General features: G+C 38.7%; 1 protein-coding gene across 2 annotated transcripts; it reads left to right on the top strand.

The window, feature by feature from the left end:
- Nucleotides 1–33,344: 33,344 nt before the first annotated feature.
- Nucleotides 33,345–48,049, top strand: FAM174A (family with sequence similarity 174 member A). 2 transcript variants are annotated; one of them, XR_012657890.1, is made up of 4 exons: nt 33,345–33,803; nt 42,142–42,276; nt 42,383–42,495; nt 45,456–45,641. XR_012657890.1 is itself a non-coding variant. In XM_075078331.1 (3 exons), exons 1-3 carry the CDS (start codon nt 33,415–33,417, stop codon nt 47,600–47,602), a joined length of 546 nt encoding a protein of 181 aa, XP_074934432.1. In that variant the 5' UTR covers nt 33,352–33,414; the 3' UTR covers nt 47,603–48,049. The 2 variants fall into 2 exon arrangements, 1 of the variants encoding a protein (XP_074934432.1); XM_075078331.1 differs by lacking the exons at nt 42,383–42,495; nt 45,456–45,641 and adding an exon at nt 47,581–48,049 and having other exon boundaries at nt 33,352–33,803.
- Nucleotides 48,050–72,089: the final 24,040 nt, after the last annotated feature.

The following is a 72,089-nucleotide window of genomic DNA, read 5'->3' as shown; positions in this document are numbered from 1 at the left end:
GACCTAGAGAATTGTTGCATATTGTAACAATTTTGTATTAAATTTATAGGATCTGCGTGCCGTCATTAAGAATAAAGACAAAGAAGATTTTAGGACATTCTGTTAGGGAGAAAACCCTCCATCCCTAAGTAAATAGTCACCCCTGCAGTGAGATAATGTATTATAGCTACAAAGCAATAAACAAAGTTAAAGATTAAAACATGGAAGGAGAATTTTTCCTGAGGGTAAGAGAGAGAGGGTGACCCTCTTAGTTCACTCTATTAATGTTAAAAGATTAGTGGATTACAATTAAAAAAAGAATCTAGAAAATATGTCATCCTTTCATCTGTCTATCCAAGCTGCAAGGGAATCTTTTGTAACATATATAGGCCTGATATTTCTTTTCATTACAACTTTCCCTTTTTTGATAATGCTGTTTGAGTAAAATCCAATTCCTGTAACACTATGACAAATTTATGAAACTTTCATTATAAAGTTCCATTGAAATTCAAAATATTTCAATCTTCTTCGAACATAACATCTTGTCTTCATTTTATTTTCAAATACTGTGATTTTAAAAGACAAAATTATAAACAAAATTGTATGTCTTTCTATTTTACCAAAATATAATGATTCCTTGGACAAAAAACATCATCTTAATTTCATGTCATAATATACTTTTAATTTTAATTAAAAATGTCACACTTTTGCATGAAATTGCCATTAGAAAATCCAAGTTTTAGTCAACTCCAAATATAAATTATTAGTTAGAGTAAAAGGCCTGACTTACTCCCCTCCAACATGGGAGTCAGGCCAAGCAGTGTGGTGACAAATGTTCCTTAGCTGTCTCCCAAGATGAGAAACAGAAAAGCAATCACCTCAAGTGCAGCTATACGAATGCACACAGTCTAGGAAACAAACAGGAAGAACTGGAGGTCCGTGCCCCCTCAGAAGGTTATGACATGATAGGAGTAACTGAAACATGGTGGAACAACTCAAATGACTGGGGGATCGCAATGGACAGTTACAGGCTCTTTTGTAAAGACAGGCAGGGTAGAAGAGGTGGAGGAGTTGAACTCTACCTCAAGGAAAACCTTGAATGTATCAAAGTCAACTGTGGTGATTGCGACTGCTCTATCGAATGCCTCTGGGTTAAAGTCAAAGGGGTTGTCTCCAAGCAGGACCTCACAGCGAGCATCTGCTACCAACCTCCTAACCACAATGACAATGCCGATGAAGCAATAATGGGGGCACTAAAGCAAGCTGCTGGCCAACAGAACCCGGTCCTGATGGGTGACTTCAACTACCCAGACATCTGCTGGAAGAACAATACGGCAGCTCGCATGTCATCTGCCAAGTTCCTGGAATGCGTAGAGGACTGTTTCCTCATACAAATGTTAGATGTGCCAACCAGGAATGAGGCGCTGATGGGCTTGCTGTTCACAAACTGAGAAAACCTGCTTTGTAATATCTCAGTTGGTGATAGCCTTGGCTGCAGTGATCACAGTATCATGGAGTTCAGGATCCTGGTGAGTGTGCTGAAAGTCACTTCTAAGACAAGGGTTCTGGATTTTAGAAAAGCAAACTTCAGCTCAGAGCTCACTTGGGAGGGATTCTATGGGATGTTTCTATGGAAGATAAAGGAGCTAGTGAGTGCTGGGAGTTCTTTAAGAATGCTCTATTGGAAGCACAAAGCCAATTTATCCCCTATAAAGGAAAGGGAAGTAAACAGAGCAAGAGGCCCCCTGGATCAATCATGAGCTCCTGGGTCTACTCAAATCCAAAAGGGAAGCACACCAGAGATGGAAAAGTGGAGGATTATCCATTGAGAGCTACAAGGGCATTGCAAGAGTACACAGAGATGCAGTTAGAAAAGCAAAAGCCCAGCTCGAATTGAAACTGGCCGTAGACATCAAAAATAAGAAGAAAAGTTTCTTAAGGTACGTCCACCACAAGCACAAACAGAAGGAAAACCTAGGCCCACTGTTAAACAGAATAGAGGAGTCAGTCACCAATGACGCTGAAAAGGCAAGAGGTTCTCAACACTTTCTTCATGTTCATCTTTACCAGCACTGTTGGGTCCCAGGCTTTGGGAATGAAATTCCCAGTTGATCCAAACATAGACCCATCATCAGTGAAGGAAGAGTTAGTACATGAATTATTACAGGAGCTTGACCCCTACAAATCCATGGGCCCTGACAACATCCACCCGAGGGTGTAGAGAGAGATGGCTGACATCATTGGGAGGCCACTCTCCATAATCTTCGAGAAGTCGTGGAGAACGGGGGATGTCCCAGAGGACTGGACAAAGGCAAATGTTACCCCTATCTACAAGAAGGGCTTGAAGGAGGATCCAGGTAACTATAGGCCCATCAGCCTTACTTCGATCCCTGGGAAAGTTATGGAACGAATCCTCCTGGGGGCCATCACAAGTCAAATGAAGCACATGATTGGGAAAAGCCAACATGGCTTCACTAAAGGCAGATTGTGCTTGACAAACTCGGTGGCCTTCTATGACAAAGTGACTAGCCTGGTTGACATGGTGTAGGCTGTGGACGTTGTCTACCTGCACTTCTCCAAGGCCTTTGATACGGTCCCCCACAGTCTCCTGCTGGAGAAATTAACGCATTATGGCCTAGACAAGTGGTCTGTGCAGTGGGTGGGGAACTGGCTGACAGGCCGCACCCAAAGGGTGGTGGTAAATAGCTCCTTTTCCAAGTGGCAACCTGTCACAAGTCGGATGCCCCAGGGGTCGATATTGGGCCCAATGTTATTCAACATCTTTATAAGTGATCTGGATAACCACATCAAGTGTAGCCTGATGAAGTTTGCTGATGACACCAAGTTGAGCGGAGAAGTAGACACCCCAGAAGTGAGAGCTGCTCTGCAGGGAGATCTGGATAGGCTGGAAGAGTGGGCCAACAGGAACCTTATGACGTTCAGCAAGGACAAAGATTTAAAACTGTCTGTTCAGAGTTCAAGCATTTCAGATATTTAGGGCTGATTTTACAGGGCTTTAAAAACACGGGCTCCAATGGCATCCGGCAAAAGAGCCTGACTTGTTGCTTTTTAACTAACAGCTGAAGAGTAGAGATGTTGACTCTTCTTTGGTGGAACAGATATGAGCAGCAGATTCTTCTGTTGTCATTCACTTGCTGAACTGTTTGCTTGACAGAACTAAGTAGATAGGCAAGCAAGGCCATCCTGGGCAGAAACAGGTCTTTTAGAAAAAGTTGCAATTTGGGGTAATCATTTGTGAAGAGGCCCCAGGACATTGCACTTTTTTTAATTTTTATCCTTCCTTCCAGTGCAGTGCAGACTACCCATAATGAGTCCCAGTAGGGCATTTAAATTATCATATTAACTAGAATTCCATGATTTTTAATTCCATCTTATGGGAAGCTGAAATAAGAGTTCTAAAAAAATTAAAACAAACAAGTAATTAAAAATAATGGCTCATGGCTGAAAAAAACATACAGTGGAAAACACAGACACACACGTTACAGTGCAACAGTGCAAAGTCTTTAGCAAACATTCATAGTTTTAAGAAATTAAAATATACAATCCCTTTACTTAGGTTATTCCTGACTACCCTAAATGTCCAGAGCAGTTTAAGTTTTATAAGATCTTATTTAACAGTAACTCAGAAACTAGCAGAACTACTGTCACTCCCTCACTGATTCCAACAGCAGGGTAAGCAAGCAGTGAACTAGCTACCCAGGTGGTGCTGCAGACCTTCAGGGCAGAGTAGTCTTCCAGCTGCAGTTATGTCACCAGATTTCATAAACAGACAAGGTATCAGTTATCCTTTAGGATTCCAATAGAATGAGGTTTTTTTTTCTTTACCAAAATAGATACACCAGTGACTATTAGTCACTGTCAGGTGACTGGACAAGCTATAAGACAGGTTGGGAAAAGACCATCTGACTATACTTATGAAGAAACCAGTCATGCTTTACATTCTCTGGCTCATGATGAGGAAAAGCCATCTCTGGACCCGCTAAAAGAAAAAAAAAAACCAAAACCCCACAGCCAAAAACTTGTCACTGGGAAACAATAGTGTGACTCTACTAAATCCTGTCAGGAAGTGAAATACATCTCCTCATCTTACCTTTGAACTTAGGCCTGCTTCCAGTCTTTTTTCCTATTTTTGTGGTACCACAAAACATGGGGAATTTGGAAATGCTTTGCTTCTGAAGCCCAGAGTAGGAGTGCAGTAAAAAGAGTTTCCTACCTCTTACTTTTCTTTCCAGTGCCTAACTATCCTTCTCTTGTTCTGCAGTACTCTGATTGTGAATTCAAGTATGCATTCATGACACTGATTTATAAACTTTCTTTACTGAATTTCTTTGCCTGCTCCAGCATTACTCTGTGCTCCTTCTGCAGTATTTTGTTACGTGCTGTTAATAGTAGCACATGCTGTGAGTGTCAGGCAGCTGATTTTTTTCAAAGGCCAGATCACTTTAGAGATTCTCTGTCCAAATTAATTTTAAGTCAACATATAACATAGCAATCCAGATCCCCCCCGAAAATCTGATTTTTCACCTATTTCTTGCTCTCCGATTTCACTTTAAGGGAAGATGTCTATCATACTCTACTTATCTTTTGCTCATTCCTTTTCCTACTGTTCTGTGTGAATCTGGATTTTGTCTCACTCATGCACTTAATATTTGAAAAATAGATCAGAAATAAAACTGCCAGTAATAGCACTGAAATCTATTTTCTCCAATGGCAGACACATACAGGCTATGAAATATGTAATATTGGTATAAGAACCTGAAAAAAAAAGCCTCTGTTCCACAGAAAGTCATAGTATGACAACATCTGGAGAGTAAGGGGTTTAAAAATTCAAATATAATTGTCTAATCTTAAAGCACTGAATTATTTTTTAATGGATAGAATTGCCTCTGAAAAAAACATGACTAAAACAGTGTGAAGAACAGTGATTCAGTTTTGTGGAGGTGTTTATACATTAAAACTTGTTTTTCCTCTGATCACCAATGAAAAGCAAGTCTTTGGAATGCTTTTACAAAGGAAAATGCGGGGAACAGACCCTGGCTATGTGGTAGCTCCCAGAGCACCGGGACTGGAAATAGTGACAGCACCATGAGCTGGTAAGGGATGTTCCAAGGGCTTGTGGGCAGTGAACCATGTGTCAGCCTGCTGAGATGGCTGCTGAGGAAGATTTGGAAATCTGCCTGACAGCAGTCAGACTCAGATTCTGCCGGCCTTGTCTCTGGCTTAATACTACCAAAACTGAAGAGTTTAGAGAAAATGGTTTTCTTTGGCAAGGTACTATTCCATTGAAGGATTTTTTTGGTTTTGTGGTCTTTTTTTCTTGGGTTTTGTTTTGGTTTTGGTTTTGGTTTTGGGGATTTTTTTAGCATTAAGCATACTGTGGAGTGTATCTGTATTGGGTGTAGGTCCCAAAGACTTTGGTAACGTGGGGGCTGCATGAGTGGCTTGTGTGGTCAGGGGCTGCTCTGTGCCAGATGCAGCCATCCCAGCCAGCTCCAACAAACCCACTGCAGAGGACAGCTGAACTCCCCAGCCAAGACGGTGGCATCTCTGTGAAAACATACTCAAAAAAGGGCAGAAAACACCAAGGACAGAGGAGGAGGTTTTCCAAGTGCCAGGGCAGTTATTCCCTCAGAGCCCATGGAGGGCCCAAGGTGGAGCAGATGGGTATTCCTGACAGGAAGTGTAGGCCTCTGGAGAGCCGAAACGAGAGCACAGGAAAAGTGGGTGAAGGAAGGAGCAGCAGAGAGAAACTACTGTGTACTGACCCCCTGCTGCACTGCTCCTTGCATCACTGGAGTGACTCAGTGTAGCCTGCAGCAATAAAAAGTAGGGAGTAGAGGAGTCTGGAGAGAAGGAGTGAAGGTGAGCCTAGGAAAGGATGGAGGAAAAGGGTGTGTTTTGATGTTTGCCTTTTTACTTCCACATATCTGAATCAGTAATATACCTATGTATCTATGGATCTAGGTACATAGATATATAGATGTATAAATTGGTGGTAAATTAAGTTTCTCCAAATCTAGTCTGGTTTGCACATGGTGGTAATTTGTATTTGATGTCCCTGTCTCTGTCTCAACTCATCGGCCTTCTTGCACCTCTTCCTTCTGTTCTCTTCTGCTGTCCTGCTGGGATGAGGACAGGGCATGGAGGGAAGGGGACAGGGTAAGAAGGGAGCAAGGGGCTGGACAGGGGTTTGGCTCTTTGCTGGGACTTACCTGACACATAAAAGCATTGTGTGAAGTTCATTCACTTTTCCTTTTGCCAGAAAATAAATTACCTGGAGTAAAGGTGTGCCATTCATCAACAGGTTTTATAGAAAGCTCTCACAGCTGCATGGTAAATGCTAGTCGTAGGACTTCCCTTCTTCCATTACTGCTTGAAGAAAGCAAAACCATCCACTGTCCAAAAAAAAAAAGTTATGTCTTTTCCTGATGCTCTACCAAGTCTTCTGTGTCTTTTTCCAACTCCATCATAGAATCCTTTATTTCTGATATCTGTTTAGGCTCCTTTTATATCTTTGGCTCTGCTTCTAGATGCCCTATGATATTTTTTTTTTTATCCCCCAACTCTTCATTCAACAGTGCTTTCCCTCTCTTCTATTTATGTTTAAACAGTGTGGATTTCACAAACATGGACCCTGGAGTGCAATGCTGGGATACACTCTCAGTATGTGTTCATACCATGGTAACTTTCCATATGCAAAAACTAATTCAGAGTGTGCAGATGTTTTTCTTCTCTGTCTTGTGCAAAGAAACTACACTGAGGAGAACTTAACAGTGATCCTCACTGTTATAACTGCTACTCTATGCACATGTTTAAAGCAACACGTAGTCTTCTAGCACAAGGATATACAACCATTTTTAAGTGGCAACTCGTAGTTCTTAATAAATTTTGAGTTTCATGTGTTTTGTATTTCTACTCAGAAATGATGTTTTAAACTAAAGTTACTTAAAACAAAACACACAAATAAAAATTTTGAAGCAATAAGCATGGAAGGGCAATTGTATAAGCATCAAAAAGAAAATGCCTTCATGCTAGATTAATTCAGTAATGTGATCAATCATAATTACAGCATTTATTATTTATTTATATTGCTCTAGATTATCTAAAGGAGAAAAGTAAACATTGGAAATTTCAGCCATATTTTTTTTTAGAACATTGTAAATGCCTGAGAACAAGGAGTTATAACGAAAATGTTTCTTCAGTGATAATAACAGCACTGGTATGCTGGTAATAATAACCTGAAAGAAAACCCCACGGAGGTTGAATTGTGTTCAGAAACCAGTGTTTAAGCAAAAGTTTCTTTCATTCCCATCCAAAATCATTCCTGCCATAATGAAAGAACTATGCAGAGACTCCAGAATAATTTATGCACGACACTATGGTGTCGCCCTATTAATTTTCTGAAAAGGGTCAGTAATGACATTCTCAGAGGTGTGAAAGGCTTTTTTTGTAGGCTTCTGTGGCATTTCTACCCTGCCAGAACAAGAAAGGAAAGGAAGTAGTAATCAACTCCTCCCATTTTCAATGCTTTTGTACTTAGCTGTTTCCTAGCATACTACCCATTTATTGCTATCAACTGCAACTAAGGCTTAGTCAGTATTTTCACACACAATTTGCTGACTCTGAATTCCCCTGCCATTTTTTAACATAGTGGGGTGACTACTTCCTTCCAAGTTGAAGAAGAGTCCCTGAAAGCTTTTGCTAGTCAGGGGCCATTCTATGTACTTGTGCACTGACTTTTCATTGGCACACACACTCTGAGGCATAATCTCTTCAAAGATAATGGGACTATTCATATGCACAAAATCTCTCGCATGGGTAGATCTTGGAGCTTCATGACTCAAGGCTGAGAACAGCAAAAAATCACAATGGTATTGCAGCCAGTGAGCTAAAATAATTGTTAACATAGAATTATCTCCTGTTTCTCCCTCTCTGGCTCTTTCTCCTTTCACCTATTTTGTTTTTCTACCACAGTATGTATTTTTTCACTTGGCTTTCCTCTATTGTAAAAAATAAATATGTAATTTGTTAAATTAGGATCCACCAAGACAAATTGGCAGAAAGTTATTCTTTGCAGAAAAAAATCTGATAGTCATAGGTTTTTGTATCTACTGACAGCGATTGACAGAATGGTATAATGACTGAGGTATGAGTTTTTTGACATGTCACAGCAAACATTAGCTTCTGGAAATCTAGCAATACCACAGGTCCACATTTCATACTTTTTATGTGAACATTTCCCAAATTCTTTAAACTAATTTAATTCTGAACACAGTTTTTACTTTGTGTAATTAATATTAAACAAACATTTTTATGTCAGAACATTCCCAAAACATGGACATAGGAAATTATAATTGATGATTGATATGCAAGTGCAATTGACAACTTTGACTACATTTGGGAATTTCAGCTAAGAAATTCAGGCAACGATTTTCAACTTAAGGTTATCTTTAAGATTCATTTGTAAGGAAATGAAAAAAATTGATTGGGTATGTTATTCCCTGAGAGTCCTTATACAGGTTTGGTTTAGTGCCTGGGACACAGGGAGTTTTTGTATAAGATAAGGAAACAAACCACTTCTGAAAAATTTGTTATTCTATAGTTTCAGCAATCTTTCTGTACTAATCTATAGTAAGAAAGATTCATGGAATTTCAAGTGTGATTTACTTTTAATATTTGAATCAGCAGATTCATTCATTTAAGCATGCAATTCATTTAAGTCTCATTCAGACTCATTCATTTAAGCAGCAATCTTCCATCAACATATACAATCTCATTTCAAATTTCAGAAGAACAAAATGTACTATGAGAAGACCCTCAGCCAAATGTAAATATCCTGACAAAGAACAATCATCCATTTTTAAAACGTAGGCCCATGACCATAGATAGTTAATATAACTATCTGTTAATATAGCTATATAACCTGTCCTTACTAAAAGGCATATAGTATTTTGAGGCACACTGTGTGGTCCTGAATGTCTTCTCACTGCATAGCATTGGAATATCAAGGCTACATTTAACCTGACAAACCTGCCATTGGGCAAAAATGCCAGTAAATGAGCTGTATTATAGAGCTCATTGGAGAACAATTATAGCACATCTAAGGGAACCTCAAAATGGTGAATGAATTTTAAAGCTGATGATGCAGAAAGCAAGGTGATTCTTACAGTGACTCATATAAAAGTTTCATTTCAAGATGGTGCATCCTCTCTTTCACAGGTATTTCATCCATTGTGCTTAACCCATGAGATCTGTGTTCTGACTGTGCTTAAATTTACAGTGAGGCCATAGAAAATTTTCTTCTTCATTGCTATCAAACATGTACCAGTAACGAATAACCAATAGTTTGGTGATCTCCAGCAAGTAGATGAACTTCTCTGCTGACAATGTGCATGGCAAGAATATGTATTATAATTCTTTGGCTTTTCCTCCCTACTGAAACTTTTACACCATGCCACTGGAATTTCTTAATCCAAGTGTTTTCTCGTGTTTGGTATTTCCAGTTGTTCCTTCTCTGACTGGGTATTCTTCTCTATGGATGGTAAAAAGAACCCAGAAGCACTTCTTTCTTTTCCTTCATTTTCCCTGTGAACTGTAAATTGATTTACTGTAAAACGCAGGGTATCAGCCATGAACTGTTAGGGGACCTTGCTCTCTGCCTATGGCTGTTCAAATACATACTAGTGCAGTAAGAAGCCCAGAATCCTTTAGAGACATCAGAAGGCCAAATCCATAATTAGGGTGAATAAACAAGAAAAGCAAGGGGGGATGAATGAAGCCAGCAACTACAGCCAAATAGGTCACTGCAGATTCAGTTACTTCCCTTATCAACGCTTACAACAATTCAATGTAAATAAAAAAAAATAACTAAAATTATTCCTGCACCAAGAAATCTAAGGAAAACTCTTTTCCTACATTTTCAGCACCAGTAAGAATCTCCATGTCTGTCTAGGTCATTGTCCATTAAAACTGTTTCACAGATAAAACACTAATCCCTTTGCTGTTGGCACATCAGGCAAGACTGTCTAAGGCTCCAGTTCACCCCTAATCAGTGGGAGCATAATGCAAAGTGATAGCAGCATTTCTAGCCAAAACATGCCATTGTGAGATTCTGATGAAACATAAAATGAAATTTATCTCAGGCTATACAGCAGAATATTGTCATCAGCTCTCTATGATAAAGATGTTGCAGAAAGTGGAAGAACCAACATAGTTGGAAAAAAATGGAAATGAGACAACACCCTTGTTATAAGAATTTAAACATTAACAGTTCAGTCTCTTCCTTCAGTAAATACTGGAAGAGCAAAAAGAAAATCTGCCTTACATACAGCAGAGGAATAGTCTAAGAGTGGGAACACTAGTAATATTTATGAAGAGCAATAATTATCCTTCAAAGTCCTGATATACCCTCAGAAGTTGCCAGAGTATGCTGATCAGAATTTTTTCTTGACTTCCTCAAAGAGCATCATGAAAACTTCTGACAATCTTCCCAAAAATGTTCTGTTGTTCCTTTACCAGCCTTCACTGTAAATGCAACTTTCTGACGACGCACATCCTGGTATAATGGAAGACCAAGGACTGCATCAACAACAACAACAAAAAAATCCGTGTGTTTTTAACCAGAATTGAGGTTGAAGAGAGGAACAGAAAGACATGAGTCTTTGTACTTTTTTCTCCCTGACAGATTCTTTGTTCTAAAATATAATAAGCATAAAATCCTCTTTCAAGAAAGTTTTTAGAAGCAGTTAAAATACCAAGCAGAGAGAGTATGAATCAGTTCTTCTACTTGTCCAGTTGCTTGAAAAAAGCAAGGTGGTTCTATGTTCTCGGCTGGTACTAATACACTGCTAGTTACCACATGGCAGCTCTGCTGATGACTTTGGAGTTGAAGCAATTGCAATTTTTTAGTGATTCAGGCTGTGTCTTTTAATCATGATCCTAACAAGCAAGGCAAATTGAGCTGACAGAAACTTGCTTGTCTGGGTATATATCTCTCTTGGGCTGCCCGCTGTTGCTCTCTTACAGAACATCCCCTTTTCCTCACAATGTGCAAAGATGCACAGATGGTAGAAGTTTGGAAAAAATCCCAGAATAGCACTGAGGGAGAAGCCAGAATAATGAAGTGTAGGAGAACAGAACTCTGACCCTATCAAAATTTTGAGTAAATAAGAGAGATGATGAACTGGTAAACCAGTTGTCCAGCATTTTTATTAGATTCTGTAGCTGAACTCACCCCCTAATGGTGGTAAGTTTTCAACATTTTTTTTTCAGTCTTTTCTCCTAGCACTCTCAGTGGTAGACAGTTTTATTTCTGGTGCTGCCAGCAACAGGTCAAATCATGGTAGAGAGGCCCATAAAAAAATTTCAGCCTGCCATGAAGATAGTAGTGATATGTAATAGGTTGAAGTGGTTGTGATACATCTTTATAATACACCAACGTTACTCAGCTTTGAGAATATTGGCAGATGCACTTTGATCCAAATGTTCACACATGTATATTAGCTGCAAATAGAAAAGGAAAAGCCCTAGTCTTAGATTAGCAAAATCTACTTGTGGTTTAGCGGGGAACTCAGCCCCACACAGCCGCTCGCTCACTCCCCCACCAGCAGGATGGGGGAGACAATCAGAAGGATGAAGTTCATGGGTTGAGATAAGAACAGTTTAATAATTAAAATAAAACAATAACAACAACAACAGCAACAATAATGCAAAAGAAAGGAAAACAATCAGAGAGGCGCAAAACCCGGGGTGAGGTGGGGAGGGGGAATGAACAATCTAAACAAACAGCACATGATGCAGCCACCTACTAACCCAACACCACCAGTCCCCAAACCACAACTGCCCCCCCAGATGCCAACTGCCCCCGTTAATGTACTGGTTGTGGCTTCACATGGTATGGAACGAACATCCCATTGGCCAGTCGGGGTCAGCTGCCTTGGCTGTGGCCCTCCCCCTCCCAGCCTCCTGTCCATGTGGCAGAGCAGGGGAAGCTGGAAAGGTCCCTGACTGCTACAGGTGCTACAGTGGAGAGAATTAACTCTTTCTCAACCGAAACCAGCAAAGGGATAAACTGGTTTTGTGATAACACTACGTGAATTTTATGAAACATTTGCTTAGGGTACAAAAAATTTTTTTTTATCATTTACAACAGATCTTTGAACCTTGTGATTATGCTCAGCTGTGTCTTGAAGCTGTCTGCATGCCCAATTCTTTATATTCTCCTGCCATGAGTTCTGGTAGTTTACCTCTGAGAAAATAATATGACTCCATTACTTATCTACTAAAAGGTTGCTGCAAATAGAAAAGGAGTAATCTGGTTTCCATACCAATTTCAATAAGTTTAGAAATAGATATGTCATGAAGTTTAAAAAGGCAGACTACTTAGCTATGATAAGCTGAAACATACACATTGAGTGGTTTTTTTTTTATTATTCTGAATAGGAAAAAAACCCTGCCAATAAAACAGCTAGCCTGGAAGTAAGAGGTCTTGGGTCAAGTTTCCTGACCGTAGGTGACATTAGCCAAGCGATTTTGGCCTAGGTTCACATGAATTGAGGTCCATAATTGGGCAACTTTGGACCACTTAATCCAAAATCAAGTTGTTATACGTCATGCAGTTGCTACCTATATTCATAGGTGCCTGAACATCCCTTAAGGGTTTGATTTTCCCAGCTCTAATTGACCTTCAATTCCATTTGTCATGCTAGTGTTGATGGACCGTTCCACATCTGGAAACCTGCTGTAAGTGTTCTTCCTTTTCTTCCCAAATGTTTTCTATACAGGATAAGACTGACATAGTCTTAGCAGATCATTATATACTACCAAGATGGGTATCTTATTCAAGGTTGTGCTACACTGAAGCAAAACTCCTTAGTGAATCTAGTCCTTCCGGCTGTGGTTTCTTTTGTAGAGCAGTGTAAGGCTGTTCCCCTCAGTCACTGGGAAATAAATAAATAAAAAGGATTTTATGATATTCAGATGTTATAAAACAAAGTAGTAGAAGTTTCATCAAAAGGAGCATAAAAGTTTTAATAGCAAGGGTTTCTAAGAATAGCCCATGCAGGGTAGATGACAGGGTCTATGGAGTAACCTGTGCTCACCATGATGTAGAAAGCTAAATCTGAGAGTCTCCTGCAGTTCTTTAGTACTTCATGAGCAGCATAATACAAGCAGCCACTGGCTCCCTGAAAGGCAAAATTTGCAGGTCCATGTAATTTTCTTTGATGACTTTCCTTCCTACTTTATTAGAGCCCTGATTGATTTAGCCTGGTGTTTGGAACAAGCAGGGGTAATTAATAAATCCTGAGGGTGTCCGAGACAGGTCATAAGGAATGAAAGAGTCATCTTTCAGACCTGTAGAACCTGTAAGGCAACAGACAGCTCTCAGTAACTGAAGCAACTCTGAGTATGCAATCGAAATCACAAATATATTTAATAACACCTGTTATTTGGTTTTCCAAATAGAAACCCATATTTTTCAGGACAGTTCCCTAAAAATCAGCATGCTTTAGATGTAAAATATTTCCTTGGGAAAAAAAAGACACCTCAATATCATGCACTTATTTATTAACAATCAACTTTTAGAGTTAGCAGAAGAAAAATTGCTAAAAGCATGTTTAAATAATTTCATCTGAAATACAAGTATAAAATCTTCAAGTCTTAATCTTCTTATTACAAGCAATGAAATGTCAAAAATAAAAAGCTGTTTAGAGAAAAATCAAATTAAAGATTTAATCTTTACAACTTATAATGCATTTTCCAGAGGCAAATTGAATACATAGATGTGGTAAACAACCATATACTTAAGATCCTAATGAAATGGACTTTAAGGATATATACCTTAATATGACTGTTTGGTAGATGAAATGCAAATAAAATTTATATTCATAAATATTCTTATACATTTATATATAATGTATTCTTTTAAGGAGTTCTATAGTGTAAATTTTAAAATTTTTGAAGTCAAACAGAGAAAGGATATGTGTAGTTATTTTATACAGAATATGCACATTAACTCAACAGTCTGACTGACTTCAATTATAAAAATGCATGACATCCTCAGTATTGCTGAGTTTTCCAACACTTTTTTATACCCCCTAGTAATAATCTCATCTTCTTCATTAAAAAAATCTCTACAGCCCCCTGCATTTTAGGAGACTGTTTCGTTAAAGTCTAAGTAAAGAGCCATGTAATACAAAACTAATGAAAAATCAGGTGTTTCCTCAGCCTAAGCAATTAAAGCCCTTTCAGCAAGGGGAAAGTGATAGTTGTTAAATCTGGTGAGAGAATAGCCACATTTAAATGAGCCAGACTATGACATAGAGCTCCTTATCCTGTTAGCTTAAGCTCCCCTGCCAAGCCATCTCCATTTCTTTGTATCTGTTGACGTGGATGGTGGCAGACTCACATCTTAATTACAAATTAATCTGTTTTAAGTCGAGATGAGCAAATAACAGAAAAAATATCCATGAATATTGATTAAAAAACTGAATGTAAATTTAGTGTTTTTAATGACCCTTCCTAGCCTGTTTTCATGTTCGCTTGACCACTTTACATGTAGAGGCACAAAAATATATGAAATGTTTAACAGTGACGTGCGCTGCGATGATAAAGATACCAGTAACACATGGTTTGCATGAAGATGTAATATCTTCCTTGTAGGTAAACTGATTCACTTAGGAGAAACAGACAAATTTTTAAATACACAGAAGAAGAAAGCTTATTTTTTTCCCAAGATATTAACAGATTTCATAAAAGATCTGGTGTCTTTCTTAAACGCTTTTTCCTATAAGACTTTCAATTTTTATGTTAATTATAACATTTTAAATTCATAATTTATATTTAGACTACGTGCAGTAAAGTGCTGGCTATCCAAAAGGTGCTAAACACCCTCCGTTGTCCTTGTAATCACACAGAGTTATCATGTTTGTCAGCTTCCCATAGATGAAAACCTTTGCTCACAAGAGAGATTTAGGAGTCCTCCAATCTGTGTCAGGTGATCAGCAGTTCACTACGGAGTTACACACTCAAAATGTATTTCATATAAGCACCTATGTTAAGCAGAAAATTAATCTAATGAGTAGGAAAGGCTGAAGATAAATACAGGCTTAACACCAACACTTTGGTGGAGATGTCTCAGCCTGCATTTGCAGCTGTAAACTGCCTCTGGAATTAAACAGATACCAGATCAATTCTTCCTTTTAGCCCCTCAAAGAAATGGAGCAGGTACAGAATGCTGCCCAACAGCCCAATGGATGAGACATCTGCATTGACATATTCCTCTGGTTTGAAAATGGAAACATTGCCAGAAAAATCTGTTTAACTATTGAGTACTTCAGATATTGTAATGGTAACAGTATTGAGTCTTGTCTTCATTTTGGGTAGAGCAAGAAGTATCAAAACTTACTTTCCAGATAAACTGTTTCAGGAAAGAGTGGGAGAAACACATAATAAGTAAAAAGCCTAAGATACAAAATAGTATTTGCAGTAGCTGAAATTTTCAAAATTTAGGCAGTTCTGTGCTTGCCTGTTAACAGAAATTAGGTGTCTAGAGCTGATTTTCAGTGGAGCTGAAAGCTACCAAGAAACAGCTTATGAACACTAGTGCCACCAAGGTATTAGAATCATTAGGTGTTTCTGTTCCGCTGTTAAATAGAGGCTCTTTAACTGTGTAGACAAAACACAGAAGCAATAACGTATGATTTCACTAGTATTTAACCAATCAAAAAGCACAAATACTTTGTTGTAAAATTTTGAGTTCCCAGTGGTTTTTTTGTTGCTTAGTCACATAAATCACCCAGTCAGACCACAGAAAAAAATATCAGATTATTTCTAAAATTTGTGTAGTGAAAAAGGCAAATGTTTGTAATGAACTTGAAGCTCAAACACATTCACCAAATAACTCTATCTTTTCAACAAAAGCTCATTCAAATATTTTTCAGCTCATCTAACAATCCTTTAGAATAACGAAGAATACATTTTTACAAATTACTGGACGAGGCATGAAAGTGGTTTCCTGTAAGACAAGCTTGAACTCTATGGAAAGATATCAGTTTTGTATGTAAAATATATTAATAGCACACAAAAATAATAATGGGTATTGCAATTTATAATCATTTCAGACAAATCCTCATCTGAACAAGACTAGTAAAGCAGAAAAGTTATGAAAGCAAGAGGCGCCATGTCAGAAATAGAACTACTGTGGTCTTAGACAGCATTTGCATTGTAAACCATCAGCACTGTCCCCATACCTTAATTTCTCACTGTTAGATCAATAGAGTGCTGGAATAGAGTCAAAGCAGGTGAGGAAAAGCAAATTACAAGAGGAAATCAAATGAAAGAAAAAGATAATTACATATAAGTTCTTAAATCAATAAATTTATTCAAAAACAAAACAAGTAATAAGGATACAGTATGAAAACTGCATCACTTTTGACGGACAACAAAACAAGTAATAAAGGTATAGCATGAGACCTGTACCACTGTGGAACAACAGTTACCTCTGCTTTGCATGGTTGAGAGGGCCTGGACCCCATGAGGTGTGTGTCATTCCCTCTGTTGGACTGGCTTCACAGAATAGTCTGAGGTTTGGGTTACTAGCCAAAATGCTCTCTCAGCTACTGGAATTCACAGTTCAGGAAACACTTAACAGGCATGAGGAAAATAAAAGCCAGGCAGCTCCAAAGTGAATTTCCTAAGCTTGCTATAGGAAATGTGTAGCAAGGTTTGTGCCTCAGACTTCACTTTTCCAGTCCTACGCCAGCTTGGCAAAAAATAGTTTGATTCGATTTGTTTCATTTTGTTTTCAAAATGGATCTGTCCTTTTCTAAAAAAGCTTTTGCACAAGAGAATTTGAGCAGCAGTCTTCTCAGTGTACTGCTCCTTTGTTTTCTGGACCATGTGATGAACAGGTCTATTGAGTTAGCCTGAGTGGCTGGCCTGACTGAACCCTGCTAGCACCCACTCATTGACAGACACTGAGACATGCCTTTCTGACATAGACAGTTCTGTATGTGAGAAAAGCAGAAATATAAGGTGCCTAGGAACTTTTGTGGCCTACATGTAATTTAGATGTTCTCTAGGTTAGGCAGATTGGGGGTTATCCTAGAGTTACCCTGGAAAACCTGCTGTCAACTCTCTCTATCTAGTATGGTGGTGGGATCTTAATCTGTATTTCTAAGACTAGGTCATCTAATCACTCTTACAACTGCCCTGTTTCTAGCCCCAGCATTGCCCCCATTATTTTCACTTTGCTACTCCTTCCCACTCTTCCCTGTACACTTCCTCATGCCTATCTCCTGATTTTGGAAGGCTCTTGCTGTCCTGACTATGTTGTCCATTTTCACACCATACATCAAAAATCAACTTTTGTTAATTAGCTTCCAAATCTGGTGCTAGTTATTTCTCCAGATTTGCCTTATTCTGAGTCTTATTCATTTACTTGATTTATATTTAACTTTTTTTTCTATTTCATTTACACAAACCTGTTTTTATCTTTTCCTTCTCTGTTTTTTTTTTAGTGCTTGCTTCACACTGGTTATCTTTGGGAAACAATTAAATATATATTAAAACCATAACTAGAAGGAAAGATAAAGTAAAAATAATTAAATTAATGCTGTATGGATGGTATTGATAGACCTATTGACAAAACCTTTCTGAAAAAATGATTTCAAATACAAATATCCAGCAGTGATGCAGTTAACTGCAGTTTGTTTTATTGTTTTAAACTGCAAATCTAGCTGACCAGAATTAGGGTGATTTTTCAACATCACTGTGTCTGTATAGTGGCAAGAGCTGCTATTTATTAAAGTACCTCTCAATTTGAAAAATGGGTAAAGCAGAATGTAGATGGAGAGAGTGGTTGATCTATGCTCCATCAAATGTCCTGTGTTTTGCTCTGTCTCTAAGCATTGCTAAGAAAAGAACCTGTGCTTTTTCTCCATCAGGTTTTAACAGATGGAAAAATTCCAAGAAATGTGTAAATGGCCATGGAAAATAAGTGAGACCACTGATCAGCCATACCTTCATTAGTTTCCAGACTGAAAGTAGTAGCAGAACCATTTTTTTTAATGTACAGTATTATCACAATAAATATCAATGCTGAAATGATCCCTAAAATCAAGGAAGTATATTATCATGCAGTTAGCAGAGAATGATCCACTGTCCAATGACATATATACAAATATTCTCCAGGATAGTAATCTATCTTGGACTTACAGTTAGTTTTACTCACCAGAGCGTAACGTTTAAAATAAACAAATATGTTTGTTGTTGCTTTTATAGACATAAATAGGCCTTGATGATGGGAGTAAATTGGATATTTGTATGAAAATTTAAATGTTACTGTTGGCAACTTTCAAGATGTGCTCTGCGATGACTTGAACAGCAGGGCCTCTGAGGATTTAGCTATAGCAACCCACCTGCAGCACACTTCAGAGCGGCTTCAGGATTGCTCTGAATTATACCTCACTGGCAAAGATCTTTGACTACAAACTGCATTTAGGGTACAGTGTTCAGTATCCACAATGTCTCTTACTTTGTGTTTGTCCCCAGGCGGACTGGCAGTGCTGGTACAGTGCAAGCCAATTTCTGAGAGTCTTTGGCACTCCATTGAATGACAAAAAGATTACAGTGCTAGGATGTGGTTTACCCCCGAATACAGGGTGGTGCTGGGTAATAATTTTGTCATCAGGACCTTTTACAGCTACTGTGTAAAACCCAAGGCATTTGTTAAGGGAAGCAATAACCCTAGGGACTGAAAAATTGGGTACAGAAAATAAAGTTTTTCCTGTGGTCTTCATACTGATGGGGTTATGGAGAGAAGCACTGTTTCATAATCAGTTCTGCATTTCCTCATAAATCTGAGCCTGAACCAAGAGGTCTGAAGAGGATTTACATACCCTATCCTCTCAATGCAGTGTTAAGGGGAAAATAAAAATTGCAATGCAATGCAATGCCTTAATGCTATAGTTGGTGAATATTCTAGTCAAACCATCCAGCTAAGTATTTTTATTTTTATTACAACCCAGATTACAACCCAGCTCTCCCTTACATAGCCATTAAAGCCTGCAGATCTGTGGTTCTTATTGCTGCAGCTTTGTGTTACCAGTCCAGAAGCCTCCAGCATACAAAAAACTGGAAGTGTGGTGATGGCTTAAGACAAATTGAATTTAATTTCCAAGAAAATAACACAGGAGAAACTCACTGATTAAATAAATAATAAAATGAAAAATGCAATCTATTTCTACTTTATTGTGTATTAAATTGTCCCAGTCTCTCCAGTCTGCCGCAGCATGCAGCAGAACTTAGTTCTGATGCATTGCAGAATATAAAACAAGAGTATGATTTGGAGAACTTAATAAAATACTGAAGCTTTGTATTAATAATGATGATTTTCAAAAGCTAACACTAGAAGAGACAAAAAGACTTCTGGTACAGCAAATACAATAAGCCAGTTAAGGTGCTCTAGATCAAATGCTCACGTTTAATTCTGGCAGCTCATGGTTTCTTCCTGAAGTTAGGTAACAGTCTGTCCCTTTATTTGTCAGAGATAAAAGTTTAATTGGTAAATCCAGCCTTGTTTCCAGGATAGCTTGTCACTCAGAGCCATGTATTAACCCAATTTTTAAAATTAATTTAACTATTAAAATTCCTTTTCCTCATTATTTGATAAAAAGATACTAGAGCTGATCACAGTTTCAGTGGTGGTACTTTGAATGTCCCCAAATTCCTTTCCTCAGATCAAATGTACTTTTGTGATGGGTTTCTATCAATCTTCCAGTTGACAACTTTTCCTTCTTAAGAGGATCATCATTCCTTCTCAAAGACTGACCTTTTGCATTAGAGAATGGAAGCATTTGCAGTGCTAATATTATTAGCTAATGTTTGATACAACTTTCTCTCTGTTGGCTAGTTTCAGTTTCTATTATCTTTTTTCTTATGTCAATTTTCTGTTTTTATTACCATACCTATCTCTAGCAGCTACTGCCTTTAACTCTTAAACTTTAGAACTTCCAATGAGATTAATTTACATAAATTTATTTGACCTTTAAATGATTGCATGGATCCAGTGATAATTGCCTGCAGATTCTGATGCTGTATTGGGGTTGTACACTGTAATTAACCCTACTATACTATTCTTCCATTGGTATTTTTATTCTCTTTCTTAATAAAAATGTATATATACCTAATGCTTGTCTGTATTTTACAAATTATTTTAATTTTTCTGGGTTTAATTTTTAACCATTACTAGTCTCTTTTTAATTATTATTTTCTGTCCAGTAACATGATTAAAATGGGCCTTGTGGAAGGATTCACCGAAGAAAACAAGTAAGTTTAGAGTGTGTATGGGTAAACATAGAAAGATTAATTTACCAGAAATAAACGAAAAAGGATGACAGGGCCCAGTGTAGTGGACAAGGACTGGCATAATAAAGAAAGGGAAAAAAAAAAGAGAAAAATAGCAAGTAGAGAGTGGACACGGGTACCAGCAATTTTGAAGGTAATCAGAAGAGTGTGTTGCAAGGAAGAAAGTGTTTCTAGCCAAGGGATTCCAAGAACACATAATAGAGCTGACTGAAAATCCAGGTGTTCTGTCCCAATCCAACATCAGGAAGAGGTTTGATACGATCCTGAGAGCAAGGTTAAGAGACAAACGAGGTCAAATGCCATATGCCCTAAACAATGTTTATCCCACAAAGAGAACAATAACAGCAATAGGACAGAATAGAACAAAAGGCAGAAATCAAGCAAGCATTTGGGATAGAGTTGCAAGCTTAGTCACCCCCATGGGTCTGGCGGTGTCCCAGTAGCCTGTACCACAGTGGTGGGAGTCCCCCTGCCGTCTGGTGGCACAGTCCTTTCATAGGGCATTCAAGGATCATTCAGGGATGTCTTTTCTTAGGCAATGGCACGTACTGCATTCCCACACACGCCCCCAGTCCCAGCGTGCTGATCCCATGGAGTCCATGCGGTTGTCCCACATGCTCCCAGAAGGCAGGGGTGATTGCCTGTGCCTAAGTATATTCTCCTTGTAGATGTGCCGATTACTCAACCTCTGTTTGTTTCCATGACAATGGTCTCACAGTCCTACTCAGCAGCCAGAGGGGCTCCATAATCCTTCTAGAAACTGAGATGAGGCTAACTGACCTACAAGCTCCACATCCTCCTTTTCCATTTTCCCTAAAGCTGGGTATAGCAATAGCTTTTTTCTGTTCATCAGGGACCTCCTGTGATTTTCCTGACTGTTATTCAGTGACAGACAATGAACTCATGGACACATCAGATTATTCCATCAGCACCCTCACCTGCATCCGACCTGACCCCAATACCTTTAACTTCTGTAAAAGATCTATTGTTCCCTAACTGCTAGCTGTCACTCTCCTTTCCAAACATTGGTATTACATGTAGAAATCAGAAGCAAGGTTGCCTGTGGAGTCTTTGGCAAAAATGGCATTGGGTATTTCTGTATTTTTTTATGTTGTCCATCATAAAGGTGTCTCTATGCTCAAAACCAGATCAGTTTTCTCCGAACCACCTTTCATGATTAGTGTATTTGTAGAATCCTCTCTACTTTCCCAGTCATTTCAGTCAGCTTGCGTGATTGCTTCCCTGAACGCTTTTTTGATCTTCCTTAGTTGGGTGTCCATGTTTTCCCTTCTTGCATGCTGACTTTTTTGCACTTCAGTTAATTAAGAAGTTCTTAAGTCAGTCAAGCAGGCTTTCTGTCAAAATTCCAGTCTTACAGCACAACTCAGTCATTCCCTCTTGAACCTTCAGTAACTTCAATGGATCTGATCTGAGCTGTCTTTCTCTTAGGCTCTTAGGACAGCTTACTAAAGGAAGGACTTTGCCTAGCAATTTCCTAAGCAACCCAAAGTCTGCTCTTCTCAAGGCCTAAGTCTACCACTTGCCTTCCTCTGAAACCAAAATTCAATCATCCTGTCATGGCAACCCAAGCTGTCTTTTACAGCTTCTTTTGCCACTAACATTTTTTCGTGCCACAGGTCAGGAAGAGGGTCACCCATTCTTTGCCCCTCTAGCATTTTCCTTAGGAAACTGCTACTAACACAGTTTAGGAATTTCCTGGATTGCTTGTCCAAAGTCTTGTCACCCTGACAGATGGCTGGATACCTAAATCCCACACAAGAACAAAGAGGATTAGCAGTACCAGGGTAGTCATTTGTCCACTTCCTCCTAGGTGGTCTGTTACAGATCCCAACCACGCTTTTGGTACTACATCCCCCTCTAAGCTTGACCCAGCCACCCTAAGCAGACATGCCCTCAGTTTCAAAGAGCAGTGATGTGAAGACACACAGCTCTTTTACATACAGCATGATACTCTCTCCTCTTCCCTCCCTATCCTTCCTAAACAGCAACTTCTTGTTCACTGTGAAAGCTGTGAACCTGTCACTGTGGTATGTGGAGAACCTCTCCGAATGTAGGCTGGGAGTGCCAGCACCAGCGCCTCCTGGTTTCCTAACCGAGTTAGCAAGTGTTCACATTGACATCATCCAGTAAGAAGAGTACATGTGAACTGCATAAGCCTGAGCCAAAATCCTTACCTTTGACCACCAGCCTCATTCATGTCATTAAATTTCCACAGCTACAATGAAGTACTGCTACACAAAATAGCACATTCAGTTTATATAACAAAGAAAACCGGCAAGAAACAAGTAAACAGTGAAGTATTTCAATTAAATGCCAGCAGTATGGAAAAATGTCACAAATATTTTTAATCTAGCCACAAAGATCAACTACAAGACTGGAAGTAAATTGAAAGTGAATGATGAAACCACTGGATATATAAGGATACACAGCTGCTTTATTTAGTCAAGGGCACTTGCACAGAAGTATGGAGCATTTAGGTATTAAAGTACAATGGGTTTTTTAAAAGAAGAGGATTAGCAGATGCTAGCTCAGTCATAAACTGTTAGATCAGATTTTCTGGGGCAATAAGTCATCAAAAGTCTTATTGAAGCTGAGGCTGGTGAATGAGAAATTTGTTTTCAAAACTGGATTTCTGGAATTCAGTGTTAAAATTCTGGGAAGTTGAAACTGTACAGGAACTAGTAATTTGTTTTGATTTAACTTTATGGTATAATAGCTGTGTAGCAGAAGCTAGAAACAGCGTGTTTTCAGTCTTAAAAAAATCCTTTGAAAATTGTGGTTTATGATAATTTGTACAGAAATTTTGAATTGTACAGAAAAAAAGGTCACATGTTCCAGCACAGACTGCCAGAAAGGATAGGAACTGATTGAAATATATTAGGGGAACTGTTAAGGCTTTTGCCTTTTCTTGTATATTTATCGAATGTTTCTGAAAAGCAGAATAGCAAACAAGGAACTCTGGTTACAAAATATTAATTAGCCACTTTAGGAAACTAATCTGCAAGAAAACTACAGAGAGTTTGCATTTAACTTACCTACTGGCAATTGGATATTGCTCTGAATTTAAATGGACAACAGTCCAATGGAAGTTATCAAACTTTTGAGATCAGACATACACTTCAAAATTTCCTTCCTTTCCCATATACAAGTCATACAATGACCTACCCAAAATCAACACACTGCACCCCTGAGTCTTTAGCTGTAGGAGTCCATACCTAACCTCCACCACCCTTGCACCATAAGATGTAGAAAGGCCATCCTCACCGCTGCCCTACTAAGCATTTTCCTTAAATCCTAGACCTTCAGTCCTGCCCTACATTCCGTAACCACTTTTAGTCATAGTGCTCTCAAAAATGTCCTTCCATTCTTTCATCTTGTGTTAATTGTCCTCCTCAACTGAAAGGACTCCCTCCAGAAGAGGATGGCTTTCCTGATTCCCCGTATCTGTGCCTTGCTTGCTCAAATTGGAAGTCCTTAACCTTCTGTGTGAAGAGGAAGACCTCTCTTGTCCGTGGATTCAGTGCAGTCATCATACATCCTGTGATCTCACTGGGCTTCAGTAAGAAAAAGCCCTCTGTGCTACCAGCAATTAAGGGATCCTCTGCCTGGACACAGTTAACAGCTCCTGTAGCAAGGTTACTTTGTCTTCTTGCTAAAGTAAACTTGCACTCTCTGCTCCACAGCAGGAGGGAGAGGTTTTAAGGGTAGGAGAGAGAGGGAAGACAGAGGCAAGGAGGCAGTGAAGAATGGAAGGTCAGAAAAGAAGGAAGGTTTGATCAAATTTCCGTAGGGATTTCATTCTGACTGGATACATTTTTTAGAGCCTACTCATGCCCACTGTATGCAAAAACTTCTGTGACTACAGTTAGGAAAAAGGAGTCAAGCCAAATGAAATGCAGACTGATGATAGCTATATATTTGTATACCTATTTTCCATTTTATCTTCTGTTACAGTCATTCCCTCATGCCTTCATAGAAGATAAGCTTCATGATACTTTTGAGAGACATTAAATATTCAGAAACATTACGGACAGTCCTTTGCCAGAGGAGCAAGCAGAAATGTCTTACTGAGATAATGCAGGGTACTGAGCTGAGCTCTCCAGAATGGGCCCTTTTTTCATCCAGCCTGATTTCCACTCACCTGGGATTTCTTTCTTAAGTTACACTGGTGCAGCAAAAAAACCCCCAACTCATTTGGGGAAAAATCATTGCTAATGCTATCAAAGCATCCCAAAAAATTTAGATTTCTCTAGAGCTGATTGTGGGCCAGTTTTAACAGGTTTTCGTCTAAGGCTTTGCTCCACTTTTCTAAGTAAGCTGAACCATGAAGGTGGCAGGCCACCACTGCATAACAGTTAATAGCCTTGTAAGGAGGAAACACAACTAACACAGGCTGCGTCATAACAGGCATTACAGCACTCAGGCAAATCTGTACTCTCAACACTCTTTCTTACCCTTCTGCACCCCTTTTCCTCTCCGTTGTCACTTGGCTCCACTCACCCAGGATGTCAGGCACATGGGATGAGGACACACAGAAGGTAGCTCTTCTCTTTGGAGGTCCCTTCTTTACTGATGCCACCTGCACTACCACCAGTGTCTTCCTCTTTAGAGCCTCTCAGAGGTCAGGAGCAGGTTGCTGTTTATTCACCTCTGTGGCTTCTCTGTCAGAGACAGGCACAAGGAACCTGCTCCCAGCCCTCTGAGGCAATCAGAGAAGGGAAAAAAGAGCTGATAAATGAAGCATGCAATATACACACCGTGTTGAGGAAGCAAGAATAAATGATGAATTGAGGTGAAGGAGAAGGAAGGAGGACGAAAGACATAAGTATCATACTCAAATTTCCTGCAGGCAAAAGAGGCAACAGCAGTGGGGATTTGCCTCTCATAACAACCCAAAAGACTTTTCAAGTCTATAAGTTAGCAAGAATTGATGGTGATGGTGTATTATATTGGCTTATAGTACTAAATTATTTTTAGGATGCTACTTTTTTCCCTTTTTTATTAGTCAAAGCTTTCATTAAGAAATATACACTTGTAATTAAGTTTTAAAATTATATTTTGAAATTGTATCATGAATGATACACATATATATAAACAGTCTCAAGCTTCTCAGAGGCAGACACTCATCTGACAAAAAAACGATGTAAAATTGAAATTCTGACCGTGAAGTATGGTCTGAAAAACAATTCTACTACAGGCATCGCTAACAGTCAACATAATTTTGCATTGCCCCCAGCCACAGACAAAATGTACGTAAGAGGTTCTCTCACTTTCCTCCTAAATCTCTTCTGATACATCATGATCTCTTACATAAGAAGAATTAGGCATTGCAATTTTCATTTAAATGTGGCAGATAATTGTTAAAAGGTTGCAAGCTTCATTTTCTGTCATAAAATATTAGATTCAAATACATGGACCGGTATTTTCTCTTGGCATTGAAAGGACATTACAATTTTAAAGGCATTTTCAACCTTTCTATGAGGCACTCTTGGAATAAAACTGTACGTAAGATTATATTTGGAATGTGTTCTTTTTTTCTGCTTTTCATAAGTACTCTGCCAACCTACTTTAGGTGGAAAAGATGGGTGTTATGACTCTAAGAACCTAATTTAGCAATGTCATCTGTCATCGGCCTCAACTTAAATTTGTCTGTAAGGAATCTGTATATAAAAGGAGGTGAGAAAAAATCCTCAATGCCTCTCTTGAAACTTTCATATCGGAAAAGCTGTTAATGATAAAAAGGGCCGACATGTAAAAGGAAACTCACTATAACAAATTACTTCCCATAACAAATTTGTATAGTATTACAGCATTTAATCATACAATTTAAGACTGAATTTTTGTAGGTATTAGTTATGGCAATTACAGGTTCTCTTTCCTGCTCTAATACAATCATCTAGTGAAAGAACATAATGTAAATGTGCAAGACATTCTTGCTGGTTTATCTCCATAAAACCCCTGATTTAAAGTCCATCTGAGTCTTGGTGTGCTGTCTAGACAGACCCTATAATAAAATTTTCTGCCCTTTTTAGGGCTCTATTGTCTGGCTGCACGTTGCTTGGATATGACACACTTCATACTTTCTTTTGCTAAACTTTGATGTCTCAACACAATTTTACTGATTAAGAGTTCTTTTTCTGTCTGTGTTGTATTTCATTGTTGAGAGGTAACAATATCCAAATATTTAGCAATAATGAAAATAACAAGTATTATAAATAAACAAGTTTTCTCCATATTGTCTTTAAATAGAATTCAGCTGTTACCCTAACATGGTCTGGTCTTTATTTTCCCCTTTCACTCAGTGTGTCTTTGAAGACACAGAGTAAGGAAAGAAAAAAACATTTCTTAAAGTCCAATTGTAAAGCTGTGCTTTTTGACACCCTGATTCATGGGTGTAGGGTGTATCTGAAAACATTTGTAACTCTTCTTTATGTTGAAAACCTGTCAGTACTAAACTGGCTATTCTTTTAACACCATCACCTCTTCTAGGATTACGGCAAAATTTTATAATGAACTCTACTTTGTGCACCTTCAAAGTACAGTTGCATGTAATCTTATGAGTTTTAATGTAAATTAGGTATGTGTGTAACACTGAGAATCTAGGCCTTTGAGATTTAATTCACATTTGTGAGCAGTCCATGCAGTTATAAGCAGAGAACCTTGGTATCATTTCAGTTTCACAGAGGAAAAAAATGGATTTCTGTAACTGCTTTATTTAATTCTAGTATGTTTATTGTTCCTAAAACAAGCCTTTTTTGGTGATGCTTACAGCACACAAAAAACTGCAGACTTTATTTTTGGTCTGCTTCCCCTTCCCCCAGTTCATGAAAATCATCTTTTGGGAGTTCAGTAAAGCCCTAAATAGCATACTTCTCCACTGAGGTAACATATTGAATTCTTGATGCTTTTGTAAGGAAGAATGCAAGCAAGCAAAACACAAAAGTTTCAAAAACAGGTGAACATATGTAGGGTCCTGACCCTGGGACCAGACAAACATCAAGGGTCTGCTGAAGAGGGGAACACCACAATGAGGCTAAGGTGAAGGGTGGAACTAGGTGAAGACTTAGTGGTCGCCCCTTGCTTTTCCCACAGCCCCAGCTGTGCAGACTGTGATAACATACCTCTGACACTCCCTACGCTGCTTATCAGCTGCCAGAAAATTAGGCCTAAACTTATGTCAAGAGCCTGGACAGTTTCTAACACAACACCCTGGGGGAAGTAGTTAAACCAAATCAAGAAGCTGTCACCCACTTGCAGCTAAAGACTAATCACAACTTGTGGTTGAGGGTTTATTTGTGTGGGTCATTTAAATTATAGAAGCGTGAATATTTTCACTGAACCACGAGGCCTTCCTCCCTCCTCACCCCTCATTTATTTACCCAAACAGCCCTTGTTCAGTTGCAAGAGTTGTAGCAGGATGTGCTGTAGCGATTAAGACTTTGGGTACAAAGATATGTGGGGACTAAGGGCTTCACACCAGCTATAAAATCAGAGCATGGGAGTAACTCGGTGGAGCTCCCTCTCAGCCGGTCTGAGACCCCCATCACCCTTGACCTTGCCACAGACTACTGGAACACCAAACAGGTTGTATAACCCTTCCCCCAATTTCATGTATCTTGCTCTGCCATTTTTTGTCTTATTATGTATTAAGCTTACTATATGGGTTAAAGTGACTTGCTTAAGGACAGTGGAAAATTTAATAAATTGTTGTATATGTTAACCGCCTAGCACCTCATCAGTGAAGCATGTTAATAAAAAGAATCTGTCACGCTGCGGATAATAACCCAGGAACAGTGTATGACAACATATAACTTTAAAATGTAAATAATCATGCAAGCCAAGAGAGTACTCATGCATGTGGAAATTATTGATAAATTTCTGGCATCTAATGGCACAGTCATAAACATAAATCTCTAAAATGGATACATTAGATTTTTAAGAAGTAATTAAAGTGGTAAGCAGTACTGTTTATTTTGAAGCCTCAACCTCCAACTCCTTTCAACAGCAGACATCCTACATGCTTTCAGCGTCAGGAAACAGCCACAGGCCACTTATCCTTTTAAAGAATAGTCAGTGCTTCCAGGAAGGGACAGGAGTACCATGGGTGTATCAAGTACATGTATCATGCAGACAGATTTTGCCAAGAGTAGCACATCTATGCAGGTGAGTCTCTGTGTACCCTGGAGCAGCCCCAAAAACAAATGAACAGCTGCCATGAGAACAATTAATATAGTGCACTCACTGGGGCTCCCTCTATCGGGGCCTTTTTGTCCTTCGACTCACCTGGCCAGGACATAGCTGTGAATTATAGGCAAGAGAGCAGATTTTTAGGAATCACTGTAACTGACAGTGTTTGGTAGTAACACATTTTTTTACTTCAACCAAGATAATATGCCTCTAGGAAGTTTACAATGTCTCTGTGACAGAGGAAGAGGCTGCATAGGCTCAAAACATGTAGGAACCACAGATATAGATCAATTCAGTTAATTAAAAATAAGCAAGGGACTGTGATAGAAGTATAACAAGGCATGATACAAATCTTGACCCCTTCCAGCTTTCATCTTTAGCTAAACAGCCTAGATTCTGCAGCAAGTTGTTGGATCTAAAGATAAATGTCAGAGTAATGAAAGCAAAATACTGTTCACTGGAATACTAGAAGACAGTGATGTAGATGAAAACTTCCCAAAGAAACATTTGTTTACACATGCAATAAGAAGTAATTTTAAAATCCTTATGCCAATTTATTTCTGCTACAAACTACTGAATTTTTTATAGTTGCATATAAAATTATTTCTTCTTTGAAAGAAATTGAAGTAGTTTGTCTACCTTCAGCAATTTGCCATTATACTAAAAAGCAGACTGTATCTGGCAACCCAATTTTACAAAAGCATTATAAGAGCAACATTTATTTTTAACTCTTATTATACTGCTGCTTAAAACAAGAAAGCAAAATACAGTGTACATAAAATGTTGTGATTTTATTAGCAAATATCACTCCAAATATTCTATTCTAGAAAGAATTTAAACTTATGTGATATATTCCTAAGTATATGTTCATGTCTTACAATAAAAAGTGTAAAGGATTTTCTTTTTCTTGCAGCTTTCAGTTGTCCCCTTAATTGCTTCATGTTCTTGAGCACAAGAAATTGATCCTAGCACTACTGGAGTCTTTTGGTACTACAAGGAGAAAAGGTAGTAAACAAACACAGAAATACAATACTAAACATGGATGAGATTCCTCAGTCCCTTCAAGGCATTTTGTCAAAAACCCACACAGAAACACAATCGATTATTTTAATTATGATAAACATTTTGTGCAGGAGTAAAATGACAAGAACACCATAGAATTGTTCTACTTCAATGGTACCACATACAGTAGTCTCTGGCTCTGTAATTGTACGTGTACAGGAAGAACCATTCCACGTCTCCTCTGGGGTACGTCTGCATGAACCACCAGAATGCCATTCAAAAGCTGGTTTTAGACAGTAATTTTTCAAACTCTGGAAAGATTCCTTACCTTCAGGTTCTAGGTACCATTTTTACATGCAGGAAATCATACGGTCTTTTTCACAAAGTTTTTTTTAAATACGATAGCTTAAGTTTAGTCCAGAGCTAATGAAGAAATTTAAAATAACAATTATGTAGACTTAAATAGGTGGAATTTTAAAGGCACCTACCATTCTAAAAAGCAGTCAGGGACTAATCTCCAGCTGATCATACATAAATGTAAAACACATCACTTTTTATTTTTTTTAGAAAAGTTATAAAAGTGTTTTTTTACAAAATGGATCTGTAAATCCTTTGCAGAGTATATTCTTCTCCAACCCTTTGCCACAGCTTGTAGTTACTTAGTTTATATATCATCAGCGAAAGAGTCATTAAAAGAAAAGGGACAGATTAACCTCCCGGTTTTTCTTCGCTGATTACTCAAAAAGTTTTCTGATCTGTGCAAGGGTAAGTATAGATATATTTGGGCAATAAGGTCCTCAGATAGCATAAATAATAATAATTAGAATGTGGTTTGGAGACCTGTGGAATTGCATAGTGCTATCTAGGCTTTAAGAGCTTAATATGACTTATAGGGGCAGAGGACAGCTTGCAGCTGGGTAGCCCCCTATCAGAGCAGAGAAGCATAATCACTTTTGGTTTCTTCATTTCTCAGTACCACCTGAAACTCATTCAACAAGGGCTTCATAAAGGATGACATCAACAGACCAATAGAGCTGATGGAAAAGGAAATAGATGTGTTCTGTACTGCCTTTTGTCGTACAGGTATCAGGAAACACACAATACTATTTTAGTTGAACTAGGAAAACAAGAGAAAGAAAGAGCATATAGAGCTCCTAAGTGCCTTTCTCTGAATTACCATTTCACTCCCTGATGAAAAGGTCCCTTCCCAGATATCCTTGACACTCACATGATCTTGCAAAGTAATTTCTCTGCTCTTTCAATTCATCTACAAGGCCTATTTTAAGGAACTCAAAAAAAATTGCCCAATTTTGTTTTTCTCAAAGGTAAAAGTCAAGTAAGCTCCATTAATTTTAATGGACAATTTACCAGTCTTTCACTGCACTTAAGTTCTTTCACCTTTTGAGTGTAAGATATGAAAGTTCTTTATGTCTTTCATAAGTGAGAAAAGTTCCACAGTTTATACACAGAATGGGGAATATGACCCTAAGACACCTCTTTAAAATTGCTGTATATCAGGATGATAGCAAATGTCATAATTTGGTTTTAATTCTCTTTCCTGTCTTTCACTCCAAGCAATAACTTAGACAACAATTACTAACAGACAGGTACACTTAAGAAATTTGAATATGACTGCCAAATCAATTTCCACAGGCAGATTCAAGGTTACATCTCATTTCATCAAAGAATTATCTTACAGCTCTCTCAAACCAAATTTTTGCATACAAACTTGGAGTCTACTTATACCTGACTTGAATACTCAACATATTTATGCATTTCAATGAAAAACAAAACAACAGCTACCTACAAAGGCTTCAATGATTGTTTTTGTTTCAGAATAAAGAATACAAATTGCTGTACTTTTGTTTTCTATTCTGAAAATTCAAAGGCTATCTTACCTTGCTGAAATAAGTGCACTAGCTTTTCATTTTTGAAAAAAACCAAACTTCAAAAAACAACTGTCCCTGACCATACAGCGCTAGAACCCTCAGTTTTAAGGAGGGTAGTTTTGCAAATATGGACGTTGAAAAATCAGAATATTAAGTCATGCCATAGCCTTCTCTGACCAAGACAATCACTTTTTTTCCTCTCACACTTTGCATGTGACATAGAGTTTGCCATGCAATATGCTGCCGTATTCCCCTGAGCGAGTATCCCAGCACTGTTACATCTTACACAGTCCATGCATCATTGACATTTCCTTGGGACAGTTTAACATCAATGACTGACATTCTAAAAATTATTCCTCCTTGACTTTTGAATATAACACTTTCCTCAGTCATATGCCACTGTGCTGGAAGGCAGCTGCTTGGACTTGTCAGGAAGAAATATACCGCAGAGGAATTCATGGGGAAGAAGTCTGATGGGGGGACCCGAATCAGTCAAACTCTATCAAAATTATGAAGCGTGGAAAAAGCTATCAAGAAAGTTTACTCACATGCTCCCTTCAGCAGTTTCACCAAAAATTGTTGTTCAAAGCATCTGAAACAGTGTTCCCATAAAAAGGACCATGATTTTTCAAGGGGAAGGCATGCAGATAGCAGTTAAATGGCACACGTATTACTTAAACCAGTTTCACCCTTTCCAAATTCTGCCTCACTGTTGTGCAACACAAGACCTTGAACTTGTTTTTCCAGTTAACAGCTAAACTTGTTAATAGTTTATTAACTAATCACTGTTGAAATTATCTATATGTGATTTTACATGACCCAATACAAGTGACGAACCGAAAAGTTTTAGGCCTCTGGGATATCAAAATAAGTCTGCTCATATACAAAATCTGGTTGTTGCCCATGTTACTTCAACTGCAGAAATATTACCGTACAAGGCTTCTTTGGTACTCTGGCAAATAAATCCATTTCCTCCTACACTGCGACAAATGAACAAGAGCTCACTGGCGGCATGGATTCCCTCTTCTACGTGCCCATCTGACTCCTGAGAGCCTTGCTGTAGTTTACTGTTCACAGAAAAGACGCCAAAGAAAATAATCTGATAATGGACTCTAATGATTAAAGGATTACCCTACCGGAACGGCATTTACTTAAGGCACACGTGACGTTAGCACAATAAACATCATGGCAGAGTCACCCTGTACAAAGCATTGCCCTAAGTCAGGGTCCTGTCTCCCTGGTTCAGGAACGTCCGCCAGCTTCGTAGCGTACCGACTGCTCCACTGCCTGTCTTAGTGGTCTGCTGAGACACAACCGCTTTCCCAATCTTTCCGCTATTTGAACTCCACTGAAGGAAAAACTGCAGTCGAAGTGTTCAGGCCCTAATATTTTCCAAAGCCTCCTTTTCCTTGTCTTTTCTTAACCATTTCACGTAAAGGCTTAATGCAGGAAAAGCCGAGCAGCAGATCGCAGATCTGGTGCCTCACCACCAGACTCCTGTCGCCTGGCCCTTACAACCGAGGCAGCCAACGTCCCTCACGAGCTCGACCGACAAAACAGCGACCCCGCGCTCTGACCGCCAGCGCGCCGCCCGGCAGGCCGAAGGTACAGCAAGCAGGAGCGCGTGCCGCCGCCTGCAGCCCCGCCCCCACGCGCGCCCCACCCAGCCAGCCAGCTAGCCCCGCCCCCGCGCGCGAACCACCCACCCAGCGGCCCAGCCACCCGCGCAGCCCGGCAGCTGCGGGCTCAGCCACCCGCGCATCAGCTGCAGCGCTGCCGGCGGGCGCCCAGCGGGGCGGCGGGAGGAGAGCGGGCCGCCTGGGCCGAAGGCAGCGAGCTGCCTGCCGCGGCGCCGCGCCTGGGCAACCGCCACCCCGCCCCGCACCACGTGACCGCAGCCGGGAGTAGGGCGCGCTGCTCGCCGGCGCTTCCATGGCAACGCCGGACGATGAGCGCTTCCGCTTCCGGCGGCCACACGGCGGCAGGGCCCGGCCGAACTTGGGCCGCGCCGGGCGGCAGCGGGGGCCGGGTCCAGACCCGGGCAGGAGGAGAGGGCGCTATGTGGCCGCCACCGCTGCTGCCCTGGCTCCTGGCGGGGCTGCTGCTGGCTGCCCGTTGCGGGGAGGCAGCGGCGGCGACTCTTCCTGCCCGGAGAGTCGCCACCGCCTCCCCGCGCCCTACGGAGGTGGCCAGCGGCGGCGTCACGCGAAGCAGCAGCCGCCTGGCCGAGGTGTCGGCGCCGCCCGAGCAGGGCCAGCCCATGACCCAGCGCGCCCTGTCCGTGCTGGTGCTGGCCAGCGCCGCCCTCATCGTCTACTTCGTGATCCGGACCGTGCGGTGAGGGCGGGGGCCGCGGCGGCGAGAGCGCTGCAGCGGGGGCGGGCGGGGGAGGCGCTGCCGCCGCCTCTAGGCTGCCGTGGAGCGGCAGCGCGGCCGCCGAGGGGCCGGGGCCGGCCCGACTCCCGCCAGCGCTGCGCCGGGCCTGGCTGCTGGCGTTGGCTGCCGGGCTCTCTTCGGCGCCCCCCTGGGCCCGCCTCGGCTGCCTGCGGAGGGCGCCGCTAGCTGAGGCCTCTGGGAAGCGCCTGGTGCCGCCCGCCCCGTCGCGGCCGCGGGGAAGGCGCTCGGGCAGGCCCCGCTCGCAGCAGTGATGCGGCTCATCGGTGTCCGGCCGTTCCTGGCCCCCTCCTGCTCTCTTCAAGTGGACTTGTCGCTACTGACACCCATCAGTCCACCTGAATTTAATTTTGTGCATTCTGTGGGTTATTTTTGTCCCATTTTCAAACTTCTGCCTTGCTGAACTACCAAATTTGTCTGTCTAAACATATTTCTTTTGTGCTTTGTTTTTCAGGAAGCTTCTCTATTTCATGCTTTCTTAAGAAAAGGGCCCTTAAAAATGTTGCACTACCAGTTTCTCACATAAACTATTGACTGCATAACTATGTGTGCTTTTTTAGTTAATTACAGTGTTTGCCACTGTCTCTTGTCCATGCAGTTTTACTTGCTCTCTCTCAGGCTTAAACTGTGAACTCTTCTGGGCAAGGCCCAAATGTGTGATTAAGCATAAAGCACATTCATTATTCAATGAGTTCTTTGTGTACTTTTAATTGTAGTTAAATCTGCTGGTGTTAGTGTGTCCAGTACCTTCACCATTTATTCCAGAAAGGTAGTTGAAAGACAGTGGTCTTTCTGGGGTACTTCCCAAGACATGCAGTCCAACTAAACCAAAGTATCCTAATTGTTCCATCGCTCTTACAGGTCACTCTTGAGCAGCCTTCAATCTTACTCTCATTAGAATGTGTATCTTGATGATACCATGTCTTAAAGGAATTGGCGTAATTGTTTCAGTAAGTGAAAATTGGCAAGAGCACTTCTCAGTGTTCCAGTTGGTCCTAACAGAAGCCTGTTGGATTTGGAGTTCTGGTCTGGTGACCAGTCACCAGCGATGTTCGTTAGGGCTCAATTCTAGGGCCAGTCGTGTTCAATATAGTTATCAATGATCTGGATGCAGGACTTGAATGCACCATTAGTAAGTTTGATGATGATACCAAACTGGGAGGTGCTGTTGAGGGACAAGAAGCCTTGCAGAGGGATCTAGAGAGATTGGAGCATTGGGAAAGGATTAATGGGATGAAATTTAACAAGTGCAAAAGCTGGATTCCACACCTTAGGATAGAGTAATGCCAGAAACAAGTATAACTTGAAAGAGAAGTGGCTGGAGGTCAACCTGGAGGTGCTATTTGACAGCAGGCTCAACATGAGTCAACAGTGTGCCCTGGCAGCCAAGAGGGGCAAACTGCATCGTGGGGAGCATCAAACACAGCCATAGCCAGCCAGTCAAAAGAGGTGATTATCCTGCTGTATTTAGCATTGGTGCGGCCTCACCTTGAGTGTTGTGTGCAGTTCTGGGCCCCATTATTTATAAACGATGTTCAGGTCCTTGAATGCATCCAGAGGAGGGCAACGCAGCTGGTGGAAGGGCTGGAAGGCATGTCCTGTGAGGAGTGGTGAAGGACTCTGGGTTTGGAGAAAAAGAGACTAAGGGGTGACTTCATTGCTCTCTACAGCTTCCTGAGGAGGAGAGGGAGGCACTGATCTCTTCTCCCCAGGGATCCAGTGACAGGATTCCTAGGAATGGCTCCAAGCTGTGACAGGGGAAGTTTAGGCTTGACTTTGGGAAACATTTCTTTACCGACACTGGAACAGGCTTCCTAGAGAAGTGGTCAATGCCCTAAGCCTGCTGGTGTTTAAGAGGATTTGGACTTAATAGCATGCTTTAACTTTAACTTTTGGCTAGCCCTGAAGGGGACAGGTAGTTGGACCAGATGATCATTGTACGTCCCTCCCAATTGAAATATTCTCTTTTATTCCTGCTTAATATATGCACACCCTTCAACTTCATTTATTCACAGGAAAGATCTGCAATTTTAAAATAAAAACATATTTCAAGATCTGGTAAAGACTTCACCTGGAAAATCTAGTAACTCACCCTTGAGATACCTGTAGCCAAAGCTTTGCCTGATTCAGGAGAGTAGCAATCTCTTCCTCTATAAATTTTACACATTCTGATAAAATTATGAATTTTTTGTTTTCAGCACGATATGACTTTCTTTGAAGACAGTGCCCTGAAAACACATTTTCAAGAAAATCTCATGCAAGCTGATATAACTTTGCTAATGTGGCTAACATTTATCTTCTGTCCACATAGGAGACGAATTTTGGTTGGGAATGGTTATGTAAACTGCAGCAATCTCACATTGACCTTCGAGTGATACTGCTAATGATAACATTTCTCTGTCAGGGAAAAATAATCTTAATTTCTTAATTAATAGCTGTGTATGGGAACTTGTTTGAACCTACTTATTATAAAGGTTGGGCTGCGTGCGGCTCTTCTAGTACACCAAGAAGCTTAGTTTGGGAGGGATTGTTGATAGTTGTGATAACTGAAATGGACAATCAGAGTGGCAGAGGCTGGCAGGTAGCTCTGGAGATTGTCTAGTCCAATTTCCTGCTCGCAGCAGGGTCACCTACAAGAGGTTGCTCTGCAATTTTTGCAGTTGAGTTTTGAGTATCTCTGATGATGCAGATTCCACAGCCTCTCTGGGCAATGTGTTCCTGTGTTTTACTACTCTCACAGTAAGAAAGGTTTTTTTTTTTTTTTCTGTTGCTGCTATTACTGGTTTTTGGTTTTCTCCAATCACGTTGGTGAAAAGAGTTTTTATTGTAGTGAAGTCTTAGTCTTTTCTAGTCCGTTGGACTGGAGGTCTTGCTTACAAAAGCTTGTTTTGCTGCAATAGCTAATTCTGCCAACTGCAATAGAAGTTTTGGGATTTTATGGCGTTTTATTGAGGTATATATGAAACTGCTTTTGTAACAGAAGATTTGCAGAGAACAAAGTATATAGCACCAAGATCATACAGCAGATCCATCAGAGCTAGGAGTAAGAAAACTGAGATCCAGCAATGCCTTCTTCAGTCTACCGGTGTAGTTTTATTGCCTTTTTTCTGTTTTAGTTTTGATACTTACATAAATTCTCATGTGTGATTGCCCTTCATGATGCATAGAAAGTCTAAGGTTACAATTCATAAATCTATTTGGTTTTTCTCTGTATAACTCTGGAGAGTTATGGTTTTTTTAACTTAAAGCCTGTTGCAGGCAAAGGTCTAAGTTCATATTTATGTATGCATGCCTTAGAAATGCATGCCCTTAGATCTTCAGTCTTTCTGAGGTGATGAGAAAACGGGTGTAGCAGATGAGGTGAAATAGCTTTTCCTCTTTTTAGAGAAAAGTGTGCTACATAATTTGGCGTGCTGAGTAAGGTATCAAAACTATGTTTCAGTACGAATTGTATATTATGATTTTAATTTAAAATAAAATTCTAGGAAGTTATTTATAAGCCTTTTGAATGGTGATTACTGAATGTTCTTCACAGGTGTGAAATCTGAAGTTCATGCATGCCTTTCACAGAAGAAAAGCTCAGTTAGCTTCAAGTAAAAGCTTCGTAAGAATACTTTTGTAACAAACATAGCTCATTTTTAGTTAAAAATATGTTTTAAGGGAGAATGTGAATTAACTAGCCCATATATTGTAGCAGAAGGTATGAGAAAACTTTAGATTGGAACTTTCCCAGCACTGGGTCAATTCTGGGGTGGATAGAACTTAGTTCTGTCACACAGACAGTTATTGAACTCTTCCATGATACTTTTGTTGAACTATACTTGCCATAACCTATCCACCTATTTCAAAGTAGTCTGTCTTTGGAACTATTGACCAAGAAATCCATGTTTCACATTTGAGAAGGCATGTACTGGCCCATAAATAAGACTTGTCTGTAGGTTGAGGTGATGGGAGAACTGCAATTTCCTTGGCACATACTACTAAGAATCCTCTAAAATATTGTGAAGCTGAAGGGTGATGAGTTGAGTAGGTTGGTTTATTGTAGAGCTTACTAACAGTAAAAAGCTTCTAGTAGAAAGACACTTTACCGAAAAAGACAGTGATTAGCATTTGCTACTTTATTGAACTAATCTTGTTTAAAGTGTTTGTGGCTTGCAGCAAGGGTAGTACTTTACACCTAGACAAATTAGGATAGTGTAATATAGCTTGCTTGTTCTCCTCTTATGTAGGTAGAAAAGACTACAGGAAAACATCATTTTGCGCTAACGTTTCTTTTCAGCATTTAGAGATATTTATGTTAAGCTTGCAGTTTGCAATGAATATGCCATATATGACATTTTTAATCATTATAGAAATTGTATATATGTAAGTCCTGGTCAAACTTTTATTAATCTAAATAATTCTGTTACACCAGTGCCGTTGTATTCGTCAGTCATCTTTTCTTAAAAGATATTGCTGATAATGCTCCTAGAGTGGGACTTCACTCATGGCACTAAAACAATATGGTTTTATCACAGTCTTTTAAATTTAATTTAAGTTTCTTGAATTTGCGTGGAGTGGAGTCATATGACAGTAGAATGAGGAAGTCTTGAACTTCTGAGAAAGCATTTACAGACTTGATGAATAGAACTAGCTTCTCTGTGTGATTATTAGCATTGAAAAGCCATCTCATTTGAGCAGAAAACCAAAAATCTACTTTCTTGTTGTTTGGCTAGGTTTTTCTCCAAAGCATGCAGTGGTTTTTTTCTTTCTGGTGCAGTCAAGGACAGAGTAGGTTGTTTCAGGCTACGTTTACATTTCCTTTGTTTAGGATTTTCCTAAAAGAAGGTGAACTGTTACTTGGAGACTGTTTAAGTTGTATCACCTTATAAGCAGCCCATATCCTACAAATCCTACAACATTATGGTCTACATAGAAAATATATGGAAAGGTCCTTGGAAAAAAAAATTTACACAATTATTATGCTAAATTAATTTTCTGGTTAGAATTAAGGGCAAGTATTGCTGTAACCCTTTTACTTGGTATCAGATTCAGGTAAGAATTGTGTTTGAAATGTCTTGTTGCTTGAAGGAAGTTTGCCTCTTCTAAGTAGTATTTGACACTGAAAATACCACAGTTTCTTAAGATAAACCTTACCAATGTGTTGATACACAAAACTAAATCAATGAGTGGTCAAAACTTCGTGTAAAAATGAAAAATCTTTCATGTAGATATACGTTGCTCTGTTGCTTTTTGCTTTTAAGTGATTATTCTGCCATTCTTTGGTGCAGATGTGTTCAGAAGAGGTTTGTATTTGATATACTAGATGAGCATTCAAAGAACTTTTGGATATGTAATTGAGAGTACCTTTTTGTACAAGGAAGTTCTGGTATCTAAGCTAAACATTTAACTGCCTGAGTTGACTGAGATTCTGAGATTTCTGTCAGCAGTCAGTTTTGGAATTATATGGCCCGCCAAAGGATGTCAAATGTTATGTAGTGACTGTTTTTTTACCTTACTCTGTGGGGTTTTCTAACTCTTCCCACCCTCCCAGGTCCCTTGCAGTTTTATGCCTCTCTAGTCACTGGATGTTCTTTAAACTTGACCTGTTGTTTTGCTTCAGTTCTCATTTTCTTAGCATATTGTCTTTGTTTTTTTTACACTAATTTTTCTTAGGTTTCTCTTGCTTCGCTATCCTCTTGGTTTAACGGTCTATTATCTATGCCATCTATGATGTTAGACAGATAATATTCATATTTGCATGTGGATTCCTCTACTGCTGCTAGCTGTATTTGAGGGAGGATTGGGTCTGAACATGTCAAATATAATATTAACTTTTTATATCTTTCTAAATCTGTTTTCATAACTTTATCTTATTAGACCCCAAGGTATCTGTAGTAATTACAAAGATGAAAATTTAATCCCATAATAATTATTATTATGTTAAGTTCATAAGAGGCATAGAAAGTACTACTGACATTAATGAAATTGGGATTTTGTCCTAGGTTTTCTTCCTAATAGTCACAGGGTAAAAGGTTTTAAGCTAGTTTTTGTTAACACTAATGACACTGGTCTAGTGTTATAGTTATGTCCATACATGTATGCTGTGTAAGCCTATCCAGTATCCTTTTAGCTTTAGTCTTTTGACTAATCTGCATATAGAGAAAGTTCTCACGTCACAAGTAATTCTTTCATCCCTTTTTCAACAGCATTCATTTAAATCTATAAATTTGTGCCAGCATTATGGTAAGATTTTTTTTTTGCATTATCTGCAATCTGGACATTTGCTGTTCTAGGTTATTCTCGACTCACAGTAGCGACACTTTCCTTTTTACCCCATTGAATAAAAAATGTAAAGGATGTAGTGAGATTGACAGAAGTATTGACTATACAAATACATGAACTGCCTCTCCTTCATTTCCTACTTTATTTGTGTTCAAAATAATTTCTAGTCTGTTAGAACACCCAGGAGTCCTTGTCTTAGTGCTAGTTGCTTATTGACTTCAGTGAAAACAAAACAACACAATATGTATGAAACAACCATATTTTTCATCACACTTCCGTCTTAAAGTTTTAGTTTTCTTCTGCTTGGTGCTTTGGAGTATACAACCTCTTTCTATCTTGAGGACTAAAGGCCAAATGAAATGAAGGAAGAAAATGGGAGGAACTTTGTCTTGAACCGAAAGGTGAAATTTGCGTCTTTGTTACTAGCCTTAGCTTTATACAATAGAGTTAGGTACTTTAAGTTGTGTGAAAGCACTTAAATCCCTGGCACAACAGTTGCTGCTATTTCAAATCATAGTTGAGGGTGGAGGAAATGATCAAGCTGATAATTTCTTTTTATAACATCAGAAGTTGGAGCACTTTGAAGAAAGGTATGTATTTTATACCCTTCCCATCCTAACAAGGTTACATTTGCTTCGCAATTCCAAATGGAGGTCTAATTCACTGGAGTATAGTATAAACCAAGACTGGATGCTGCTGTGTGTTCTTTCAAAGTTGCCCTGGTGTGAAAAGGGGAATGCTTTTCCAAGTTGCATAAAAAGAAAATTCCTTAAGAATCTATTCAGGGCAGAATCTGAAGCTGATGGTCTCAATATTGTATTTGATATATCATACAAGGTGGTTAAAGTGGTGCTTCTGTGTGGGGCAGAGGTGATTACGCTCAGTACAATAATAGTATACTATACATAGTATGTTAGTATACACTATAGTAGCAGTGTATATTATACGTAATCTTTTTTTATTATAAGCTCTGAAATATCCAGTATTGAAGTTTCTGAATGTTGTAAACAACTTTCTTAGGCACCTAGCTTGGGTTTGTAAATTCTGGAGTTTCTAAAAGGAAGAGCTAGTATCACCTTTGAGTTTAGCACTAAATCTAGAAAGCAGGGGTTTTTTTAAGTCCAATAGTTTCATGTAACTGCTGTTAGCTAGTATACAGTAGCAGAAAGTGACTCTGTCAGCATTTTGTAAACAGATTTGTTTGCATAGTGTTTGCTGAGTGGCTAGTGATCTGAGTTCCTGATCCTCAAAGACTTGAGTAAAGCATATTCGATGCATATAGAAGTAGCTCTGCAAAACCAACCAGAACAGTTCTATGTACATGGGGCTTATGTGGAACACAGGCCCATGCAGAAAGGCCACGGGAAATGAGAAAAGCAGATGCAAACAGTGTGTTCATCTGTGATAAGCACTGTGCCTTAATCCTGAAATAAGAATCACTGCCTCTTCCTTCCACATTTTGTGAAGCATACAAGACGTTGACTCTACAAATTCTTTCTTATTCTAAACTGTAATTATAAACGTTTTTAATTTGATAGCTATAAAAGTCTTCACAAATGATAATAAAAAGTTCCAATGACACAAATGACTTGTCTTACATCTCTGCTATAATTTTGTTGAATTTCTCTCTAATCTGCTGGACATTTAAAACACATAGAGAGTACGTTGCAAGACTTTTTTTTCTCATTGTACGATCTGCTAGAAGTATGCTTTTGCATGTATTTTTACCTGGCTCTTGCATTTAGCCTGTATAGACTCTTTGTATTCACTACCGTAATTCTGTGCAAAACTACAGGTGACATTCTTGAGTTTACATTTCATGTAAACACTTGACACTGAGAATTGTCTGACCCCTGAATTTCACAGAGCTAAGTGTGTACATTTTACATATACTAAATTAAAAAAAGTTATTATAAGTATCAATATAGCTGTATTTTAAGGGATAGCTCTCTTACATTGTTGGAATAGAAAGTAGAGAAAAATTTATGGAACTTAAATGTTTTAAAATACATTTCAGGCTCAGAAGGCGAAACAGAAAAACCCGAAGATATGGAGTTTTGGATACAAACATAGAAAACATGGAACTGACTCCATTAGAGCAAGATGATGATGATGATGATACAACACTGTTTGATGCCAATCATCCTCGAAGGTTTGTATATAGAAGCTGAATGTACTTCTAGAAATAGAAGTGAAGGAGTATGGGTGATAAGCAGTTTCACTGAGAAAGCTCACTACTGTGTTTCATATGCATGTAGTTGGAGAAGGGATGTCAAGATCACTTGAATTTTAAATGGGCAAGAATTTAGTGGGCAAGAAGATAAACACCGTTTGTCTTCAGCATGTGAGTTCCAGAGAAATGGAGAGGAAGGTAGGATATTTTTGTTACAAATACAGTGTCATTATTGAAGCTTATGTTAAAGTCAACAGCTAGCTTTTACCTTTCTCTTATTTTATTTTATTTTATTTTGGAGGCTTCTCAATTTTTCCTGTATATTCTCTCCTATGAGTCCTGTTTCCAGCAGCTTCATTCTGCTTTCTTGTTGCTAAAGTAGTCAGCAGTTAGTTGGTACTGCTGCACAGAAAGATTCATATTCTTAAGTCGCTCTCTGAAACTATGTAGATACATGAAAATTTTGTTGTATTTCCTTATTGTCCTTACATTTAAGTTTAAATTTGAATTGACCATAATGTTTATGCACTTCAAACCTAAAAAAAAACCCAATTCCCTATTAATGCCATCACACTGCACATGCAAAGACAGTAAAAAAAATGAATAGAATTGTCATGGTGAGGCCTACTGTCAAGTATCGGAAGAGATTAAATAATGAATTCTGGCAGTCACAGCAAGTAATTGATTCGACACTAATGTGAAACTGAATTAAAGTCTCAAGCAAAACAATTCAACAAATGCAAGTACATGATGTCTTGAATTAAAAGTATTGGAGTAGTAAGTCAGATGTTCTGCTGTTTATTAGGAAACAGCTTTGAGTGTACTTTGGGAACTTGAAGTGGAAGGTTAAATATTTTCTTTGTCTCTTAGGAGGAATCTTTCAGATTACATTTTTTTCCTAAATTAAAGTCACTCTTTCCTTTTTCTCTCCCCCATACATTAGAAAAAGCTAGTTGGAATATGTCCACTTACTGCTCCTCAGTATTAGAGAGTCATGTGGCACTTATGGTTACCCATGTTACTACTTGCTCCGGTATAAATTAGGTCTATTATGCACAAGGTAATTGTCATATTATATCCAGGAATTCCCTTGATGTCTTTCCTAGTCTTAAGTTCTCTTGTAACTCAGCATGCTTATTAGACTTCAAGGTATTTGATGACCGGTTAACATGATACTTCCCCATAAATGTTTATTTACAGGAGTATCATGATAATGTGGCTAGTCATCATTAACAAACAGCATTATACAATTAAAAACACTATTGTTGTATTCGTGTTATAGAGCTTACTTCATACTCTTATATGCTTATTTGGAGATTTACCATGGCTGTATTTGTTGTTAAGCTTCAAGGAGCTGATAATGCTTTGAGCAGTGTTTTATCTAAAGGGACTATACCATTAACATATTAAATAGGTGCACTGTGTCTTCTAGTGCAGAGAAGGCTGTGTTAATAAGTACTATTGAAAAATGTCTTATGCATGTAAGTAGGTGTTTTCAACTGCTTATTATAACTTCCAATTTACCTATTTTGGAAATTTTGGAGGGATTATATTAAGCTTTCCAGACACTGAAATGGCAGCATACATCTTTTAACCCTACTCTTTCACCTTAGTAGGTTGCTGTCTAAACTTAATTCACATTCTACAGATAGATCTAAAATTCCTAATTTGAAGATTACTGTTTATTAAGATTAACAAGATTGTATTTTTGAAGTCTGAAGCTACAAAATCACCCCAAAGTGTCAAAGTGATTGTGTCTGTTTCTTTAAACTTCTTAGTGTACCTTAAAATAGAAGCAATGAAAACCTGAGAGGGGAAGTTCACTAAAATAATATCAAAGGTTTCCAGAGGACTGATTTCTGATTTTTTTTCCCCTGTACATTTCTGAACACATCAATGTCATTCAATGAGGGAGAAAAAAATTCCATTCTACTATTTTGTTGTAGGAGTATCTAATACGCACAGTCATTTTAAATTGTTAGAAATCCATTTTGCAATCATAGTCTTGTAGCTGCTTGTGGAGTAACCAAAGTATGTAAAGCAGATAGATACTACTCTTACCTGGTTTATATCTGTTATTTTGTTCTTGGATATTTCATTATTGTCCCTGACAGGATGTTTAAGGACAAAACAAAAATGAAAAAAAGTAAGAAAAGTATGTTTTAGACTAATGTCCTTATTTTTATTTTACCTCCCCTTTTTGCCATACAAACATGCTATGGTGATGCTGGGTTATATATATGCTTGTTAACTGCCTATCAATCTAAAGAGACAAACGTGAGAACTTCTAAAATCTAATCAGGGCTGTTCCAAGGATCCTATATATTTCTATCATGGTTATTCAATCAGGTAGAGCATAATCTATTCATTCCCCTTCAAAATTTATCTTGGAAACTCATACTTAATGAAGTGATTGCCCTACCTCTGGTCCCAATGTGGATTTTGTCAAATTATGTCCCAAATTAATGTGTTTGCCACTACACTTTCTGTAGTTCTGTGATGGAAATTAATTTGGTTTATGATTAAGAAATTAACTTGCATTAAAGCAAATTCTTTATAACTATAGACAGCAGCCTTTGAACTGCACTTGCCCTAAACTGTGCTAAACACAAAAAAATTCACATTATTAGTGATGTAGTTAGAAAAAGAAGGCCAAAACAAAAAACCACACCAAAAAAACCCTGTCCTAATTTTCAGATACTCAGCCCCTCTTGAAGTACTGCAGAAAAAATAATTTTGTTCATCTATACCAGGCAATTTGGAAGTATCTGAAAGTAGATTACTGATACAGACCATTTTAGAAACAGTCCTTTGGATGACATATGGTACAAACAGTTTGAATACTTCAGTAGTGTTTCATTTAGCTGATGGCATAGCTATTGCAAGATAAATCAAGTATTTATTTTAATAGATGCAGTTCCACACACACTGTGGTATCTTGTTGATTAAATAACTTCTGCAGGATAAGTAGTATTTGATTTTTAAAAGCATTAGGTTCAACTGGTAAAGCAATATGCGATGTTTTGATCCAGGTCTAAAGAGCCCAGAAAAAGTGGAGAGAGAAGTCACATGTAATGTTTGAACATGCCATCGTGTGGAGTAAATACATAGACTGATGTAACTTGTGGTGTAGGTGTACCTTTATTTCTGCCCTTTAGGGCTGCAAAATGACCTCAGATTTGATGTTTGCTCACGGAAGAGATGAAAATATCAACCTCTCAGTCAAACTGGAAGAAAAGTAGTTGTATTGGACTAACCGACTGATCTAACCAAACCTAATTTCAACATGTTTCTGTTAACTTGCTGAGGAAAAGTAAGCAGATCAGAAGTAATACCTTCAGAAGGTAATAACTATAGATAATAAAAGGAGAAGATATTACTGTTGTGTCAAGATAGCTCAGAAAGTAAGTGCTTAAATTGTCAAAATAATGATTTTGATACTAGAATCTTGAGAAAACAAGGACTTCAGTTATGCTTAGTCAATAATATGAATATACTCCATTTATGTTTATTGAAAGCTTGCTGTGTTCTCTGGGGGGAGAAGTTCTCAAAATTTTAAAAGTTACTTTTTATCTTGTTTTTGTGTTTGTATATAGGAGGAAAACAGTGCTGAGCTTCATACATAGTTACAGAACAGATTGATAAAATGCTGTCCAAACTTTGCGAAGCAGTGACATTGCTGGGAGGGAAGTTTGAAAACTAATGTAGAGTACCTTTTTAAAAAAAAAAAAACAACTCTATAATTGGGAATATACTTTTTTCAGTTGACTTCTTTCCCCTTGTCTCAGCTAAGTCTTTTGAATCTGCATTGAAGCTTAGTAATCAGTCTTCATATCACTGCTTAACGAAGAATGATCAAAGGGAGTACAAAATGCATAAGTAATCAAAGAGTCACTGAGGACAACTTGATAATGATACTCAGATATTCTCGTGAGATGTCATTACACTTTGTCCTGACATTTGCAGTAATTCAGAGGTATGGTTAATTTGGTTTTTAAGGTAGCGTAAATATGCAGTCAGGCTTCAAGCAACTAATTATGGATCAAAGGGCTTTTAATGGGTTTTGAATTTAGTCCTTTAAGTAACTCACAGTTGCAGTTCGCTTAACTACAAGTCAACAGCCAGCTTATTCAGTTCGTAGGTTTCTTATCCTCGTAACTCATAATGGAAGGCACTAAAAAACTAAAGGCTGTTACAGGAAATTCTAGTCTACATGTTCTGGTAGGTTCATATACACTTGTTATGGACAACAGATTATATAAGTATTGTTCTGTATACAAAATAGTGTTTTCCTTTTTTTTCTATATGACTTGTTAATAGTCTGCGGTAGTATCCACTCAGCTGTCATTTTTCTTTACCTAAACAATTGAGCTTATCTTAAGGTGCATACTCTACAGCACAGTATGCATATGTTAGAAATCCCTATTGTCTTGTTTAGGGTAGCTGGTAAGTCTACTTGACTTTTTCCAAGGCTAGGCAGAGAAACTGGCTGCTTTCCTAAAATCAGCATAGCAGTGTTAGTATACTGGTGTGCTGATATGGTTATTACTTCAAGCATTGTTGCTGTTTTCTTTCAGAGCTATATGAAAAAAGTCCACGGTATCCTCTGTTGTAACATAGGTGCAATTTAAGTGTACTCCCACTGTTGTCATCACCCATGGGACTAGACTCTGTGCCTCTTCATTGTGGGGCATCTGACGTGGATGTGATGTTTTAGCCATTTTGTTCAATAGCATACTAGTACATGTCAAAGTTTGAAGTCCTAACCTTTGGTTTCTCACCATGCAACTTTGCCTACATTTCAGCTGAGGTACAGTATGCTAATACCACATCTTTGTTTTTCAAAGGTGTACAAAGGTGTAATAGTTTACAATCCTTATTAAATCACTTTGCACACATGCTACTTGCTGCACTGCAAGGCACAAGGAAAAGCACTTACTCTCTTTTTTTATAGCTTTCCAGTTATGGAATGCTAACAAGAGTTACCAGAGTTTGAATAGGAATTCAGAGGCCTTGGAAGTTTACATATATATCCAACATGGTAAAAACCCAGGGTTACTTTGTAAGTCATCTGTCTCTCTATTTGGGAGGTTTAAATGGATGGAGTTTTGTGGCACTTTGCTTCGCAGTAATATGGTAACTACGAATTTTTACAGGCAAATTTAATAATAAAATGTTATATCTCTGTGGGGTTTTTGTAACGTTTGGCCTTCAAAAATATAGGCTAAAGTTCCCCTTGAAACAGGGCATTTAAGATTAATGCATCTGTTTCTTCTGTTGTAGAGAAGTACGTGCCTTTCAGTGAAAGAACTTAATCTTAGAACCAGAGAAGGAGACTGCTTCATGGGAGGAATAAGAAGCAAGAGGGTATGCAAGTTGGGGGGACTAATACAATTTATGTATATTATGGTATCCTTAATTTGTTGCAATAAATACTGTACCAATTTGTTGTACCTTTTTGTATATAGAGGATTCTAAATGTAAAGCCTACGGAGATAGAGTGCACTAACATTAAAACCTATTTGGAAGGGAGATTACTTTTAAACCAAGGTATTTTTCGCTTGTTACAAATCTTGTATGCCAAAAGTGTGGTATACACTTTTTCTACAGTAATCTGGAATGTTAACAGATCTTTTTGCTGATATTAAATTGTAAGTAAACGTAGCCTTTGTGGACCCCTCAGAATTGTTAGAACTTGGTTTTAGTTGAGGAGATGCTTTATCCTTTACAAATAAAAAGCCAAACTACTGAATTTTGTGTTGACTTTTTTTAAACTGAATTAACACATTTTATGTAAAATTTAGTGACCAAATAAAAACGGTTTATAGTCTTCCTAGCATTTAGTCTGATGCTTAACACTTTATATATTTTAAGGATATTAATATGATCTTGTAAAACACAGTACTGCAACATCTTTTTGCTGTTAAGACTGCTGATTACAACTGCTGAGCCAATTTTTCATGAGGTCCATCTTCAACTTGTTTGAACAATGTTGCTCACCGACTTTAGGGTGCTGCTGCTGTAGTCCATGTGGTGTCAGTGTTCAGACCTAGGGTGAAGTAGAGATAAGCATTTGGGAAGCCTTGTTTACTTCTGTACTCTTTAAACAATCTAGTTAAAATACTAAATTTGCTGTAACTCTAAAATGAAAAAGTGACATCAGAAGTGGCTGTTACTATGAAATGTGCGGTAATAGTCACATGAATGTAGTTGGCATCCAGCAGTTATATTTTTAGGTAGTGCCACAAAAATTAATAGAAGCAGCTTTAAGACCTGGAAGACCAATTTTTTAAAAATGTGTTGTGGTTTCCACAGGAAGCTTGATAATGCAGACAAAATGTTCAAATTTGAGTTCATTAAAATTACTGTGTAAATTTATTGCTAATTCTGTATATATCTAGTATCAAGGCATAAAAGTCCTACAGCAGTATTGGTGGGACTGGCTATGTTTCCTGAAAGTTCCTGTGTTATGGCTATGGGGAAGGAGGGATTATCTTTCCTGCTTCTTCAGTCCCCTCTTGGTGTTTGACAAAATAGGAATACCTTATTTGCCTTTGAGGTTATTTCTACAGGTTGGGGTGGAAAACTAGAAATTTTCAAAAAATTATGTGGCCTTCCTGGAGTCATGCCTCCAAAATCATGAGAATCTATTCTACAGGATAAGTGTCTATAAAGCAGTCATACAACTGGTAATAAGTTGTGACAATTTTGTTTTCTGGTATGCCAGATACTGTGTGGCCCATGGTGTGAACTTTCTTGACCTTTTCCAGACCGTATCTAATTTCAGTAGCTGAACTGGCTCACATTGCTTTTGCAGATGCAAAATTTGTCAAAAACACCAGTGTTGTGTCTTTGTCTTCACAGCTGGAAATCTGCACATATGTGTGACATTATCAGTAATATTTGCAGCTGTGGCTGAAAAGCTATTCTTGCGGTAGCCTACCATTCTTTCAAAAATTTTGGGAATAGTATGCCACCCCAGAGGCCAGTAACTGACTGTGTATAAATGGAACTAAAGTTTATATCAAGTCTACCTATCACTTTACAATTTGATGTGAAAGACAAGGTTAAAAAGATGAAGACAATTAATCATGAAATATGTAACTGAGTAGCCATATGTAGAAAGTTTTATTCCCATTTAGGTCAAGATGTTAATAAGCCAGTAAAGAAATGGAACTGGTCTACTGAAATAAAGCTCCTTAAAGGTATGAGATAGCCCAAGTCTAATGGGAAATAAGCTGGAAGAGGCTAGATTTCTTCAATAACTTGAATTTCTGGAGATAGAAATGGAATGTGGAAAAAAAGCTTGAAAGACTTAAAGGGAAAAAAGGTTGTTAAAAGATACCTTTACAAATTTTACAGTACTAAAGCTATCATGATATGGCTATTGTTAGGGCTTTGTGACTCTTTCCTTCTTTAGTGGAGTTTAAGACATAGCATGTAGAAGAATATGTGGTTCCTGATCAGTGCATTGATAGGATAATGGAGTATACACCCTCAGATACTATGAACGGGTCTGAGCATTAGAAATCCATGAGACAGAAGAGGCAGACAGCATTTTTATTTTTCTTGTTGACCGGTAAGAGCCAGGAAAGAACTCTAACATCTAAGGCACCTGAGGACCCAGCTCTCAAAAGACCTTCTGTGGCTGGCCTGCTTCCCAGTTTTAGGATAGACTGCTGCTTGCTACAAACTTCTTGTCTCATGGTACTGCTGATGGTGGTGTTCCAAGTTGTTAACTATTCAACCCCTGCAGAATTGACCCAGATCTCTCTTGAGTGCTGTCCTGTGAGATTTTTGTGTAATTTTTCTCTGTCCACAGTTGTTCATATATTCAAAGTGGCTTGCACTCTGTTGAGCTTGCATCTTGAAGCATTCTTATTTTATGACACAGTAAAATGAGATGTTGTGGTTTAACCCCAGCCAGTAACGAAGCACCACATGGCTGCTTTCTCACTCTCACCCAGTGGGATGGGGGAGAGAATTGCAAGAGTAAAAGTGAGAAAACTCACAGTTGAGATAAATACAGTTTAATAGGTAAAGCAAATCAAGGAATTCACTCTCTAGTTCCCAAGGGCAGGCAGCTGTTCAGCCATCTACAGGAAAGCAGGGGTCCGTCATGTGTAACAGTTTTTGGGAAGCCATTGCCATAACTCTGAACATCCTCCCCATGTTTCCCAAACTTAATATGCTGAGCATGACATCATATGGTATGGAATATCCCGATGGTCAGTTGGGGTCAGCTGTCCCAGCTGTGTCCCCTCCCAAATTCTTGTGCACCTTGAGCCACTTGCTCGTGGGATGAGGAACAGAATAGACCTTGACTCTATGTAGGCACTGCTTAGCAGTAATGAAAACCTCTCTATATTATCAACACTGTTTCGAGTATAAATCCAAAACGTAGCCCCATACTAGCTAGTATGAAGAAAATTAACTCTATCCTGGCCAAACGCAGCACAGATTTCTTAAAGTTATTATCAGGGTGTATGGATAAGTTCAAGATTTTATTAAGAGAGATGAATGACGTTCTTAAATAATGAAATCTTTTGAATGTGATTTCCTGCTTTCTTCTGTTGGAAGAGCATGAGCCAAAAGGCTTATACTTTTGGCATAAGCTTTTTGGATGCTTATGACAATATGCTTTGCACAATATGCAATATTTATAATGTTTTATAATGATCTGGGTGCAGGAATGAAATGTACATTAAGTGAGTTTGCTGATAATAGGCAAAGGAAGAGCCACAGGCTCCGTCGAGACTAGAGAGGCCTTCCAGACAGATCAGGATAGACTAGAGAGCTGGGCAAGCACCAACTGTATGAAATTTAACAGTAGCAAGTGCCAGGCTCTCCACCTGGGATGGGGTAATCCTGATTATCATACAAGCTGGAGGAGGAGAGGCTGGAGAGCAGCCATGTGGAAAGACATCTTGGGGTTTGGATTAATGGCAAGTTGAATGTGAGTCAGCAGGTGCCCTGGCAGCCAAAAGGACCAACCATGTCCTGGGGTGCATCAAGCACAGCATAGCTAGCCAGGAGAGGGAGGTGATTGTCCCACTCTACACTACGCTGTGTGGCCCCACGTCAGATACTGTGTGTGGTTTTGGGCACCTCAGTATAAGAAGGACATCAAACTATTATGAGGGTGTCCAGAGGAAGGCAACCAAGACGGTGAAAGGCCTCAAGGGTAAGACTTACAAGGAGCAGCTGAGGTCACTTGTGTTTTTTCAGCTTGGAGAAGAGAAGCCTGAGGGGTTCCCTCATCACAACCTATCTACACTTTCCTCAAGGGGGGCTGTGGAAGGGGAGGTACTGATCTCCTCTCTGGTGACCAGCAACAGGACAAGAGAAAATGGAATGAAGTTGCATCAGAGGAAATTCAGAGTGGACATTAGGAAAAGGTTCTTCACTGAGAGGGTGGTCGGTCACTGGAACAGGCTTTCCAGGGAAGTTGCCACAGCACCAAGCCTGCCAGAGTTCAAGGAGTGTTTGGACGATGCTCTTACAGTGATATGTTTTAGTTTTAGGTAGTCCTGTGGGGAGCTGGGAGTTGGACTTGATGGTCCTTATGGGCCCCTTCTAACTTGAGATGTTCTATGATTCTGTATATGGCAAGGGCATAGTCTGAGGTCAAAACCAAAGGTAATTTCAGAAATCTTTTTCAACTGTTATTCCAAAAGAACACTTTGTTTATTGATCTTCTTCCCTAAGCCTCTATTCTGTTTAATAGAAACAAAGATTCATTCATTACAGCTTCAGAAAACCTAATCCATAAAGACAGAAGATGAAACAATGCACATTCTCACCCAAGCTTTTCATTGTTCATGTTTTAAAGAAAAGTCAATGTCAGTTCAACAGTTCTCCAGCTGGATCATGCATTGTATGAAGAATTTCTCATTTCTAACGAACAAACTCTTTATTCCTTCCACAGCTGCTTCTTAAAAAAAAAACAACTTCAGAAAAAAAAAGCTTGTAAGTAAGGTAAATGGTAGTTATGAGGAATCTTTATGAAACTCGTAGTTTTAGGTTTTTTAGACTAACACAGACTTCTGCAAGAAATTACTTCATTCAGAAGTCTATATGCCATGAGTAGTTTAAAACCTGGAGGTTCAGCAGGCGAAGGGTAATATGTTTACACTGATCTTATTCTCTTGAATTTGCTTTGGCCAGTGTCCAGGAAAAGATGCATGGCTAGGTGGATTTCTATCTTCTGGTTCTTATTCTGTGTTCTGATAGAGTCCAAAGGTCCCTCATCTTTCTAAACACAGAGAACATACTTTTGTGAAGATACACATTCAACCTACTGATCAAAGCAGGAACAAATATACCCGACATTGTTGCAGTGTTTCTGAAAGTTAGTCTCGCACTTCCAGGTATGAAGATTGTTTAGGTTAGTTGAGAAATCTGGTTGAAGGCTTAACAATCCTTTCTAGTAGATTGGTTTTTAATTTTGTTTTTCTTGATGTGTAATCTAAATCTCCTTTTTAGCAATTAAGCCTAATACACAAGCTACAGTGAATGTTAGAAAGATCTTTGCTCTGTTGCAGATCTGCCATATAGTTCAAGATCATTGTATTCCCCTCAGTCTTGTCTAAACAAAGCAACCTCAATTTCTTTCCTAGTACTTCTTTGGTGTAGAGCTGGTTCACACGCTCCATGAACTGCAGTTTCCGAAAGAGAAGACAGTGGATGCTGTTTATGAGACGGCAGCAACAGAAAGAATGTGTGCAACATCAGTCTGCATAGTCCACCTACCCTTATATGTGAAAAGTTCTCTGCTTTTTTTTATTTATTGAAAGGTCTAATGCGGAATCAACTGTCTACACACTAATCTCTCTGTGTGGTTGTTAGCACAATGTAAAAGTCTTTCAATCTACTCCAGTAGTGTTGCAGTGAAAGTTTTTAATTAAAGTGTACTTAAGCATGCTAAATTATATATAATCTTAAAACTTCTATATGCGTGTTTTATCTGAGTATATGGCAATGCTGGACTGTGCAAAGAAAACAAACCAGGAATAAGTCAACTTGAATTCTGAAAGGAGCTTATCTGCATCAGCTTGGTCTCTGTCTGGCCTACTTAACGTGTCTATTTGTTATCCAAGTCTGCTTATTTGGTTGGATCAGGTATTTGTGAAGTGCCTTTTTATGCCATGTAGATTTTGTTCGCACACAGTAGTGGTTACAACTGCTTTTTCCTGCTGAAGCAACACTTGGCCTTAATCAATTACGCATCTTACCTGAGTGCAGCTTGGATGTTTGAGTTTTTCTGCTAATATTCACAGCTGTCAAAATAATGGTTGGTGTTTCCCCTAGGCACAGTTTTCCCCCGTATGAGATGGAAGGGGATAGTCTGCAGTCCCCTAGCTGTTAGCTGAGTGATTGGAGGCTTATGTGTAACTTCAGTGATTTGCATTCAATTAATTTTCTGAATTTTACAAATATAAGAAATAAGAACTTTTTTCCTTCCCCTCCTACCCATACAAAATGGAAGAATTTATCACATTTTCAATTTTAGTGCTCTAAATAACTTTTATTGATTTAGAGCCTTGGACTATGTAGCAGCATTGGAAACATTTAATACTAGAAAGTAAACATGCAGAAAATAGGGTTCTAAATTAAATATGAATAACTACGTATCTGCCTTACATCTGCAAGCAGGATGGAGGTTCTAGAGTTTTGTTCAATCCAAGCTAGGACATGACAGCATTCATTTTCACAGAGGTGCTATGAGAGCAGGGTTTACTTGCCTGAGCAACTGTGGTATTTCTGGCTCCAATGTTACGTGGTCTCTACTAACATAATAAAGAAATTTCTGAGCTCCAGTGTGCAATATTGATGTAACTAAAATGTTTATATTCTTCTGGATATAGATATCAGAGAGTGATTAAGATTTTAGTTGATTGCCTTAGCAACTCTAGCTGTCCTTAAGAAAAACCCTTAAATTCACTAGTGTTGATGTAAGTTTCAAGAAAAAGAAAGCTAAAGTAGGATATTTGTAAAACTTCATAATTATAAAACGAGTTGTTCTTTATTTTGCTATTTGATTATGAACTGTGTTGTCCTTGGTGCATATTAATCTGTCTTCAGTACCTATGAAATTGAAATTTTTTCCTCAATTTATAACACTGTAGATACTGTTCTGCCCATTTGCATGGCTAGATACCATAAGTCAAACCACAAACAAAATTGTTAAAAGCGTTTCAAATTTTAAATGAAAATAAAAATTCCCATGTTGGGTTCAGTTTTGTCTTCTTTCTAAATTCACAAAAGGGCAAAATTCTGATTAAAAAATGCAAGTCACAAAGGTTTGGTTTGGGATTTTTTACCTCTCTGATTCATAATCTAGGACTTTAACCAAACAGTTCTTCCAGCAAAAGGAAGTTTTAGGATTGAAGATTCAGGCCACCTAGCTGGGTAATGTTGCAGTTTTCACTGTTTTGTCACCTCAGTTTTGCTTTTGAGTGCAAGCGGTGTTAATGGTCTCCACAGCAAAGTAACTGTGCTCAACACTACTTATGCCAGAGTGTCAGACTTGTCTTGAACATGAAATTCTAGAGCAAAATTGTGTTGAAACTTGTAGGAGTGTCATTTTGTTTCTTTTCTCACAACAAACACAAGTTCAGTTTTGGATAGCATACATGCCATTCTCCAGTGAGCAAAAGCACGAGAAGGCTACCGTGAATGTGTTTTATTTCACAAAGTTAAATCCACAGCTTCTTAAAATCAGTTTCTCGTTAAATGGGAAGGTGATAATAGTTTGATATTTCAGGATTTAATTTGAATATTTGGTTTGGATAATATTTTTCATTTAAAGTGTCGGACTGACAGTGGACTAGAGTCTTGTGTGTAGAGAAAGCAGTATAAACTGTCTGTGCTTCAGAGTAAAGCTGCAGCTCTTAACAGTGGCAGGAAGAGAGCACATGCATCATGCATGCTTAGCCCTTGACCAACAAGACCATTTCAGGTTGACAATAGACTGACATATTTTGACCACTGTTTCGTGTGCCAATAATGTCCTTTACACCCTTCAAAACTGTATGTTGTTGACGCGTATTCTAGAAATCTGCATGGCAGACTTGTCAGGGACTTTGTGACCATGCACTGAAATACAACATCTCCTTCAAAAAATCTGCAGCATATGCAAGGACTCCAAGTTATACGTATGTCTTTCTTCTCCCTAGCTAGCAGTCAGGAATCTCGTACCTAAGGTGTTACTTGATCTCAGGAAGAGGTCATAGAGATGAAATATGTATGCTATAAGCACTTTACTGACATGGCAAAATCATATTTTCTGATTACTTGTGCCAGCTTGGAGTTTACAAAATGAGCTTCTGACTACAGCAAGACTTTCACAAGCATTGGTGGTTGTGGGAAGAAGATGGCACTTTCTCTTGCCTAATGCAGAAAGTGCTGAAATATAGAAGGAAAGCCAATGTTCAGCCTATATCTTCTTAAAGGGAGAAGTGGTATTCTGTTACCAGCAATGACAAAACCAGAAGGGCTCACAAGCTTTTATCCCAAGGATACTTCTGGATAATGTCATTGATACATCTGGCACAGTTGCATGGCTGCAGGTATCCTATCAACACTGGCAGAGTATCTATCCACTGACATTACCAGCCAGAGCCAGATGCCCACCTTGCTGGCATTGCTGCCAAATAGTAGTGAAATATTCTGCCCAAAATATACTCCCTAACACTGTACTACTAGCTCCTTAAGTGAGCTAGCTGGTGGCCTGTCACCAGCCAGCATGGACTTCTCTTCAGTAGCAGCTCCCAGGCTGTTCTCTAATCAGCCAGGCTTTCTCTTCCTTATCAGCCAAGCACTCAAGAAACATATTTGGTTTGCGAATCTTTGTGGCTGTTTTCTCCAGGTCCCTTGGCCAGTGCAACCCGCAAGTGGACCCCTCTAGTCATGCAGTGACAGGCAATCTCCGTGAGCCAATCCTAGTAACGTAAGAGGGAATTCCCCTTCACTGGATAAACAGCTACCAATGGAACACTGAGGCAGTACTACCAACATTTCTTCATCTTTTATTACAAATTTATGTACACTTCTTGGACTTGACAAAGCAACAGAAGAGTTGCACGTTACAACATAGAGGTTTTCTCTTCTTGGGAAGGCCCTAATTTTCTCTATTTCTGTGGCATGTATATGCTACCCTCTATGTGATTCATCCTGCTGTTAGCTTCTCAAGGGAGAGAGGCTGTGTCCAGATCACTTGGAAAAATATGAAATGGAATGGAGGGTCCTGCCTTTGAGGAGCCATGAAAGGAAGGGAAATGTGAACATCCTTGCACAGGTATCATTCACAGGTGGCATTAGGACATACTGGATATATGAAGAAAGTGATTGCATTTTGCTGGACTACGAACAATTTCATGTCTTGCCTTCCCCCTCTCTCCCTCCCTCCCTCCCTCCTCCTCTGCCTTCCTCCCTCTTTCAACAAACCCACCCTTTTTTATTGTGTAATAAGTTCTGGCAAGGAGATATATCCTTCGTGTGAGATGCCCTCCTGAGGAGGGTCAATGGCCAGAAACAGTGTATGAACCTGTAAGCCACCAGGTTGGATGAGTTTGCCAATTCCTCATGTGCAGCAGATTGTGATAATCCTGCCAGTGCAGAAAGTAAAGCCAGTGTGTAAGGAGATGCCTGAAGGCCTAGTTCCTGGTCACCTGGCAGAAGTTAAGGACCCACTGAATTTCCAATGGCATTGATAATTGTGTAGAAAAATGTTAGACACTAGAGCAACAGAGGTAAGGCAGTGCTGCTGACAATATTGTAGTTTTTGTCCCATGTTTGAAACAGGTCCTAGCTTATCACTAGAGACAGCTACTGGAGTTCTAATACTGATCAGTGTTGTTTACAGCCAGTAGGTTTAATGCAAGTATGCATGAATCTGAGATGCTGCTGTCATTTCACTGTATTCTTCTGATTGTGACAGTAGGCTTCCTGTGTTAGACACTGGATTTCTCATCTATGGGCTGGCAGTGTTGGAGCTGATATGTGTCCTGAATTCTGTCTGTGGCCCTTACACTAAATATTTCAGGTGGTGCCACAGACCTTGAGTATAATTATGTTCACTGTGCAGTACTGAACTGCTGTGATGCTCAGCCCTTGAAGGTTAGTGTTGCCTACATCTGGATTGCAACAACAGCCCCGAAAACGCAGGTTGCTGAATTAGAACATAGCACCAGCTCCAACAACTGGCTCAGGAATGTAATATTGCACCCAGAAATTTATGGGTACAGAAGTTGAGGGGATCAGCCTATATACCCGTACTTTTTTAACAATGGTAGATGTAGGCTCCAAAACTGCCAGTTAACAACCCAAAATTACTTGGACAACAACTTACTCTTTTTTTCTGACACAATTGTTGCATGTTCAGTAGTTGCCTCTCTTGTGCTTGACTAGATGTCTCTTGAAGTTCTACCTGGTAGAAGCTCTGTCTTCTCAACCTCTGCCTGGTAGATCATAGGTTGGTGCACCATACTGGCTCAATAAGGTTTGTGTGGATATTGAAAGTAAATGGCAGACAGAGCTTAAAAAGCCCTACATGATAGATGAGAGAGGTGGTGAGTTGGTAGTGAGAAGAGTTCCAGAACAGACTTGCCAAATTTAGAGCAAATCTTGTAAGTTTTGCCTTAGATCATGTCTTCTTCGTGTCTTAAATCTTGATGCAGCTGTCCCTCTGTGGTTTATTAGCCTAAGTGTGCCTTGCAATCTATTGGTATCTTGTGGGATATCATGTGGGAATGTTACATGCATATAGGTGAAGCTGTGTAGCCTAAATAAACCTGTGGGAATAATGTGGCAGACTGACCTAGATGTAGTCACTCAGGCATGTGCAAACAGGACAGTTGTTTAAGTCACTGTCTTATATTTGTGACAGAAATATTTATAGAGGTGAATGCATACGGGCAACCAAGCTCATTTGACGTAGACCTAAGCTCAAACAGGAAGCAGATGATAACATTCTCATTTCAAATCTAGATTTGATGTGAAGGAGCAATCTAGGCATGATGATTTTATATCTAATTACAATGTACTTAATTCCCTCTTAAGGAGCTCTAATTGAGACAGATTCTTCTACATTCTCAACATAGTGTAATAAGATGAGAGTCAGTTTCTTTACAAGCAAAGTTTATTTACATTTAACTCCTGAATAACTGCACTACTCACAGCTAGCTCTGCCTTGCAATATTCTTACTATGCATTAATATTAATACTTATTTAAAGCAAAAAAAACCCAAACTTTTCAAAGCACTTAATGATATGCTTAATTCCCACAGAGGTCAACTGGATTTGACCAGTGCTAATGTCCCTGCTGAGCTAAGATCCTGAGGCACTGTAAATTATAGTAATGGAATTCCAGTTTGTCTGGAAAAATCAGGTAACTCTACCAGGCTACTGGAAAGTCATTCCTTGTGGAAGTATGCAGGCAGACGAAATACCTGTTCCTGTCCATAAATTGTGTTAGTTAGTAGTACTAAGCAAAATTTGCAGACCATAAAGTTTTGGCTCACTCTGAAGCAGATGTATTTAAATGATCACTTGCAACATACGAAGAACTTGCAAACCACTTTCATACAAAGAACTTGTGAACCACTTTCATCACATGTGTTCAACAACAGATACTCAGCAGGTTAGGTGCTTCAGTGTACCAAGAAGAGGGGCACTCATTCAACTTAAAAATTACAATTACATATTTAGTGGCAGTATGCAATATTGAAAATTCAGCTACATGCTGTGTTAAACATTAATCTTTGTTTTGTATTAAAGTAAAAGTTTAATCAGGTTTCACTAGGCAATCAAATTCCTTGATATCTTCAAAAATAAATTCATTAGCTTCACAAATATTTACATGCCTTCGATACATCTGTTCCATAATGTTAGTAACCAGAAGGGGATTTTTTGGCCTTTTTCATGATCAGAAGTTTGTTTTTCCCTTTTTTGCTGTTTTGCATTTGCTTAGAGTTACAATGGCCTGGTTTTACACACCTTTTTTTTTTTTTATTTTAATCTTAAAACCTTTTCAATAACATAGTTAATCTCTTAGCTGAGAACTGATCATCAATATTTGTTTAGACAGCATTTCAAATAGCAGTTCTCTGACTCTTGTTACCTTCTCTCACTGCTTGTGTGTGTGTCCGTCCACATTGCATACAAAGAAGTTAAAAAAAGTGGCACTTATAATAAAATATCAAGTGCTTAAATATTGGAAAGTATCATACAGTTGTTTTGTGCAACCTTAATTTAATTTGCATGTGTATAAACATAATGATATTATCATTATAACGGAATATATCACAGTTTTTCCACAGGACTTTCCTTAGTTAATGCAGGGTGAAGAAACTCATTTGATAAATAAATTTTCAATGTACTGTTTTCCTCACACATTTGCATGCTTTAGGCCTTATTCCTGAATGCAAATGTTTTTCTATGTAAACAATGATTACTTTCCTCTTAGCTTTCTTCCAAGACCCCCATGCCAATAGTAGCTTAGACCTTCAAATGAATAAAACCAAATTGTTTTTCACAGAAACACCAGAAGTCCTTATTCCCATTTTGCAGATAGGGTACCGAGACTGTGGGAGACTAAAGTGTTACAAATTTTAGAAAGTTTGCTTAAGTTAAAACAGCTGGAAATTATTTTTCAGGTTGTTAAAGCATTTCACGTGTTCTAAGTATGTGTTGTTTTATTCATTGTTGTGGTGTAAGAACTTTTACAGATCAAAGCCAGAATCTTTATTTGATCAATCAGGAAATGAGAAATTCATAACAAATTATAAACTGGACAAATTTTGAGTTAAAAGATTTTTTTAGCGTCACCTGGAAACTCAGAGCCTGGAGTACAATCTGTTTCTGTATTGTTCAATTTTGTTTCCCTTTCTTTTTCTTTTAACCTTGTAATAAAGTGCATAGATCTTTAATCACCACGTATCACTGGTTCATTCCTCAAGTGTACTCCATCTGGTATGCTGAATGAAGCAGAGTCCTTTGGGAAATATAGTTTCTGATTTTGTAATTCAGGACTGTATTGCAGTGCATGTGCACAAGGTAGCAACTTCCTTCTGCTATGACTGAAGAAAAGTTACTTGTATTTGGAGAACTGGGCTAGTAATTAGGAGAAAAAGGGAGGGCAAACTTGGGAACTGTTAAATTTTATTGTTTTGGAAGGGAGTATTTTATTAAAGATTCTCTAAAGGAAGGGGAATTTTTTTGAGGGTAGGGGATATGAGGTGACGTGTTCAGAAGAAATACCAGTCTTTGGAGCGTTCTTTCCGCAGGTTTCAATTTACTTCATTCTCTAAGAGAAACTAATTCTGAATTGATTTGCATTGAATACCTTGTTACAAAGCTGGATCTGTGAACTGCATGAATTATCTAGAATTCAATAGTTATTGCTTGAGGATGACTGGGTAGTAACTTAGTGCTTGGCAGACTGAAAGGCTGAACAAACCATTTATCTGGCAGGAGTAAAATTTAAATTCTCTGAGGATATGTGTGTTCCAGTTTGTCATAGACACATGTCAGCAATCTGGCTTGCTGTGGTACAGCTATGTGCTCTGTTTTGTAGGTACCTGGTTTCTTTTCTTCCCACCCACTTATATTTGTTTTTATTCTTTACCTACAAGATGTTTCTAACAAGAAAGATAAAGGTGTCCTAGGTAGAATCAAGGATTTACTGTGTATGGTTCAATAAAAATGATTCAGCATAAATATAATAACAGACCAAGAGCTTAGAAACTGAGCAGGTGAAGCAGACAAGGGATAATAGACAAGAAGCAGCAATGTCTTCATTTTATGGCTTTGAGATGTAGCATCCACTACTGACTGCTACAAACTTTGCATCAGATAGGGCAAATCACAAACTCTTTGCTAGCCTAACCACTTCTGATCTTTCACTCAAAAAAAGTGAGAGCAGAAGCTTTCCTTTCATTTTTCTTATGAAGGACTACTAAAAAGATGTAACAACTTCATTTAGGGGTCAGTTTTTAAGTTAGGTGTCTTTTCTGAACGAGGGAAAGGTATGCCTCATCTTATCGTGTAACACAAATTAGATGGTTGGGCTTGGTCTTCCTGTACTAAAATAGGTTCTGTTGTATGTCTAACCAGTGTAGTTATATGTAGATAAATAATGAAATATAAGAATAAGAAAGGGTTATTTCTGTTCTGAATTAGGAACTACTTTACTGTTAATGCCTAAACACCTAACTAACAGGAAGTCTAGGGATGGTGGATTCCAGAGGACACTGCAGAGCCTACCCACAATTGTGCAATCATTGGACTGGACTAAAAGACAAATTAGGGGACCAACTGCTGACCAGGGAGAGATTGCTCCAACATATCAGTCCTAGACATAGCTGCTGATGTTTGAGGGAAAGAGGCGGAGAAATTAATGCACCAGATAACCATTTGCATGTCTCAGTGTAATACTCATTTGTCATGCTGGGTTGAATGTGGATAGACATGACACTTCAGGGAGGCCATCAGAACAGCTGCAAGTGAAAAGTACTTGCAGCAAAGCAAGAGGCAGTATTTGACTTCCCGCAGTCAGAAGACCTGAAAAGAGTTTGGATCCCTCAGCCACACAGGGGATAACCAAACCCCATGAATTTCAGTGCTGCTTGTCTCTTTCAGGCCACAGCAGCAACAGGAAGCAATGGATAGCCAAGAAATAATGTCACTGGTGACTTAATCCTTCCGAAAGGAAGTTGAATCCCTAAAAAGGGATGTGTATACAGTGCTCCACTTGGCAGATCAAAGTTTGTGGGAGAATTACAATGCATGTTTGCTACTATTTAGTTTGAGTCACTTCAATGTTTAGCGATTTATGTTTATTATTTGGTATCCAAGGTTTCCTTGCCTAAGTCCTTTCCTTCCTTTCCTTTAATTAAACATAATTTAATTCTCTATTAAAAAAAAATTTAAAAAATCCTTGATTTCCTGTTATTCTTATGTGTAATATAGGGATCGTCTTCAGTTGTTTCCTCGGCCACAGGGTGGCAGCACCAAGCGTCAAGCCCGGGGCTCCCCATTTCAAGCGGTTCACTGGGACCTGGAGGGAAGAATGAAGAGCACCAAACCCTTCGATGAGCCCCAGATACTCTCAATAGCTCCTTTCTCTTTTGTTTGGAGCCTCAGTTTTTAAACAGAGTGTCAATTCTGGCTTCAGGTTTGTTTATAAATGGAGTCTCTGACAGGTTGCTCTGACTTGACATTAGCGCCCCAAAACAATGTTGTTGTTAACTTTTGCTGAAAGTGGCAGGAAATAAGTATTCAAGTGAAAGAAAGGACTTGTTCAAGCTGTCGAGGAGGAAATCAAATACGATGCAGCAACTAATAGACCAGGAGGATGAGTTCTCCAAATTCGCTCCAGAATTTGCTACAGAATGGTGAATAAGTGAATACCCAGAACAAGTCTTTCAAATATATTTCATGTATGAAGGATGAGAAGATAAAAAAATAATTTTCATTACATTTAGGTGAGATACATTTTATGCACAAAATTTTCTTATTGTTCTCAGTTGAGAACAGCTGAAGTTACCTTTGTCTGAGAGATAATGCTATTTTTATTAAGTGATGTATTAAAATAGTGTATTTTAAGTATAGTGATTTTAGAATTATGATTTAAAAGGTAACAAAACTACTCCATGCCTTATATATATTTATAAATATAAAATATACGATAAAACTTCAAATGCACTATATATTTTAATTTTGGAGAACTTTGGCATTTGTGAGATGTTCTTTGGACCAGTAAAGTATGACTTGACTTCTCTTCCCCTGAAGAAATACTTTCATATTATAAAGAAAGTATTTATTTTAAAATATAGCCAATATTGTTCTACAAATTATTTATGTATTACCAATTAATGGAAAATATATAATGGTTCTTTGTTTCCTCTTTCCTCAAACAAGCCAGGGTTTTCTTTTTTTTTTTAAGTTTGCATTTGGGCAACTAAAGGATAACAAGTGCCATTTATTGAAAACTTAAATACTGCTGAAAATGGTGCTGTTTGCTTTTATTTATTATGAGTCTTCTGTTCTTTTAAAATCCTAGCAAGAATTACATCCTGAATTTTATTAGTGTCTAATGATGAGGAATCCTGGGGAGAACAAGTTAAAGATCCCCTTAAATGCCCTGTAAATATTCACTTGAATCCTATTTTATGTAGTGTGCCTGCTGGCAGGAGTGATTTATAACTGACCTATAAAGGGAAAGATTAATGCATCTAAATAGAAACACCAAAAGCCACAACTCTGCCACAATGTGCAGAATGCGCAGAACTGTATCCTGTTTATTACGTTATCTCAGATACCTTCATTTAAGCAGACTCAGTCAAACTGTCCTGGCTATGAGTTATGAAATACATAATTCTTTTCAGAAATCCAGCTCTTCTCACAGAATATCAATGGCTTTTCATCATTAAGGTTGTAAGTGGCAGTTTTTCAACTTATAGAGTGACCATGCTTTCAAATAAACTATTTAAACACTATCATCCTGACTTTTACAGCAAAATAAACTGCCCTGGTACTCATGTTCTCCTGAAGTCATTTTCTCCAGTTTTATCCTTTGTCCGTCTATGAATGTAATCTTTTTAACTTGACACATGAATCATATGTCTGTGTCGATATTATTTTTTTAAAGCAAGCACCCTACTCCACAGTAAGTGTTACACCAAGGAAAAATAGTTAAGTGTACTATGGGATAAAGTACAGTATGCAAAGTTGTTTCCCTCAAAACACTAAGGAATATCTCTATATAATCACTATAATAAATTTTCGACTGAAGAAGACAGATAAAGGTAAAGAAGGTGGAAAGGAAGTGTGTGAACCCCACTGGGACATGTAGAATAGAATGATGTGTTTTTTGAGATTGGTTCAGTAGGCAATTATCTCTGAAGAAACCTAATTTGGCATTTTTTCAACAGTTTAATTCTATTTTTGTGGCATATGAAAAATGAGAATAGGCAATATACTGCATATCTCTCATGGTGGATTCTGAGACAGAGACTTAGGTCAAAGTAGACTGTAGCATACATTGAACAACTTAAGTGAATGGACATATTTAAATATTTATTTTTTTAGCAAAAAAATTCTATTCACAATTCTTCCCTGAAGTTATCTGCACTAGTATGGATATGCATTTATCTTCCATATTATTAATTCTTCAGTTTTATAGTAATTTCAGCATGGAAATTCCTGTAGCTCATCTTACAGTTTTGAAATGGAGAGTGGAGGGTGAAGAAACACTTTGAAGACATGGATGTAGATCTGTGAATTTGCACGAGATAATACAGTTTGGAGTTTGACCTGGAATCTTTACAGAAATTAGTAGATAATTGTCAATAATGGGCTTAGTTTTAAGTGGATTGTTAGTACTAAAACCTAACGTTTTTTGATGTCCTTTCTGAAACTGATGGGTAGACATGACCGAATCTTGCCATAATAGAGTTCCAAGCGACTGACTATATGTACTGCAGGGGTCTCGCTCTGGTTTAAGTGTTCTTTTTCAGGCTGTTAAACCTTTCTACATGTTGCAACAGTGGAACTTTAATCAACCTATTTATTCATCCAGATTGCATCTGAAAAACAGGACATCCAACAAGGTGATTATTGTGCTTGTGAAACAACTTGAAAAACACATGTAAAATTCAACACAGTACGTGTGTGAGAAACATGGCCTTGAAGTCAAATATTTTTCACTGTCTGCTGCTTTAGAAAACACTTTTTATGTTGTAATTCTTTATTATATGATAATGCTTTTTATTTATAAATATCATCAGTATTTTTAAAGACTGGAATAAGCTGTACTGATTCATTTTGTTTCCACTGTGATAGTAAACTGAACTAATGGAAATAATGTTGCAGGTTCTTTGTCATTCATTCATGTTAAAGTAGAAAAAATGCATTTATATTAAAAATGGATGCAAAGAAAATGAAATTAATCTTGCTGACATCCTAGATGAGGCTAGGAAACTTAGAATCAAGTTTAAATTGGGGTAATGATGAGGCTAGGCCTTCTGTAGCCTTATTGTTGTAAGTACATAAGGAAAGAAATTTACATGCACGATTTCAGCATCTGATGCCCTGCATCTCTTAAAAAAAAAGGTTTTACAGCCACAGTTATGGAATACATATTTTCAAAGTCCTTTTCTTCTCAGCAGTGTCCAAATCTGAATGACCACGTCATTACAGTTAGATTCCAACAGAGCACTCCTATTTAAAAATCTTTTAAATAAAGTGCTATTGTTTTTAGTTTCCTGTTTCCTTCTCATCTACATTCATTGTTGAGAACTTACTTCATTTTATGTTTGCTCTGAAAAGGTAGGTCTTTGAGAACTATCTGTTTCTTCACCAAAGTCTTTCTTTTACAATTGGGAGACCCCAAGTGACCAGTACCTTTTTTTCAGTCAGGATTAATACCTTCCATTTCTTCTGCAGGTGCTGTCAGTTTGTTTGTATACCTAATCTCCTATTATTCCTCTTCTTGTGTGAACTGCTTTTATAAAAGCAGTACTGTTGTGGTGTCTGTGCAACCAAAGGCAATGAGAGGAATTCACTGAGCACAATAATAATTAATAAATAAAATCATAACATGAACACAGCTAGTGCTGTATACAACTAGTGTACACTAGCATTCTTGCATAGTGTGTAAGTTAGTATATTGTTGTAATGCAGGAAGTTAGCAATCATTATAATGTGCTTGGTTATATTTCACACCAGAATATAATTTCTAAATATACCATTGTGATATGCAGGTGATAACTACTTCTGTGTTACGCTGTAGTCCTCAAATGACTAAACTTTGATTTGTTTGCATCTTTAAAAGTTGGAAAGAGAAATACAACTAAACCACCAAAAAGATAAGAATTAAAATCTGATTAATCATAGAATCCTAGAGTATCTCACACTGGAAGGGACCCATAAGGATCATCGAGTCCAACTCCCTGCTCCTCACAGGACTACCTAAAACTAAGCCATATGACTAGGAGTGTCGTCCAGACACTCCTTGAACTCTGATGTGCTTGGTGCCATGACCACACCCCTGTGGAGCTTGTTCCAGGCTCCTGACCACTGACCACCCTCTCAGTGAAGAACCTTTTCCTAATGTCCAATCTGAACTTTCCCTGATGCAGCTTCGTTCCATTTCCTTTTGTCCTGTCACTGGTCACCAGAGAGAGGGGATCAGCACCTCCCCCCTCCACTGCCCCTCTTGAGGAAAGGGCAGGCTGAACAAGGGCAACCCTCAGGCTCCTCTTCTCCAAGCTGGGAAGTGTCAAGACAATCAAAATGAAATTAACATATCAACATCACTGATTGCACATTGCATTTTCCAGTCGTCATTTTGAGTTTCATTATTGTTTTGAACTTGCAACTTACAGAAGGCCAAATGTTTTTTTTAATTGGCACTGACGTTCAGTGTTAATCCATTTCTAAACTGGTATTTATGCTTCTTTCTTTTCCCCTCACTTGTCAACATTTAGCTGGTCTTCAGCTCCTTTTACTTCTTCATCACCATTATCTTTTGGCCTATCAATTCTTGACTGCCTTCCATGATCCTTTGCTAACATCTAAATAGGATATACATGAGTAAATGCTGGAAAACTTAGGTATTTTGCAGGCTGTAAAACTACCATGTAATACTCAGTGTTGCACATGAGAAACCATGCAAAGGCAAGATGTTAAATCTCTGTTAATTCCTCTGAATTGATAGACTCCATAGTGTAATAAAAATGTGAACTGAAATGTTTATTATTTGTAAATAGAACCTTCTTTCATCCTCTACCCCAAATGGACTACACTAATCACTGTAATTGTATGATTCATGCCTAGTTTTGAACCTCCTTAATTTAGGCCTCTGTTTCCATAGGAAACGTGGTTAGACTGTTTCTTGAGTAAGTAGGAGACAGAGTTTTGCCTGGATCTAGGTGGAAGCCTTGAAATAATTTCTGTAAGACTATTACCTTTTTTTTTTTTGCCTGGTACATGAAGCATAAGTGCAGCTGGCACTTTAATTTCCTCCCTTTTTTTGGCTACAGAGTAAAATTATGAGGGCAGGAGACAGGAAGTCAGCCTGCGTAGAGAAAAGCAAAGTTCTCAGATCCTTCAGCACCTGTGGAGGTAGAATTCAGAGACAAAGGAGGCTGGGGAAGTGCAAAGGTAGAAGATTTAGTGGAAGAGTGGAACCCTATGGAAGAAAAAATGGAAGAAGAAAAATGAAAATATCAAAAAGAACCCTAAAGGAAAGATCAGCACCACTGGTTAAATTTTGTTACGTGAAATGCAACGTGTTCAGTGTCCAAGAGGAAAACAAATCAGGTAAGGATTCCTGTAGACAATGTATTCTGTGAATTCTTAGAAGAGGCATAGAGTAGTCATTTTCTGTCTCATTAGTTCCCGTAAGATCCCATACTTAATGTAGGGAGATTTTTCAAGGTGCATCATTGCTGACACCAAGCTTTCCTAACAGATTTCAGACAGGACTCGCATGCTGATAATGAGAAGGTGGTCATTTTATTCTTTGGCAGAAAGAAAAAGACAGTCTGCTAGAAAGAATGCAAGGATTTTGCTTCCTTAAAACACACTTTGAAAGACTTCATAAAAAGGAAATCGAAAGATTAAGAGGTTTTTCATGTTTATTTGAATGGTATTTAGTATTACCTACTCTCTTTCACTATACTGCTGCACAAATGATTTTCTCTTTTTCAAATCATACCATGTTCTTTTAGGATTATTTCTTACCTCACATACTTGTGTCGCTTTTCGGGGCTAGATTTTTAAAAGGACTTAAAATAGGCCTTAAACACAACTGCTATTGTCCTCATCTTAATGCAACTCCTAGTTCCATAAAACTCTTTCTCAGTTTCTGCCCATTCCTTCAAAGACACAAAATATGGCATTCCAGTTTTCAGTCTTGAAGTCATTAAACTACCCGAAGGCTTAATGGTGCCATGCAGTATATCTCAGCAAAGGCTCAGGTTCTGCACAAAACAGTATGAGTAGATGGTACACACCTCTCCTAGCTAGCAGCTCCAATGGAAGGTTAGGTAAACACAATAGGCAGAATACTCTGAGAGCTGTGATAGATTTTGATTAAGTTCAGCCAACGCCATGCTCTTGGTAAAGAATGCTTTCCCTGTCTTATCCCCCTTTTACTTCATCTACTTGGTTTTCCCAATTCTTGTTCTGTCATGACAGTATAGTCAATGAATCTACTGCAATCAACAATACATTTTGTCACTCAACTCTTCAATAGTTTGTCTAGCTCTTGTGGGAATGCAACATCTGTTCTATCAGTTGATACAAGCTAGGAAAAGGTTTTGAAATAAAAGAGTGCAGAATTAGATTAGATATAAGGAAAAAATTATTTACTTTGAGTATGGTGAGACACTGCAACAGGTTACCCAGAGAAGCTGTGGATGCCCCATCATCAGAAGTGTTCTAGGTCAGGCTGGATTGGACTTTAGCAACCTGATCTAGTGAACAATGTCCCTGCCCCATGGCAGGGAGGGTGGACAAGACAATCTTTAAAGGTCCCTTCCAACCCAAACCATTCTGTGATTCTATGATTCTAAGTTTCAGTAAAACCCAGTGTTACGTCAGCTCCTTATCCCAGGAGGAGAGCATCAGATTTGTGACATATGTAATCCTCTGAAAGAGAATTTTCTTTCCAAAGATTTCTCTTATATCTCAGGCAGTTAGTAGCTATCTAAAATGAGGTCATTGCTATGTTTTAGGAAGAAAACAATGCTGGCCATGAATTGGCCTCATATGTTTCTGTGCAATAAACGCACTCTTAGTGACCAGGTGTTTACAGAGTGTTGTGTAATAGTTGCAGTAATGTATTGGCTCAATACACTTTTATTCAGATGAACTGTGTTTTCAAAAAGCAATTGAATTCTTTGAAATTTCATTAGAATATTAAGGATGGATTTTAGCTGGAATTTTTACTGCTGACAGTGACATGTTGGCAAGATCACAAGCTGTCTATGTGTTCTCGGTTCAGATTTATAAAAATGGGAACTGTCTCAGGTAGAAACATATCATGCAAATGTCACTGAATCTTCCCATTTTTAACGTATTTGTGCTGTTACCAAGTCAAGATGGATGGAACAGGAAATCTATACTTAGAGAAAGTTGAAAGTCCACACAAAGCGTGGAGCAGATCATCTTGAATGCCATTATGTGGCATGTGAGGGACACCCAGGGGATCGGGCTCAGCCAGCATGGGTTTATGAAAGGGAGGTCCTGCCTCACTAACCTGGTTTCCTTCTGTTATAAGGTGACCCACTTAGTGGATGAGAGGAAGGCGGTGGACGTTGTCTACTTGGACTTTAGTAAGGACTTTGACACTGTCTCCCACAGCATTCTCCTGGAGAAGCTGGCTGCTCATGGCTTGGACAAGTGCACTCTGCGCTGGGTTAAAAATTTGCCGGATGGCTGAGCCCAGACAGTGGTAGTGAATGGAGTCAAATCCAGCTGGCAGCCAGTCACGAATGGTGTTACCCAGGGCTCAATGTTGGGGCCGGTCTTGTTCAATATCTTCATTGATGATCTGGATGAGGGGTTTGAGTGCACCCTCAGTAAGTTTGCAGATGACACCAAGCTGGGTGGAAGGGTTGATCTGCTGGAGGGCAGGAAGGCCCTACGGAGGGACCTGGACAGGCTGGGTCATTGGGCCGGAGCCAACGGTATGAGATTCAACAAGGCTAAGTGCCGGGTCCTGCCCTTCGGTCACAACAACCACATGCAACACTACAGGCTTGGGGAGGAGTGGCTGGAAAGCTGCCTGGCCAAAAAGGACTTAGGGGTGCTGGTTGACAGCTGGCTGAACATGAGCCAGCGGCATGCTCAGGTGGCCAAGAAGGCCAACAGCATCCTGGCTTGTATCAGGAATAATGTAGCCAGCAGGAGCAGGGAGGTGATCATGCCCCTGTACTCGGTACTGGTGAGGCCACACCTCAAATACTGTGTTCAGTTTTGGGCCCCTCACTACAGGAAGGACATCGAGGTGCTGGAGCGTGTCCAGAGAAGGTCAATGAAGTTGGTGAAGGGTCTAGAGAACAAGTCTTATGAGGAGCAGCTGAGGGAGCTGGGGTTGCTTAGCCTTGAGAAGAGGAGGCTGAAGGGAGACCTTATCGCTCTCTACAACTACCTGAAAGGAGGTTGTAGCGAGGTGAGGGTCAGTCTCTTCTCCCTAGTAACAAGCGATAGGATGAGAGGAAATGGCCTCAAGCTGCACCAGGGGAAGTTTAGGTTGGATATTAGGAAAAACTTCACCAAAAGGGTTGTCAGGCATTGGAACAGGCTGCCCAGGGAGGTGGTGGAGTCTCCATCCCTGGAGGTATTTAAGAGAAGGGTAGATGTGGTGCTTGAGGATATGGTTTAGTAGTGGACTTGGCAGTGATAGGTTAGTGGTTGGACCCGATGATTGTAAGGGTTTTGTCCAATCTTAACGATTCTATGATTCTATGATTCTACAGTGTTTACATAGAAAGAAATGAATGAAGGTAATGGACTATGAACACATTTTCAGAACATTTAATTTATCAAATTTCAGAACAAACTGGATTCTCATTAGTCATGTTCTATAGCTTTTAAATCAGCAAAGACTCAAAATAACAGTAGATTAAATATTCTCTAGAAACATTCCTAGATGCTGGAACTGAACTGAATATATCCTTATGCTCCTAATGGCCCCTGAGAGAGTTCTGGAGAGTTTATATTCTCCAGACACCTTTAAGGCATAGTTCAGGAGATAGCATGGACCAGAAAAGCCTGGTTGTGTTTCAAACAGATATTTTTCATGTTTCAAAGTTTTGTGTGAGGAAAAAAGAACATTTTTACCCTAATGTGATAGAAAATAAATACAGGATCATTGAAGACACTTGTCAAAATATTTCAGTATGTGGATGACTATGGAGGATCCAACTATCAGAAATCAGTACCAATCACTACAGACTAAAACTATTAGTTTGGAAATGTGGCTAGCCAAAAATGTAATCAGGTAAAATGTTATATGGAAAAATGTTTATTTCAGCAAAAATATTTTCTATTTTAAAAATTGTTTTATAACTCTTATTTTCTTTCCATGCAAAAAAAAAAGTAATTTTTCAATTTCTGACATGAAGCAAGATTTTCAGTCTCAGTTATGCATTTGCCCTTCCATTTTATGTCTTAATTTTGTCTGAAATTTCATTTGAAATAATTAGTCAAATATTAAATGTTGCTTTAGAGTAACAAAATGTTTAATTTCAGTGAATTCTGTTTCAGAGAATATTTGCATCTGCAAAATGTCTGTCTATTTCAATTTTGTCCTAATTTGAAAGAGCAACAGTTCTTGTGCTATTGGAAATTTCCAAAAAGCAAAAAGACTCTTAAATAGCTGATGGATTTTCAGAAAAATTCAGCTTTTGATGTGATACTGATGGTCAAATTTTTAAGAGAGGTGAGATAGAGGCTTAACAAACATGTTTTTTGTAACAAAGGAACTTTCTATTAAAACCAATAATAGTTGCTTTTGTTCAAAAAATGTAGCTGTAGACATTTTTGTAGGTAGCGTTGAGGGGGTATAGACAGAATCCCAGATGAAAAGTGAATCATTAAACATGAAATACTAAAGAAGAGCTGAAGAAACAACCAAAATATGTGCTCAGTGGCAGACAGGTCTGGAATTTCACTGGGGTTATTTCACTTCTCTTTCTCTCTGCTGCATCTGTCTGTGATAGGAGAAGAGATGACCAAATTATTACAGATACACACAGTCAGAGCACGGCAACACACAG

This window comes from Phalacrocorax aristotelis, chromosome Z (genome assembly GCF_949628215.1).
Source record: "Phalacrocorax aristotelis chromosome Z, bGulAri2.1, whole genome shotgun sequence".
In the NCBI taxonomy this organism is placed as follows: Eukaryota; Metazoa; Chordata; class Aves; order Suliformes; family Phalacrocoracidae; genus Phalacrocorax; species Phalacrocorax aristotelis.
The sequence above is the reverse complement of the archived record's forward strand: the minus strand, read 5'-3'. Positions and strand labels throughout refer to the sequence as shown.

Bases quoted from the DNA above. Each gene is read 5' to 3' on its own strand.
- FAM174A (XM_075078331.1), top strand. From the start codon at position 33,415: ATGAGCGCTTCCGCTTCCGGCGGCCACACGGCGGCAGGGCCCGGCCGA. The intron at 33,804-42,141 runs GTGAGGGCGGGG...AATACATTTCAG, and splicing joins TTCGTGATCCGGACCGTGCG to GCTCAGAAGGCGAAACAGAA. The intron at 42,277-47,580 runs GTTTGTATATAG...CTTCTGTTGTAG, and splicing joins GATGCCAATCATCCTCGAAG to AGAAGTACGTGCCTTTCAGT.